The following is a 72,089-nucleotide window of genomic DNA, read 5'->3' on the forward strand; positions in this document are numbered from 1 at the left end:
ACGTCCAATGAAACACAAACACATCAAACAAGTCAGCGCGGCGCTCATACACCTAAGCCAAGGGCAACAGCGGCACTTGGGGCAGACGAGTCTCTTCGTTTCCTAATGGTGGGTATTTCAGTTTCTCCAGTAAACGGGCTCATTGCCAGGGTTAGAGAATGGGCTGAAAAACCATCACAGGACGCAGACATACAGGGAAGGCTGCAGACCCCTAGGAAAACACACCTCGCTGCTACGCTGTGAGATGTCTCCATTCTCCCTGTTCATTGCAGGGGCTGGGATCCCATGCAGGCTCACAAATTTCACTCCCCGACCTAGAAACAGAAGAGCTAAGAGTAACACCACCACGTCAACATGGTCAAGCTCCTTGCCAAAGCTCTTGCAGGGGACTCCTGTTACCATGGAACCCATGTGCACATTTCAAGCCACAGCCCTCAAGGCGAGCCCACCCCTTCCCTAGGGAAAAGGCCGCGTGTTAAGGAGGAGATACTAGGAAAGTGCTTTGCTAATCCAGCTTTCAGCTCCAGGAAAGTGCTCACGTCCTGGGGCAATCTTCTCATCAAAACTGGGTCTGAATGCCAAAAATTAAGGAAATGAAAAATGAATAAATAGCAAATTAAAATCCCATAGCACTTAATTATGGAATCAACAAAACATAATGTTCCTGGAACGAACACTGTGCCCCAGGCACCTCAGCAACTGCTGCCCAGCACCGCTGAGACTCCTTAGTGTCCCTCTGTCCCAGTCAAGTGGCGAGTGTCAACTATAGGAGAAATATCTTTAAAGACTTATGCAGTATTTCTCAAAATAAAAGAGATTGGGTAAACACTGTGTCTAAAAAGACTGCTTCAATGGCTTATGGCACACAGACACCGGCATAAAGTGCTTTACACAAAGCAATCCTCAGAAGGGTATCTTCACACCAGATGATTTCTAAACTATTTTGCAAAATTTAACAGATAATTCTCTCTGCGCTGAAAGACCACACATTTCTCTAAGGCTGCTGTGATGCCTGCAGTATGAAGAATTACTCTACCTGTCTCCAGATATGAGACATATCCTTATGAAATCTGTCAATAACAACTGGAAATCTATTATGTCACTTGAAAAAAGAAAACATGGACCTGGGCAGTTGGGCTGCTTCATACCCAAGTTTCCACATCAGCTGTATTTTATGATAATTACATTGAGTAAAACACTACCTGACTGGAAAGTTTCACAGGTCTCCAGTGCAAGAAATATTTTTTGTAGCCTTTAGGAGACTTTGAAAAAAAGAGGTGCTCCACTTACTTGCAAAAGGTTATGCTAGAGATGAGAAGAGACCCCATCTGATAAAATCGTAAATAATTAGAAGTAGGTTGGTAAGACATTGATGAAGTAACTCAGTAAATACAGCATTACCTCCCCTCAGCTGTACATACTGTATGCATTAAGTATTAAATACATTGGAAGCTGTGCCTAGTAATGAAGATACCAATGCAGAAAGCAAATGTTGAACTGAGGATCCAAACTTGTCCATTGCTGACCGCCATGTGTCAGAACAACCAGAATAAAAAACAAAGCCAACTCTGGACAAGATCAACAGTGAAAAAGAGAGCTTGCCAAAACCCTTGGAAACTGAAGCCCTGGAGATGTGCACAGCTCTGCTGAGGACTTAATTTTTATGGACACCTTCCCTTCCAGCCATAGGGCCCCAGTTGTCTCAGGTCAAACTTACTGACAAGTCTGTGGTTCCTGCTGAATGCCCCGCCTGTCTGCTTGGCAGAAAAAGCACTTCACAGCCCCTGCAATACTGGCTCTAAAGCTCACTGGTTTAAGGTTACATTTTGACTTCTCCTTACTTGGAGTAGGACTGAAAATACCACTTGTTTTGGCAAGAAAACTGGAAGAGGTTCAGTGTAATATGGGTGAGCGAACCAGCTATTCGCGTCTCAGCAGGAGCAGTTCAGGCATGCGCTTCAATCTCCTCACACTTAGTATCCAAGGTTGCTTCAATCTTGCCTGAAATTTCTCTCCCCTTCCCACTCCCACAGGAGTTACTATACTTTTTGGTGAATGAGTACTGAGTGCAGGAAACCAAGGGTCAGACATACCACAGGTGGGTATTAAGCAAGCCTCCTTGAGCATTTCTCTGCACACCACGATCCTTACTTATAAAAAAGGCACCCTCAAAAGACAAAACTCCACTTCCAGACACATAAGGCTCTCCCTGCTCATCCCTTCCCTTCAGCCACAGACTCTCCAGAAGCAGATGTGATCATTCGGAGATACCAACTACAACCACTTCTCTTAGAGACGTGGTTGGTGGACTATGAGTCGATTCCTGCTGACTCCATAAACCCTGTAGAGTTCACAAGCTCACAGGTCAAGAAGTCAAGGTGAGGAAAGCCAATACCTTTATTTACAGCACCTTTTACCATTTTCTTTACCACCTGCCTGCCCCAAGTTGGACATGTAAGGGGCTTTCAACAGGAACTGACAGCTCTATATCAAGATGAGCCTGCATCCTCGAGTAGGGTTATCATCTAGCATTTCCTCTCCAGTATATAAGGTATCTAGCAGTACCTTGTGTTCAACAGATATTAAGTGAAATGCAGCAACTGCCCTTCATGAAGCAGTTTTAACTCTGCTTTTGGAAGTTAGGATGTAAAAGGATGTGGAGGCAGAGGCTTTCTCAAGTTTTCACTTCACAGATGGATAGAGATTTCAAAAGGTTCACCAAATAATCAAGTTGCTTGTAGCTACAAAATGCAGCAAGTTGTATCTATTTGAATCCCTCTATTAAACTTACAGAAATATATATCCACACAAATGTTTTTACGCATATACACACACAAACACAGAAACTGTGCTCCCCATACAATTTCTGCAAGTGTAATTACAACTTGACTTTCAAAATAAGACAGGTTCCATATAATTCCTACCAGAGTAAATCCAGTGCAACACAGAAATGAGGCTGGTGCAGCACAGGTGAACCCAATCAGCCTGTTTGCCTTTACCTCATGCCATTGTAGCCACACTAAACATTTGCTTCTGTTCTGCTGCTCACTGTTTGGTATAAGAAAATATCCTTTATTCAAGTTCCTTCTCTAGTCTAAATTTAAGGATTAAACAACTCCCCAACAATTTAATAAAAACACAACACCCCTTTAGCTTTCATTTAAGGCTGCCCGTTGGTGAGGCAGATTTCAGCTGCTAACTCCCCTTGCAGGGCACTGCCGAGAGAGCCGTGCTCGTCTGCAGCAGCTGCGACCACCTCCACCTGCCACACAACTTTCATGAAGGTCCATCAGGGAGGATTTTAACTAAGCGCTGTAAGCAGCTATGGAGGAAACTGAATAAAATACTGGCAGTTAAAATATATCCCACAAAACCAAGCTACCACAGTGTTTTCACGCTAGTGTTCTAGCTTGATTTTAGCACTCGTTTGCTTAACAGTAACAAGCTCTTCCCCCAGGAAAATGGCACTTTATAGGTAATGCATTTGAAATGTCTTTTCTATCTTGTATTTTTCCATATAAATTTAAGTCAGTGAATATGAACAAAAACATTTTTGAAGAAAGGAAAGAAGAAAAAAAAATTTTCATGTCCCTGTCGCCTGCCACATGCACCTGTGCCCCAGAGGAGGATGCAGTGGTGACAGAGGAAGGCTCTGGAGCATCCCCCCAGGTCTGGCTGCAGGCCCCGAGGGGAGTCAAAGCCATGCACAGAGGAGAGTCTTGCCTGGAGGTACAAGCTCAAGGCTTAACATGGCTCCTCATCAGGAGTTACCAAATCCCATCCACCTTTGGTTAGCTTCCAGGGACAGCTTCCAGGTGCCACAAGCAGACACACAGGCTTGCGAAACACCCACTGTCACAGTACCCATCGTGCATGTCACACACTCTCTGATACAGATGGACCAGTGTGAAGCTGGATACCCTGCAGAGCACGTACTCACCCTCTCCTTCACCTCTGGGCCAGCAGCAGTCGGAGGCTCAGCCCAGCTTCCAGCAAACTCCTGCAATAACACAGTTCCCAAGTGACTGGTGCACATCCCCCAAAGATGGGAAGCAGCCAGATGTGTGAGCCCAACACCGTTCAAGAGCTCTTTGGGAATATTAGTCCAACCACGCACACCAAACTGCAGATTCTCCACTGCCAGAGCCCACCTGAACCCCAGCTCCAGGCACCCTGGGCCGCGCTCTCTGCTGCGCAGCCAGGTGTGCCTGCCTCTCCCCCAGCCTCGCTAGGCTGCTGGCCCACAGCTGTGGGCAGACCTGCTCCCGTCCCGGTGCTGCTCCCCATCTGGCTGCTGCTCACCAGCTGGGGCAACTGCTCACAGCCACACTTGCAAACACACTTCTGCAGCTGGAAGTACAGCTGTGTATCTATCAGTGCACCTGCACGGGTTTTCCACGTGTTCCAAACCATCCTGGGAACGCAGCATAAATGCTTCCCAAGGCTTCATCTTCCCTGACAGCTCTTCAGGTGCCGATGGAAAAATAGGCCTAAAAAGTGAAGCCTATTTTACTCCTTACTGCTGTGTGTATTCTCCAACCAGTTAACGCTTAGCTTTGCTCTACCAGTTTCTGAAAAACTACAGTTCAGCCTTCACATTTTGCAATGCCGGCCTGGCAATGGGGGAGCTGCTGCCAGCGTCGGGGGCAAGCGGATGGTCCGTCCAAACCCTGCGATGGCCCCCCTTGTGGAGAACTGTGCCTCACTGCCTGACAAGTTTTTCTTCAAACCAGCCACACAGGTAAAAGAAGCACTATCAGGCCTATTTTTTCAGACATGGAAATAAGTTGGGAGTGGAAACAAGTATTATAATGTAAAAGCTGGAGAAAAAATCCGTGGTGTGCAATAGACTAGACTGATCATAAGTCTCCCCCTCTAAAGAATAATCTAATGCCCTTTACAGAAATCATGTCAGGTGGACAGCTAATTAAAAGTATTGCTCAAATGACCATACAGGTGCAGGTCCAGTTGTTTGGGGGTTTTTTTCCACCCTAATGTTTGGTTCTGAATTTCTCCCATGACAGCGGAAAGGGCCTGCCTTCTCATTTCCTGAATTAACGTGTTTGGTCATGTAGGAATGGCCGTAAAAGGGGATGAAAGTGGCACGCTGCTGGAAGAAGCCAAACCAAGTATCAGGATGTACAGAAGCAAATGCCACACAAGGTCACGGAGGTACTTTTATAAAATCTCATCCTGGCACAAAGCCTGGGTCTCACTGATGTCCAGAGGCTGTTTTGCCTTGTTCTCGATGGCACCAAAATGTCCCAGGTAGGTTTTATAGGGACTAATCAAGTGAAACTACTCTTTAGTAAGACAAACACTTCTAAAACAAAAGAGGTGTCAAATGACTGTGGGGTCACACACTCAACTACAGTCTTTTCTGTCAGCGTGCACTGGTAGTTCTTGCTCAGGGATTCACAATGAATCACCAGGAACACTGTTTTGCTTGAAACTACCAGTGCTCATACACTGGTGGTATCAAAACCAACACACTGTCTAGCAGTGCTTTTTAGGAACCCCTTGCTGCGCTTAAGTATTGCTGTAGAAGCATTCGGCTCTTTTATTCTGAAAAATGTAAATTTTATTACTGCTTTAAGACTTCATGTATCACCTTACAGTGCACTATACAAGCTGGCCTAGCATTCTGAAAACTAGCAATCCTTAACCCAGAGCCACTGTCAGGAGCTTTACAAATGACTTTTCATTTCTTCATAAATTATCCTCTTCCAAGCTTAGGAAAGCAAGTAAATTGCTGAACCCACTTCTGAACATACAAGAACATTTCTCTCAGCTGGTGGCTGAAATTTCATCAGCCACGTTGATTACCTTTATCTATGAATTAGAAACCTGAACTTAGTTTGGTAGGTTAAAAAGTATATCCACATTCATGCCTGTATCCTTAAGACATGTTTAGCTTACAATATTCCCAGGTGATATTGTGTGGCAGTTTTTTTGGCTCATACAGGTAAGCGATTCAAACCAGCTCATAATTAATCTTAAGAAACAAAATATATGAAGAGTGCATAGACAGTGTTTGCGTGTGTGTAACTTGGAGCTTACCCCAGTCACATCACGGGTCAGTAGCACTACCAAGCAGAGAGCTCAGATTGTTCATATTCAAGTTCACACTGAACATTGCTCCTACAGATACTTCTAGAATGACTGGTTGTTTATTTTAATGAAATAAAGTAAAATATTTCCTAAAAAAAAAAATTATTGATGTTTCACATTCTTAGTTCTAGTGCTTCATTTACCAGCGTCACACATGCATGGGTTACACAAACACAGATGGGGCCAGAAAAGCTTAGGGTTTTTTGTATTGTCAAGACAGTTTGATTTGTTTCTTCTCCAAGCAACTTGGGAAAGCCTATGAGAAGGAAAAGTGCTGGAAAATAAGAAAATAACCTTACGTATAGAAGAAAAAAAGCAAACGATAATGTTGGCCCTTCAGTCAGAGTTACTCCTTCCTGAGTTTGCACTGGATGAATGCTGCAATACAATTTTAATTGTCACATTACTGCAGGATTTTCTGATTTGGAGTAGGTGTAATGCATCCATCGTGTCTATTGTGCCCACTGAAAGAACACACACCACAGGACCACCCTCCAGGGTGTCCAGGAAGATTCCAGAAAACCCATGGACCTTGCTGGAATCCACAGGTCCTCCTTACGGTTCTAGGTACTTCAGGGGGAAGGTGTTCAGGTAGTGCTGGCTGAAGATAAGTAGATCCAGATATGCTGATATGTTTGGGTTGAACATGGCTCAGTCTCTGGTAGCCACTTCTTCACTGTGGTTTTTTGTTGTTGGTTTGGTGTTTTTTTTTGTTCAGTCTTTTACTACTATAATAACGGGGTTGCAGGCGTGGATTTAGTTTTTTTTTATTTATTTAACTGGACACATGAACTGTCACTTCCCTTTCTAAATCGTCAGCTACTCACCACTGTTGGACAGCTTCCTAATTCATTGCATGAATCAGTGTTTGATATGGCTACATAAAAATGAGTAAATCACCCTAAGACTCTGCAAAAGGAAAGACAGTAATTTAAACAAAGTAGTAGGAGAGTGTATCACTGTAACCGTCTCCACAATGTGCCCATGGCCAATTGCTACAAAATATATATAACTTAGCCTGTGATTACCTGCTGTTGCAGGGGGACAATCCCAAAGGGATCAGGATCCAACGTCAGAGCCCTTAGCTTCACCAGAAGAAATAAAAATTATCTCAAATATCGAGGAAGGCACAACTAGTAATTTTAACTGTAATAAAGCACAAAAATCCTAGTACCAGATCAAGGCCCCCTGAACTCACCTTTTGCAAACATGTAAAGAGACAAATTCCCCCCAAGAATTTACAGTGTACGTACTGGAGCAGAGACCAAACAAGAGTTGCCACAGTGGAAGAGCTGAAGGAGGTAGTGAGCAACATGGCCAAGGCACCGTGGCTTCAGGCAGCCTGTGACCCCCTCTGCTCCATACGGCTTAAAGGCCCACAGGGGTTTATATGGTTAACTTCTAGCTCCTCCACAGAGACAAAACTACGGAAGGGAATGTCTGCTTGTGGATATTTTAAACAAAAAAGAAAACATATGGCCCTCTGGAACTAGGCTTGCTGATTCTCCAGCTGATATGACACAGAGAACAGATAGCCTAGGCCTAGAACTAACTGCAAAAGCATTATTCCAAGGAGCAACTAGAGAACAATTTAGGGAACACACTTCAATTTTAAAGGTTCTTAGATTAGCAAAGCAGAAACACAAAAAAGTTGAGAATGCTCATATATGCTAACTAGTATAAAATTTTAAGATCACAAAATTTTGCTAATACATGCTAAAATATCTTAGCTGTATAAGACAGCAGTTTCTTGCCCATGTGAAGAATATTTCTGCAAACTGTGAAAGACAACTTAGAATGAATAAATAATACCAGCCTTTTCTCTCCCAGATGCTATTTTGTGATTCTACACACAGACTAGTAATGAGCAAAAATTGAGAAGAATGGACTTAATTCAGAAGGCTGAAAAAAAAAGATCAGTAATTTCATTTATAATATCAGTAATTTCATTAAAAAATGTAATCGTGTGGATTAAAACCACAGGTGTGATAAATAGTCGAGGGCAGCCATGATGCGCATCTTCAAGTTCAAGTTTTGAAACATGCTGGTACATGTTTTACAGTACAAATTCATTAGGTAGCCTGGGCCCAAATGCAGAGCCCGTATGCGCAGACACAATCCCACCGAGTGCAGAAACCCAGCAGGAGCGCCCATGGCTCATAAGGGGCTGGAGGTGTGCACTCCCCAGGGACAGCAAGGCCAGGAGGGATCTTAAGTCATCTAGTCCAACCTCTGCCAGAGGATGAACTGTGCCTTAAACACTGCCAATGTTTAAAGTCTTCTCTGTTTAACTTTTACTTTAAAACTTGTATAAATGATTTCATAATGTTATCAGGAAATGTACCGCAGGCCTTTGCAAAGTTACCGTCAGGATTACTTTCTCGTAACCTCAAGGTAGACAATTACTTTTCGTCCTATGAACAGGGGATTTGGAGAACAAGGTTTGGGGTTTTTTTTTTTCCCACTGTCTTCTCTGCAGCGGCTTTTCACAAATGTGAATACTCCTTTAGTCATTGCTCCTGCAGACTAAACAAACCAAATTCTTTCAATTTTTACAGACAAAATGATGCTGTTTAGCACTCTCATCTTTCTTGTCTCTCTCCACTGGACTCCTCCTAAATAGGTCCCAACCTCCTTGAAGTGTGGTGCCTGAAAGTGGATACAGTATTCCAGCTAGACCTCATTAGACCTTATTAGGCTTCATTACAGTAAAGGTTTTTTCAAGTGAATTTAATGGGGAATGCTTATTTATTCAGTCTAGTATGAAATTTGCTTTTTCACAAAAACATGACATTATTGACCCATGATTAGCTTGCCACTCACTGGAATCTGCACGTCCTTTTCCACAGAATTACCACAACTAGCCAAGTCTCCTCCATCCTGTTACTTACTTCAAGTCAATACTTTCTATTTGCCCTTAATGAAGCAAATCTACTTCAGTCACCTAATTTCAGCAATTAATTCAAATAACTTCTTGTTCTAATCTATTCCTCTGATACAATTTCAGCCTTTATCAGCAATAATCACTTGTAAACGAAATATCTACTGCATAACCCAATCTATTTTACATAGTATATTTATTAGCATAAAATTGATCTAAGTAAAGGCCTCCCTTACATCCTCCTAGGCAACAGTGTATTGCTAACAACCACCCTAAGTACAAATCACTCTTGTAGATCCATTTAAACTATGCTCTCTGCAACTGCCTATCAAAATGCCAAAAGCCCCTTACCAAAATAAAGATGTGTCACCTTTGCACCTTCTCTGTTCACAAGTCAATTATTCTATCACAGAAGGAATTATTTGATAGGATTTACCTCATATGGTATTTCCCCCTTTCTCTGAAATTTTGTATGAAAAATAGAACTCTGGAATTGAAAAAGAGGTATAGGAACTACTTTCCCTCAGAACGAACATTAAAAACAACTAAAATGTGTATTTCAATTTGTGAAGATCTTCAGGATAATTAAAACCAAGAAGGTAACAGCGAGAATTCAGAACCAGTTCTGAACTTTCAGCTTTTGTTCAGAGATCTCTCACAGTAATGCCTGCATGTCTGAAACCATATTTTTAAAGTCTGAAAAAATGGACAGCCCTACTTTATGAAAAGAAATCCCTGTACTTTATGAGAAGTCATGGAGTCAGGCTAAATTCAAATGTAACTCTACACATTCGTATTCTTCCAGTTTACTGCGTCTATTGCCTTCTGTTGTTAGTAGTTAAAGCTCACTCTTACTATGAGATGCTTCAGTCATATGTATACATACTCCTTCACATCTGCCCAATTTTTAGATCTTTGTCGCGGTGATTGCAGTTCCTACTTGCTAATTTTACTTTCCTCCATCTGTCCAAGACTAAAGCCCCAATCATTAGTTCAATATATTGGTGGCATATGAGTCTTCCTTGTCTTAGCCATAAACTGGTCAATGTTATCTTATACATCAAATAGGCCACGGGAACGTGCAGTTGTCCTTATCGAACTGTATTTCCTTTAACAGAATGCTTACTTCTTCCAGACACGCTCCCCTCATCTAGATTAAGACCCTGAATTAAAAGCCAATGAAGCTGGCCGCTATCTTTCTATAGACTTTGCTGAATTCTGGATCAGTCTGATGGTGAACAAAATTCTTTCCTTACCTGTTACATTTTATTGAAAACATTGCTGTCTTACACACTCAGACAGAAGGAGTAGGTCTTTCATCAGTCAATTTTTATGTACAGGTTATGTTATATAGATGATATAAAAGGTTAGTGATGGTGACATGCTGGACTAGGTTCTCCAAAGACACACTGGTGCCACCATGCTAGGCAACTGTTCAAAGAGAATGAGCCAGGATTCAGGCTCTTGACTTGATGGAGGTCCTGTAACAAATCCATTAAACATCTCAGCTGTAATAGATTAATCTAAAACACTTCATTTCATTGGTCTGATTTTTAATATTGTACTTGATGTTACAAATAAAATATAATTTTAATATTTAATTTATAAAGTTTTCACATTTCCATGTAAAACCAACAGTAGGTTTAAGTAAAAACAGCTTTCTGGAGACAAAAGCTTCTTCTTTAACTTCAATGAGATTCTAATTTTATAAGAGTAATGTGCAAACATAAACATTCATGATTTTTTTGTACACATCTGTGTAAATTACTTGATACAAATATAATTTATTATAGAAACATTTTGGTTTTGCTACACACAGTTCTATGCTGGCATCACATACTAGTCAGTTGATCTTTCAAAGAGTGAGATTTATGCATTTTGCATTCTAACCCCCAGTATGTCCATTGCCAGCAGTGGACTTCATATTCAGAGAATCAGACTCACAGTGTCAGCAATCTAAAATTAAACTTCAGTACAAGATTATAAATAATCAAAAATGAATGCATCATTTTCATATCATAATCACCAGATGCTTAAAGGCCATGATCCAAGCCAGCTAAGATCGATGAATTAGCCGGAATTCACCCGCAGTTCCCATTCACTGTAGATTCCCATTTTAGTTTTGCAATTTTATCAGCGTGAAGAGTGTACAGTATCACAGCTTCAATGTGAGAAGTAAAGCCTCTAAGTCTTTCTGGGCCTCTTTATCCTGAAAGAAAGAGACAATCATGCATCAACTTAGATGGATAAATCCCTTCATTTGCCTAATACGTGCCTATCTACACTTCTTTACTAACAACAGACATTACACACAACTGTAACCGCCACAGAATGTACGAGACTGCATAGTAAGTTAATTTATCAGTGATAGCAAAAATAAAGTTTCAAGTGAAAACAAGAGCCAGATGGCAGCCCTCCCTTTATGGCTCTGTTAAAGCACTTAAAATGTTAGCCACAAATAGCCTTCTCTGCAGACCAGTATGCCTTTCACCTTAGGCCATAACTTTTATTGGTATACTTTGCGTAAAGTACTGCCTCACCTTCTACTTTATGTAAGCTTGCAACCTGACTGCACGCAGCTTTTCTAAAGATATTTCTGTGATGTTTGCTAATGATTTATTATGCAGTTAACAAGAAAACATTGGGAAATGTAATTAATGACACAGGTTAGATTGTGGTTTCAGTGCATAGAGCCATACCTACCTGTAATAACCACCAAGGACTGACTACGCCCTCAGTATCTTCCATACTGGTGCTGGTGGGCTCTGCCTATACTACTGGGCTCACAGCGGAGTGAAGCCAATGGGAGAGCAAGAGGCAAGTAATCTGCTATGCTCAGAGCCAACACTGTACTATACCTCTGAGGACAGAAGGGAAAGGCTCCTTTCAGGCTGATGTGTAAGCGCAGAGTTTGCACGGGGCTTTAAACCAAACCCAGCCCACAGACTTTCACTAGCAACCAGTGACACACATTTTGGCTATTCCATGTATAATCTGTTCAGAACAGGGTACATGCATATGAACATGTAACCACAGTGCAAAAAAACTCCTTTATTCTACTTATTTTTGAAATGTCTACTGGATATAATCCACTTGCTTTACTTGACATTGCAAAACTTGGAGCTTGCAAAATGCACCTTGGTTTAAATCACATTTCTAAAAAGTCAGCACCTTATACCTGCAGGCTGGTAAGGGTCCAAACCCCCAGTACATGCACCCACACGCACTTAGCAGTGCAAGCCAAAAACTCTTGCACGTCACAAATTTTGTGCAAGTACTTCTAATGACAGAGACCAGTATTTCCTTCCCTGAATGCCGTAGGCAATTCTGAAAGAAAATACTGCAGACAGACAGTGAAGTAATCACCAAGCTTCAGGGTCACTTCATTATCCAATCAACCAAAGAGCTGGAACAAAATACAGGACATTTAAAATACATTTAACGGGTGAAGAAATGCCTGCTTCTCTTTATTTTGGTTAGTTGTCTATAATGTCATAGAGGAACAGAGAAGAATATTGAGATGATAGAAACCATATGCCAGACATGTCAAACTACATTATATTATTGGTCTGGATTAAGGCATTAATACATTAGCTGGATACTTCTCTTGGAGTCACTGCCTTGCTCCCACTGGCAACAATAGGCTAAACTATCTGCCTAATCATTTATTAGAGGCCTTAAAAGGCACACACTGCAAAGCCTGTAAGCTCTTGCCAAAATACTCCAACAGAAGGAAATGTCACGCTGAATTCAGCACCCCTTAAACTCCACATCACTACAGGCTGCCGGGAGCACCAGCCTGTGGCTTTCAATTCAAATTGGAAAACTCAAAATTTGCATCAATATGTTGGTTAATTCAGGGAAAATACACTCTTTTCTGTACTGACTGTGGTCAACTTGTGAAAATTATTCTAAACTGCATTAAACAAAAAAGTAAAAAGCCAGATACTGTCTGATGCTACAGAGAAAATGAAAAAGGTTTAATTGTCGCTGGACCTACTCTTTTCACACTTTTCTAAGCCAAAAATTATAAAGATGCAGGTTTTCTGATATCTGAATGGTGTTCAGCATTTCATGGGTTGATGGGATTCTTTACTCACTTTGCACAATACAGAATTTTAAAAATGTATCTCCAAGCAACTTTGTTTAATTGTTTCTCTCCTTAGAGGCAAAGGATTATATTGGGCAATGAGCTTTAACAAGTTGCAAAGATCCCAAAAATATTGGGCAATCTTTCCTGAATCTTCCTCTGGGCTTAGGAAAAAGAAAGAAACAAATCTATGATTGTTCTAAGAACTAGCTGGAGAAGAAACTGCAAACATGCAAAGCGTCCTACCTCTGGGTTGCCAGTTCTAAAGAAGACTAAATCAGTAAAAGCAGGAATTATTATTGTTGCAAACTACTTAACAGGCTGCATTAATTGAGCTAGGGGCTTCGAGTCAATAAGAACTTAGATGGCAAAAACATTTGAAAAAATCAGTAAAGGCATTCAAAACAAAGCTGAGAAAGGTCAGTGAAGGGAACTATTATGCCACCTTTGGATACAGTCCTTCCAGACCAAGAGGTGTGTTACACTAAAAGGAGCAAGAAGCCACAACATTGTTTAGTGTACCAGTCTCCAATTTTCAGGATGAAAACTTCATTAATGCCCAAAGCTTGGCTGTCATGGGAAGACAAAGCCATAAATCCTGGTTTTGGCTAAGTCTCTTAGCCTCTTCCTCACTGATTTCTGGGTCTGTGGCTTTCTAAAAATGAACAATCAGGTCAGCCTTTTTTTTTTTTAAATGACAGGCAGGCTTTGATCTCTTTCTAGAGTACAGCAGAGAGAGGAAGGGGTGCAAGTTGTAGGAGGAATGCAATATATTTGCATCAGTCCCATTTGTTCACCCTCAGGCTTAGTTCAGCGCTGACTGAATATACAGCCATTTTCAACCTTGACTTTCTACTATCAAGGCTGACATTTATTAAACACTTCTCTTATCATTTTCAGAGTTGAATGTGAGTTCAAAATGTTCTGCAAACTGCTACACAAAAGGTATTCAAATTACAGGGTCAGTGACTGTGTTTTCCCCTCTTCCTATTTAATTGCTTTTCTTTTATGTTTCATCATCCACGGGGAATATGCACAGGAAAAAAAGACCTGGGAGGCCAGAGACTGCACAAGGGAAGAGAGGGAGTTGAAAACAAGAGCAAGGCAGAAGAGAGAGCTGGTGAGAAAAAGGGAATGTTGGCTTAACTGGAGGCAGTCCACATTTTGACAGTTAATTTCTGCTGAAAAAATTTATTGATAAATATATATACACACAGACATACACATATAAATGTGCATGTAAAATTAAATGGCAGTTAAAGCAGAGACAGAAAGATAATTTTACCTTCCATCTCCGCTAATTATTTCCTTATGCACTAAACACATTCAACACAAGCACTGCACATGTGTGCACTTGTTGACAAAGTCCCAACTGTCAACAGGGAATGATACAACCCCATGACCACAGCCAAAATGGCTACACCAGCCAACTATAACATAATTGTGTGTAACCACTGCCAAATCCCAAGCTGACATGCATCCTGTAGGGCTTCATTGAAGTCAGCGGGACTGCATGGTATATTAAATGAGCTGGGCTACAAGGGTGGTCCAAAGCTGTGCTCTGATATGCGGTAACAGCAATGAGGTGCTGAGAACCACCCCTGCTTTTGGGTACAGCTGTATCAGTCCTTTGCAGCTCCAGAAGAGATCCTAGACTGTAAGAGAAGAGACTCCCAAACATGCACAAGGATTGTTAATTAGAGAGTAATAGCTCTTGTGGGCAATATAAATCATGTAAAGCTATACGCTATCTATTCTTGGTTTCATGATAGATTCTCACAAATGGTGTGATTGTAGGTGGTGTTAATTTGCATACAATTGCATAATACTGTTTTTCCCCTTAGATATTTCAATAAACCAATGCAATCATCCGCTTGCAACCTTCTACGTGACTGCTGTATGTTGCAAGTTAGGGCATTTTATGCTTTTTCATATTTTTACTATCTTCCTCTGAGGATGAACCATGACTTCTCAAGGCTTTTAGGATCAACGCAAGCACAGCTTTATAATACATAGCTGACAATAACTCCATATTTTCTGATTATACTTCAAGTAGAGCGAAAAACACCCTTTCACACCCAGAAGACTATGAATGAACAGTTCAGCTAGTCTGAGGACTGCTGTTGAAAAATTACAAAACAGCAGAATTCAATTTAGAATTATTAATAGTTGTGTAAAATTTTTATCCGCTATGTTTTTCTAAGTTAAAAGACTAAGTTTCACCTGTAATCTGGCTTCCTCTTACTATTATACACAATGTGGAGCTTTCAGTGTTCAGGACATTCCCCTCTTTCTGTCCAGCTGCCACCCCCACCTCAACAGGACCTACAGCCCTGTGTTCTGTGCAGTCATCGCTGAAACGGCCTGAACACGATCACGCTCAGTTACTGCCCCTTCAGAAAGATGCCTGTTGAGGCTCTCCTTCACCTTGTATATTGACTCCGAGACAATGTACTTCAAATGCCTGGAAGCTTGACTTCTCCCGGCCACTCGACAAAAACAGGAAACCAACCGTGAACCTCTTAATCCTGCAGAGCTCCACCACCTCCGCGAATACTTCTCCCGCTCTCCCCCTGCATCGCCAGCACGCCAGAGGAGGAGGCACACTCCACGCTTTGAGGAACCGCCTGTCCATCAATCTTGCTGCACTAAGAACTACGCTAAAACTGTGTTACCTTTGATAGGATGTTGAAATGAATACTTTGTGATAAACTAGTAAATTTAATAATAAATATAATAAGCTCAGTATTTATCAGGATAGGCTTAATCCTTATGTATGAAATTACTACACCACAAAAAAATATGTCATTTTTTGGTATTGTTTTTGGAGGGGAAGAAAGAATAAGCAGACAATACAAAAAAACCTTTTGGCAAGAATTTCAAAAATATGCAGAGGGCAAATCAGTCTGATCACGAAGATACAGAAAACCAGACTGTATTCTCTGAAGTGCAAAATAATGTAAAATATAGGAGGCCTCAAATATTTTTAGCAGCTCTTTTACAAATGTCTCATTTTTACCAGCATTTTACAGTTTGAAATCTGATCTCTTTATAATGAGTTTTTAAAAGGCCCATTCCTTGAGCTTGAAGCACTCATATTCAATGTAAACTAATGAATAGGTTTTTAAAGTGTATTCAAAAGATACTTTAATTTGGGGTTGGTGGTAGCTATTAGGAAATTCTTGTTCAACTCCACAAACAGTATTACTCAGAATGAACATAACCTGAATACTTCCATTATTTTATAACTGAAACACCATGGACTTTTGCTTGGCGTTTGGAGAATGAATGTGCACAAATATCCTCTGAAAACAATGACATTTTGTACTGAGCTCATGATGTTGAGAAAAGAAAATGCTCAGTTTGATGAGAAAACAAAAACATTTCTATAAGGTTAGCCCAAATTATACACATACTTTCGATGGGTAGTTTTTTCACAAACAAGTCATAACTTGTACCCGTTACTTTAAAAGCAAAAGTAAATAGCTTTTTTCTCCTCAAAATTTACTTAGAAGGACGGATTACCACAGCAGTTTAGAACGAGATCTGCTGGAAATATCACAGCTAGGTCTGCAATATATGACCAATCTATGGTGGCTGAAGCAGGCATTTCTTGGAAACTCTGTTTTGGAAAAATCGACATACGCAAATGGTCTGTTGTGACAGGCACAACTGATGGGTGCTGAAGTTTATACTGTGCCCTCTCTTCCACCCCTCTGTAAGTCCCACTCTTTTCCTTACAGGTGATATTAAAAATGTAAATTAATGACCAGCACGATCAATTATGGTGATGTAAAAAAATATAAGACAACCTTACAGGCATGATTCCTCCCCAGCAGCCGCATTCTTGTGTAAATATTCAGCAATTGTTCCTGCCCATTATTACATTTACATCCTCCTCCACATGGGCTTTCTAGAGTTTCAAATGTCACTGAGGCCAAAGGCAGTCTCTTTAACAAGTCTCTGCTTCCTGCCATTCGATACCTCTAAGAAGCGAATGCCGTAATGACCATTTTCTGTAATATCTAAATCTATCTCACTAGTTTATTTCAACTCTGATTTGCCTTCATTTGTAATTGCTGGGAAGGAGGGAATGTTTTTGAAATTAAGATTATTTTTTTAAAATCACCAATAATTTTGTAAAATACATACTTAGCTTCAGGGAGGTTTTTATCTGCATTTTAAATAAGACTTTCAGCAACTCTCAATGCAAATAGATTTGCCTTGCATTCCCTGTCTTCAGCTCTTCCAAGACTACATTTTTTGTAATATAACTGCTGCTTTTCAGATTTATTTTCAAAAAGACATCACAGAGACCAGAACCTTGAAATTTTAATCTCTTTCTCTGCTATGCTGTTAATCCCTTTGTGGTGAGCTTACTGGTCCTACAAGCACAAAGTTCACTCTCATGCCCATGGCTCATCTCCAGATACAAGAAAAAATAATTTCTTTACTATTATACTTTATAATCCTATACTGAGACTGTAATTTTCTACAAGTTCCGGCTTTGAAAATACCCAACAATCTCTGTTATAAACAAGAAATTAGTGTCTTATTCCCTCTACGTGCAAAGCACTATGTGTTTAATCAAGCACACACACCTTCCCACTTGTTTTGTCTTTCTATATGCAAGATGAATGCTCGTGTTTTTAAATGTAAATTACATTTTTTTCCCCAAATTTAAAAAAGTAATTTTTTTCCATCCCAGTAGTCCACCACATCTGGTTTTGACAGTTTTTCATGTAGTCACACTCACCAAAGCTTTGAGCGCACTACAAAGTAATGAGTCTCAGTAAGGGTAACGCAACATCCACTAGATAAACAGAGCCGCTGTTGTGCACTTTACAATAACTCACAGCAGTCCTGAACATTAGGATCTCTTTTACTGAAGGGGTGAATGTTTCCCAGGACCCTGAGGTTAGCCACCTGGACAGCAACCAGAGAAAAGCAGGGCAATTTAATGTCCCGTGCACCTCCAGCAGTATGACAGTATTTATGGGGAAGGAAGGACCGTATGATTCATTGGAGGTTTTTGTTCAGAGTAGCGACAACGAAAAGAAAGGTCTCTAAAGTAGTATTGTAATGTCAGTTTTGTTTTCCAGATGTAATTTGCATCAAATCTCCTGTATTTCCTTTTAAAATAAAAAAAGCATAGACTGCTCAGTTAAAAATGTGCCAAAGTATTTTTAAAAACTTGTATTAGGACTTACAGGAGTCATTAAATCAGAACTTGTCTCTTCTTCGATGATTTCTTCGGTATCCCTTTTAAGGTTCTTAATAGGGTCGAAACTGGCCATCTGATTTTTTTTTTCTTTAACAAGAATTACCTCTGTTTGGAAGCCCCTCTACTCCTTGAATTAAAAACTTATTTTGTAAGTGGTGGAACAGACGCACAGAAGGAATATTTGGATGTGATACAACACTCAAGACAAAAATCATCTAAGTTGAAACGTTACATGAAATGAATCCTAGACAAAGTGTCAAAGAAGTGCCCTGACTTAGACCAGCTGAGAATTTGACCTGAGGATTAAAATGAGCTATGAGCTATTTTACTGAAGCCGAGTACCTCTGGTTCCCACTGAAGTCACTGGAAACTGTGGATGCTCAGAAGCAATAAAAAGTAAACCATTGTCTACTATTATTTTTCATACTTATGCTGCAGGATGATTTGTATCATGAAATACTATACATTTCCTCAATGTGGCGCCTTTCCAGCAACTTTGTCTCTCAGTCTGCTCGTGATTTTATACATATACATGTTTCTCAGTAGAAGCCAACATTTAAAAACAATAGAGGAATTCCCCTGCCTGAAGAAAGAGAAAACTTGCATGAGAAACTATGACTACACTTGGGAAGGATGGGTTTCACATGACTGTGACAACATGCCACGCTGCTGACAACTTTGAGATCCTGTGCAGTGGAAACAGAAAGAAATCCTCAGACTGCTGCTGATCTGCATTTTCTATTTCATACCATGAACCCCATATTTTACAGGGCTGTAGTCAATTCAGGCACTCTATCAGCATCTGTTTATTACTGTCTCCCTAAGGTCTCTTTAGTCTTATTACAGTCTCTTCCCTCCCTTAAGTAACCTGACTAAATGTTATTCCTACATACAGCTCCAAGCCCCGAACTACTTCAGTTCCAACGTCTCCCCCCAAAATCAGTAATAGTCTTTCTCTAACACAATAACCAAAACAACACATAATATTCTAATTCAGATGGGACTTGAGGTAACAGTTAGCATCAGCAGAGTTTGTGTTCCAGATCTCCATTTTAAAATAATTCCTGTCAGCGTGCACTTGGGTCTACCCTGTGTTGACTGCTTTGCTTTTTTTTTGCTTTTTTTTTTCTTTTTTTAATTGAATTACACACTATTGCCCCATTGTCATATTTTCCTGGACTTTTTTTCTTCTAAACTTAAAACATATCACAAGTAAACAAGACAAAGCAGACAAATCTGTGGCATCTGTAGAAGTAGTCAAAACAGAAGATGACAAATCATCCTGTCCTCTTCAGATGGACAAAAGATTTTTGGAGCCCATTTGCCACTCTTTCTTCCGTTCACAAATGAGTATCATTCTTATTCTGATCACTACTCTGCTTGCCAGAATACACACACCCTCCCCTCCAATTGCTCCCAAATTCCTGCTCTCACCTCAGGGTCCCCTGAGGTCTGCTGGTACTTCAGAAATGTGATGGGGTGTTCCTTTTACCAGGGACTAATCCCCTCCAGGTGGCCAGGACTCCAGTTCACATTTAGACTGATGACACTGGACTTTAGAGGCAGGATTCACCTCTCTAACTGCACAGTCTAGGAGTCAGGTGTCTCAGGTACACATCTTACATGTATCTTTGCATCCGGTCTCTCCCTCCCATCAGGGGACACAGAGAGGCAGGACAAGCCAACTGGATGCATCTATCTCCACTGAGCATAGGGGGAGCCTCATCAACTACCGTTGCTCACCAGAATTATGTCCAGCTATTGTTATCAGAGATGAATCCCAATCTATGCTATCCCTATACTTTTTCAAGGAGTCTTTATGAATATGTTGAATGACTTCCAGTTTACTGAACACAGGCTGTCTTCTGCCCACCAGAAGTTGCTGTGACATATGTTTGTTTGCAATTTTACCAGACAGCTTCAGAGTTCATTGCAAGATTACCTGCCTGTAGTAAACTGAAATCAGGAAAAACAAAAAATTCACCAGCACAATCAGTGCATATATACACAAAACAGGCTGAGTTAAAGCAATTTCAGTTGTATGCACTCTCTCTTACACCAGTGGTCCTACTTTTTATGCAAAGATGTAAGGTACCAAATAACGGAAAATTTATTGCAGTCTTTCCTACACTCTGTAATAGGCAAGCTGAAGGTACATTTCAACAGTAAGTAAAGAATAAAGCAGAGTTAAGAGATTATTAATGTCATATCTGTATCAATACGTATTTAAAGAAACACTGAACTTAAGCAATGGCTGCTCAATTTATTATTGGTACATACTATAACCTGGGCCAAAAATAAAGGCCACCCAGGAGCAGCTGCTGGTGAGGCACGCAGTGGCCTTTCTTCCCAGCAGGAACACTTGACATAAACATGTTAGTGCTCCACACACAGCGTTTATTGTCAATCAAGTTACAGAGCTATTTAATGGTCTTTTTCCTTAACTTCAAAGAATTAAATGGGATAGGGCCAATTCATCTCTGGAATCACCTCTCTCTCTCTCTCTCTCTCTCTCTCCCTACCACATCTGCTGTGCTTAAAGGGGGTCCCTTAGGCTGACAAAGCTCAGGTTTGAACTCGTTATGCTCTAGGATGGTAAGACATTTCCAGTCATAGGTCGGTAATTATGGAACTTGCTTCTACATGAGATCAGACAGAGTGAACCTTCTTGCCATGACTTGGTTTATATTTGAGAAATTAAATCACTTAAAATCTCTCAAATATCTGTAGAAATTTTGCATCCACATACTAAAAATACTCTAAAGGGCCTAAAAAGGAATCTAATAATCTCCCAGAATAAATTATGCTCCCGTAGATGTAACTGGAAGAACTGTGCCACTTTAACTGCACTGTGGTTGAAGACAAGCGCAAACTGGAATAACCCTACCTCTGCTTATAGCTAACACACTGCCCTGGAGACCTTGACAAGAATCACAAACCAGAGGGTTTCAGGAGCAGAAATAGAGACTGTGGGACAAAAATCCAGAATGCCTTCAATGGAGGAAAAGTATGTCTGGGGCAAAATTTCAGCACAGCAAGAGTAACACACTCAACTGCTTATGCTTGAGATAGTCTAATGAAATGGGTTGAATTACAAAGAGTGCAATTCAATTTCTGACAGCCTCTGACACAGACATGTCCCTGACAGTTCCCCAAACAAAGATTTTTTTAAAGCTGTTGATACAGACAACTGTAATGAGCAAACCTAGAGTTGAGGAAAAAGGAAGGTTCTGTGTTCAGAGGAGTAAGTGCAACGTTATGTTATTACTGACAGTGTGATAACGGGTGCCAGAGACAAGACAGCGGTCACAAGAGAACAAGTTATCACTCTCAATACCCACCTCATTAGTAACTGAGAGAACTGACAGTGCAGAATCACAGTACTTCAGTGCATTGTTTTTCTGGCCAAGATCTTTATAACACTGAGAAGAAAAAACATTTTGTTTCTAATCAGACCACTGTTAGAATACCAGAGTCTACAAATCATTATTTTTAAAAGAACTTGGTTACCTTTGCCAAATACACATAATTGCATTTGGAATATCCTGGACGCATTTCTTCTGCCTAAATAATAAAAAACAGGAAAGAAAATAGACATAAAACTTGTGTGATGAGATTTATGTGGTCTGCACAGCATTTTTAGTAATGCACTAAGCTTCCTCAAACATCAGACTGAATCATCCCTACTGTGTGCACCACAATTTGTTTAGCACTTCAAAAAAAAAACCTCAAGAAAACAAGGAAACCCAAACCCTAAAGCAGGCACATGAGGTGCTGATATTGAGCACATAAAGATGTTCTGAACTTCTTGCTCTCCTCTCTCCCTAAGTCCTTTGCAAAGATAGCAGATCATTCTATAAAATATCTGTTGGAGTCATTCACTTACACAGTGGATTGGAAGACACTGCTGTCTCTAAATTATTAATATTTATTTCCTCATCAAAGAAACAAACAAGAAAACAACCATTCACACTTTGTGTAATAGGTAGTGAACTGTATTCATCAACTTTGTAATTGTTTTTCTTTCACGTGCCCGTATCTTCTAGCTTTGGGTTCCCCTTTGTTTTCATATTACCATCCTCTGAAAAGTTCAGGTCATTAAAACATTTGAAGATTGTCTTCCTTTTAAAACACATCAAGGATGTAGAAGCTTGAAAGATGAGTAAAAACCTTATCAATCATCTGCTAACCAAGAAGCAGCTTTAATCAACGAACGCTTTTTGGGGGAGAAAAGTTACATCAGTGAAATTTATAGAAGCTGTAATCCTTGGACCGAAACAATGCCACTTTCACTGCAACTGTGTACTATTAAGCAACTGACAAAGAAACCCAAGCAGTTGTCTTTTAGACAGTAATTTAATGTTTGTTGCAGACAATGACTTATAACTACAGTTACTCCAGAAGTAGAAATTATTAATGTAAAAGACACTGAAATACAGGTTTATTTTACTCATGTGGTGTTTTCTTATAACTGTACATTCGAGTAGAATGGCCAGGAACATGGACCTATGTGACAGTGCTTTCTTTTCTGCTTCACTACAAAGGTAATTTCATCTCCACAAACAGGAAAGGCTTCTACTGAAATTCAATGAAAAGAGATTCAGATCAGAAAAAGTGTCACAATGTCAAAGTTTTCCTTGCCGATGTTAACCCTCTTGCAGAAACAGGCAAATCATCAGTTATCACCACGGTTAATTTGTTTCAATGGCATATATAACTGATCTATACCCATCTCATATTAAACCCAATAACTATTAATCATGGCAAGTCATTGAAGAATTCCCTAAAACTAAAGAAAGAGAAGAAAGGTGCTAGCCACTCACCTCCAAACTAATTTTAAAACTGAAAAGAAAAAATATTTTAGCAGAGACCTCTGTGGTATTTAGGAGAGCCCTGGATTTATAGCTCCTGAAGATAATCTGTTGAGCAGACATATTGAAAACAGTCACATAAAGCAGCTGGTAAACAGTCACTCAGGAAAAGCCTTGGCTGGGACTTACCTTAAGGAAATTCTGCAATGCTTCTTCTACTGTTGAAGTTGGTGGAGTCCCAAAGAGAGCTGCAGCTACTTTCTTTTCAATCCAAGACAACTGAGCTACCTTTAATAAAAAAAAATAGCAAAAGTCTTTAGGGCTGCTTCTCAGTTTTGGAGTAAATACTGTTCTGTGCCACTCTGCTACTTATACAACCTATTTTGCAAAAGAACCTGTAAAGGAATGTTTTATATTGTCGATTTGCCAGCTCAAAGCATAGTCTTTTGGATTTTAGAGTCTGTTAACAGGAAAATGTACACATTAAGATACACATGACAAAACACCGGCATCATTGGTATGAGATTATTCCAATGTATAAAGCTTAAAGTACAGTTTAGGTTTCATAAGACCTTGCCATTGTTTAAAACCTAAGGCTAGAAATAGTGCTTTAAATCTGTTAAGGTTTTCATGAGACAGACAGGTTAGCATGATAGTCCATGTACTTGACTACTTTTCAACATTACGAAAAGCTGTTGCTACCATCAAAATGTGAGTGCTTTTGGCGCTTGTAAACAAGTTAATTTATTACACAGAAGCTGGTGACAAACACTGTTAAGAAATAGACTTCATTCTTTTCCTCTTCAAATCTGACAAATAACACTTGCCAAAGACTTCATTTCAGGAAGATGGGCTGCTATAAAAGGACTCCAGGGAACTGTCATATTGCCACACAATGTGGGTGTGTGTATATATATATGTATATACTGACACCCGACAGAAACTACTCTAGTTACTGCCATAAGGTATTTGGCTCCAACACCTAGCCTGGCGAAACACACCTCACATCTCTAACGAAGGATGGAGCTGCTAAGAAATGCAATGTGAGACTGGAGCCCGTTTAAATGAGAAGTGAAGCCATCCTCCTTTGGACACTTCCACTACATCTGTAAAGAAAAGTCAGGACTTTACTCCTTCACATCAGTATTTCAACTACAGCACTGATGGCTCCTGTCACAAACTACAGCTGAGTTTAAAAACGTTAAAAACAAGGTTCTGTGTTTTCCTAGCAATTCCTGGCCTGATCTATGCACAGGCGACACAGAGCAGGGATGCACACAGGCAAAGAAAGACAGTCTCGTCAGAGTCTTGGAGGCTGTAGCTGTACGCTTCTGCGGGAGAACTTATCTTGGGCCGCATACCTCCGGGACACAGGGCTCTACCCGCCCTGGGGACAATGATGCACAGACATCAATATGATGGATACAAAATGTCCGTTTATTTGGCTGCGTCACACGCTTATATAGCTCTTGCGGTTCCTGTTCCTGCCACTCCTATGGGGAGGAGTCTATCTTTCCGTCACATCCCGTAATCTTCCGATCGCCGATCCCTGTCTATTCCCCTACAGAGGCAAAATATGAGTCACATAGGGCCATATCTTTTTCAGAGGGAACTGCAATTCAAATAAGAGTTAAGCCTTGAACTCAAGTCTGTCCTACTGCTGTAAAAATTAAAATGGTTTTTGATAGCTTTAGATTATTCCTACCTCATTCCCTGGCTTCCCAATCTCTTCAGAGCTATTACTGCTTCCCCTGCCTTCTCCAGCCAAATCCAGCAATTATCCAGTAGATGTCAGTTAATTATGGTAAAATATAAGAATCCATCCACACATAACTATTCACAGCCATCAACAGAATGCTTCTCTTCTGAACTGACATCAAGCTTTAAGTATTTCTTGTTGCAAACTGCAGTAAAAATACCATTGCAAAGAGTACAAATACAGGCCAGCACGCAACAGGAAAGCACACAGGACCATGTTTTCTCATCTGGCCCCAATGACTCCAGCTGCACAAGAGCTATATTGCTTGGAGGCAGAATGCATCCTGGTCAAGTCTTGCTGGTTGTTTGGCAGGGTGCAATGCCTTATTTGTTAAATGCCATCAGTAAATCTTTCACACAAAACCACTAAAAATTATAATCCAGAGAAAAACAATATTAAGAAAATAAAGCTTTTTTCCATTCTCTCTCTCTCTCTCTCACACACACATGTATCCCACTCTTGAAGCCTCTTCCTAGGGAAAAATGTGTTTTTTACAAAAGCTCTCCAGCAATCCCAGAGTTCTTACTCACTGAAGGGACATGATGTTTCCCTTCTCTGCACTGCAGTGCTTTCACACTCTGTTACAAACTGCAGCATGTTGGTTAAAATTTGAAATTGTAGGTATGTAGAGAATTCCCTCACACACTTCATTTCCCTAGCTGCTCTACGGTTTCTGAGACATATTCTGCAAGAGATATTAAAAGGCTTTTTGCAAAAGTATTGTTTTCTTCACATCAATCTACTGCTGCGGTGCTCTCCATTCTTTTGGAAGAGAAAGGGGTTTTCTATATTTCTAGGTCCAGCACATCAAGATAGAGGTCGCTTAGAGAGGGAGGAAGAGAGAGGAAAAAAATAAAGGCAATGTATATGCTTACACTGTTCTCTGCAAGACCACACAACACCCTGGAGATACACATACACTGCACAGATTTAATTACCACACACGTGTCTGCTGTTACGCAATAGTGAGGAAACAAAATTGCAGGTTTTCCATGTGGAGTTATAATTACCTATTAAAAACACAAGTTCTTCCTGGCAGTGCTTTTATTTTCTTACAAGATTTAATCAGAACTGATTTACTGAGGTTTTAGTCCTTATTTTGTCTGGCTTGGGTGCTGCTTTGCACTATTCAAAATTTAAAAAGCCCAAACATATATGCACTTGGCCATTTTCATGTTACAAATCCCACTAACCTAAACCAATGTCTAGAAGTGAAATGCATGAACACACAATAGTGAGGTTTTTTTAACGTGCACTGGCTCCAGCGTTATACTTTGTGACTATTACACAGAGTCTGAGAGCTCTGTAATGTTTTGAGCAGTCAGACTTATATGCTACTGGCTTGATGAATTCATTGCAGCTAACTCTAGCCATCCATAAATGAAGTGTCTAGTTTACACGAGTTGCCCAGGTTCCTTGCAGGGTCAATACAGAGAGAGACATTTCCATTAGGCAACTCCTCTTCACCTACATTAGCCTGGGATGGACACTCCTCTCTTTCTCCTCTTTCTTTCCTTCAACTACAAAAGGAGTATAGGCAATTATACCTTGTGGATGGGTAAAGACAGGTGAGGTAAATCCCATCACAATAACTTACCCAAGCCCCACCTGAGCCAGTCTGCACCCTCCTATGACTGAGTGGGACAAATGTAAAAAGCCTGCTTTATGCAAGACACAAAATTGAGTCCTGGAGCAATAATGATGAACAGGAAATTACACCCTTCCCCTAAACACACACAAGCACAGTCTTTAATTTGAAGTAACTTTTATAAGAGTAAATCTTATGCCATGTTCAGTGAAATGGAAACATCATTCCTGCTATATCAACTAACTATTAAGCATTCTCTGTGTGTGACCAAGCACAAGCAACAGGAACCCCGGTGTAGCATGCTCTAGTGTAGTGCAAATTTGACTTCTACAGTTGCGGTTATTCCAAATAGTGCAAGGCATATCTGGAGTTCCACACAAAATCAAGCACAAAGAGACTGTAATTGTAATTGACTTCAGTCAAACCATGATTTCACCTAATGCATGTTCCAAGAATGGTATAAGACAGCAGAAAATAAGAAAAAAAGCTACTGCAGCAAGTAATAGCTGCCATAACAAAATTAAAGAATGAAGATTGCCCTTGCCCTACAGATGATTTCCAAACCTTAAGTGAGTTTTGGTTTTTTAGGTCTCCCAAGCCCTGATGTCAGTCCCCACAGCAGCCTGAAAATTCACAAAAGCACTGCAAGGAACACTTTCCACAGAATATCAGGTTTTAATGTACTGGGTCACTCAAGGAGCTTTGCTCCTGCCATACATGAGGAGAGCTAGTCCCACTTGGTCAAGAGCAAAAAATAAGGCCCTGAGGGACCATCAGCCAACTCCTGAACTCCCTAGGGCTGGAAGGGAGCAGGTCACCATGATAGCCTGGCCTCTGCCAAGGAGAGGAGGCCACTCTTCCATATCCCAACGCTAACAGAGAAGCTTAACTCAAACAATCTCTCCTGTAGATCTGTCATCAGCAAGCTCCCATCTATTTATTCTACCCAAATCTCTACTGATACCAGAGATAAAAGAAAACCACCCACAGAGTTAAACTGCAGCTGACCATAAAGTTTGTAGCCAGCACGCTCCTATCAGGCCTCTTGTTCCTGTGAAGACCAAGGCAGAAAATGTGGTTCTCCCCTAAATACTGGGAGAAGGAATTTCCAAACATCCCTTTCTCTTCCTTAGCCTAGGATCAGCAAAAATCGCATATGAACTAAAACACTGGCTGGAGTCTGGTCTTTTGGTTTTGTCTTCCATTTGTTTTTGATGAGATGCAAACCCTGCCCATGACAGCTCTTTTCAAATTCCAGGATTCCAGGATGGCGGTACCAAGGAAACTAACCCACTTGGACTGAAAATTCAGCCAGGATTGACTTGCAGCCCTGAAGGATTTCCTCCTCCGATGTTTCCTTGCTAATAGTTCACTGAAGACAGATCACACAACTGTCTTCCATAAAGGAAAATCATCCCATTGATCCAGCTTCACTAAAATATTAATGGCACCTACTTCAATATTCCCAGAGAGCTTCTTTTTCTTTTTAATTACGATATATTAATGGAAAATTGTATTAAATATTTTTGCAATGTTTTGACTTCCGGAAGAGATTAAGTAAGTGGACAGCAGTTTTAAAATACTGGCTTCCAACACAAATACTCTCTTTCTTGCCAGCTGAGGAACCAGGACAGTCTGCACAGGCATTTAGGCGTTTATCCAACTTGAATTCCCTGGGCTTTTCACTTTCCAGTAAGGGGAGCAGACTTACAGAGCACACAGACAAAGGAACTGGGTCAACTTGTTCCCTGATGTAACCCAAACAGATTTACACCCAAGATGAATTCAACACATGGCAGGTAACCTGCAAAAAAGCAAATCTCCAGAGATCTTATTTTTAGCACCCTGCTAGCATTTACCAGAGGTTCTGATCCAGTTTCACAAATATGTGCTAACTGTTCTGTGTCAGTCCTGCAACGGCAAGTAGCCATGAGTCTTAACTAGATACGTACTCCATTTTAAAAGCTATTCTAAACATAAAACACTAAAAAACCCCACAAACACACAATTATAAAGGATTATTAGATAATTGTGCCCAAATCTCTAATGAAAGAAAACTAATTCCTGTATACCATACACTACAGATCAATTCACTTCCAATAAATATTTCTGGCTGATCTGAAGAGCAAAGGAGCTTTCACTTTCCCTTAACAAAAACAAAGCTGAAACTTGAAAGGCTGTAAACGCTGTACTTGTTTTAAATCATATGAACTAACCCAAGCATGTATTTAAAACATTAAACCTTCCCTAAAAGATACATACAAAGCCTGGTTTTGTCACAGAAGGCTGAGAAGAAAAAGTTTTGTCCACCACCAAAGACATTTTAAATTAAAATTATTTTGCTGCAGTTGTTTTTCTTTGGAATAGTAACATCTCTTTTACGTGCTAAACACTGGTTTGCTTCGCTTACTACATGTTTTAAATTCTCTTCATTACAATTATATGGCAATCATCTTTTCATAACATTATCACTAAAGCTACCCTGGAAAAATTACCACTATGTAGAAGTTCGTATCAGCTCTGGAAAAAAAGCATATTAAAATAACAGTCAGTAGGGTTCTGCAGTTATCCATCACTAGTGGTGTTCAATTATGTTTGCTCAGTGCATAAATGAATAGGGTTTTCTCTCCCTTTGTCACCTCTGCAAAACAAAACAGAAAACATTAGAGCTACATGTGCCTTCTTGTATGCACAGCAGGTCTCACAGGCAAAATTTTGCCCATCATGACATCTGTGAAATGATGGGTGAAAGTCTTGTCCACCTGACTGTGATACCAGAAGTAATTGTCTAAGAAAGCTGAGATGACTCATACACCAGAACAGAATCTTCCTCTTTTGTGTAACTCTACTGGCTTTATAATGGTAAGAGAAATAAGAAACAGCAAAACTTCATTTTTAGACACAACTGTGACTGGTTCTGCAACAGAGACAAACCCTCACTGCTGCGAGGCACTGAAAATCCAACTCATCCCTCCTGCTGGAAGGTGCTGCGACACTTTCCATCAGCTTTGGATCTGGCCCAGTGAGAGCAAGTGCTGAGTAAGAAACTTGGCATTGCCGTACCATTGCTCTTCACAAAGGACTGTATTACACTGAGGAAGGTGAGAAATGGCAGTCAAAGCCAAAGTTCTGGCAAAACTCCACAAATCAAATAGCTTTATGAACACAGCATACAGTCTCTAGATATAGAATTCTGCCTTCAATAAATCTTCCCCATTTGCCTCCAATACATTTTTTACTTAGAAGGCTGCCCAACTGATTTTCATTTGTGAAAATGAACTGAAGCTGAGATTTACAACACTCAGAGCATCCCCTTTTGCAGTCTCTTATGGTATACCTAATTTTTTCAGTGTGTCAGCCCATAGAAACAGCACTAGAAGATAGCAATAAGATCCTCCAACCTTAAATGTGGACCATATGGGAAGCATCTGACTATACTAGGAAGACTTAAGTACATCATGATTCCCAAAAATGTTATCAAAGCCTAGAAAGCATCAAACGCTTGTTCTCTTTTTTAACTAAGCTGCTTCAGTAGAAGAATATGTCACTAAAACCAGACAATAATGCTCCTGGAAGCAACACTTGTGAAACAACAAATGTTGCAGCCAGTCCTAACTGGACTCCAAAGTCAGCTAGGCTAAATATGAAAACTAACCTTCTTTCCTCAGTCATCCCTTTTTCTTCTTTAATATCCTCACACTGGACAACACAGCCTTCCCAGCCTCAATCTCAGCTAGACTAAACAGAAAAAACAGAAGGTCTAAGAGGAGCATTATCACTCCATCTACAGGTACCAGTATAGAGAAGTGATAAATGCATTTTTCAAGCACTCTATCATAATCCCTACCCTGAAGAAGTATCTGGAACCAATGCCACAGCCAACAGTCTACTTTTGGGATAATTACCACAGCACAAAACACCACAGTCTGCAGAATGTGGACCAAGGAATTTGTCACATCTTCCACAAGCTTCTAAGACTATCTATAAATCACATGCATGGCCAAAACCTGTATTAGTGGATCAGCACAGAGACATCCTCATACAGTCTGGAATCACCAACTTCACTGGGCTAGGATTAAGACCTAGTTTCCATAGCAGAGCCTCACTAATGTTCCCAAATGATGGCCTCATCCTTCTACTGAAAGTATGCAATAGACAAAGTTTTTAAGAGTTGACAGCCCCAGAAGTTAAAATAAAATGTCCTATACTTGCATTTATTTGTAGTATGAAAACTGTTCTAAGTGTTTCAGGTTACTATTTTGTCATGGCCGTCAAGACAGTCAGAGAAGGCAAGAATTTAAAAAAAAAAAAAGAAAAAGGAATCTATCCTTAAGTATTTCAGTGGCTACACCTGCTCAGGTGGATTGTTTCACGTAATAAAATGCAGGTCAGGTCATACCCTAAAGGAAATCTGTGGCTTTAACATTCAGTAAGGAAGCCCTACACAGATGCTGCAAGTGTGGAACATGAGTTTGTAATGACATAGTGCAACAAACCACATGTATTAGTCAGGAAGTGGTAATTATCACTAAAATGAAACGAGTAAAAAGACAGTGCAATGAGAACAAAGTGAGGTATACTGAGATTACATGTAAAGTTTTCAAAAGCAATAGCTCAAGTGAGAAATAAGCCATCAAAAACATCTGGGAGTGTTTGACATAAATGGAAGCTGCAGTCAGCTGTTGGACACAGTATGGCATAAAAGACCTTAAGGAATCACTGGTGAGAGAGATGCTCTTCAAAGGCAGGACAGCAAGCATACTACAGGACAATTTTCAGCAACTCACTTTTGCATAGCTAACACCGATAAGAATACAGTATGATGAAAACCAAAACGAAAAGCTCTTTGAAAAAGTTGGTGTCATTCCTTACTCAAATCAACTGAGAAAAAATGTAGTTTCTGAAAGCTCTTTGAAAATTAAATATATGGTTTGAAAAAAACTGCTGAAAGATTACTTTGCATTAAGTCTTGCTGCAGATAAAGACAAAGTCAAAGGCTGCAGCATACCACAGCAACTCCTTCTTTCCAGTTTGCAGGCACTTTGCAGTGACTAGCATTGGAAGTAGCAGGAGAAAAAAAGGCAGCGCTGGAATTCACTGTGCATTAGCAGCTATTATTCTGAGAAGCCTCCCAGTGATCTTTTACAGCATAGACTATGCAAGAACATTTTTTTCTGAGGAAAGATTGCTCACAGCACTAAAGATGTAGCAGTAAGGATAGCCATCTGAGCCATCAAAGATGTGGGCTTAAGAATAAGACAACTCTCATATTACAAACAGAGTCACCATTTTTCTTAAAAAAACCCCAACAGTTAAGTTTGTAAAACAACTATTTAAATTTTTCAGATACAAGTACTTATCACTATATCATATGTAAAAGCACCTTGTGTGTTGGCATAACACAAATTGTACCTCTTGCAAAACTTTTTGGTGAGTTATATGTTTTTACGCCTGCATCTTTGTTGTGACATTCTCCTGGAATTTACCAAGCCGGTACTGTAGCCTTGCTGCCACAGCCGTAATCCCACAGCAGGTATGTGTCTTTAACCTCAGTTATGGATGGGGAATAAAGTTACCTAAACGCTATGTTACCAGCCCAAGGTCACCCAGAAAGTCTGTGGCAGGATAAAGAACTGAAATCAAGGCTTACAATACCAGAGGACACCCTTTCCTCCCTTTCAAATATCAGTTACTTTTCATTCATACGCTCAGGTAAGAAACCTGAACACAACAGTGACAGACACACAAGCATGACTTACTTAATGTAGATGACAGGAACGGTCAACAGTTAACATCACAGGTGTAGAAGTTAATCCAGGAAATGTAAATGTACTGCTTCATTTAGCTCAAAATATCTACTTCAATAAACACCTACTTTGTCTCTATGTCCCACTATTTAATTTCAAATGCATTATCATTTTTCAGTATACTCAATTCATATGTTAGAATAAAAAACAACTTACTGAATAGCACCATCTTCCATTTAGGTAATACAGAAGAGGATCTTGAGGCTTAAGTTCAATTGCTTTGTCTAGGTGCTCCTATTAGAAAGAAAATCAGTATCACTTTAGATGTTTGTTTTGGCAAGTGTGTTTACATTCTAAGAAGTTTGCTGCAAATCATAAACAAATTCAGAAATTCTCTTCTGCAATTCTTTTGTAACAACCTAAAAATATTTTAACTAGCAAGCCCCTTCCTCACGGAGGGAAACCACAAGAGTATTTAGCAACTTTGCACACAATGCGAGAAGGCATGCTGTATTTAGAACATGACTAAGCAGCTCTAAAGTTCAATCAAAGAACACAAGAACTTTTGTCTTAAAAAGGCAACAACTTCAATTAAATTCATTTTATTTACAGTTAGTATGAGGAAACTGTCACACACTGAATCAGTGAGAAGGCAACCACTCTCTTTGATAGATCTTACATGCCAGCACCCACCACTGAAGCACAGTCACTTCCTCCCTGGAATGTGACTGCCCCAGTGAAATGGTACATGGCATAACAGACTGTCGCTGTAATGTGAAATTCAGAAAACAAAATGGTTCTGTTTATAGTGAAACCATAAAACCTAGAAGGCATCTAATGAGGTGCTTCTTCCAAAACCATTTTCATTACATGTCATGAGTATCTTTATTTCACTCTAATCTACTGAAGAAAACTCTTACTGCTCAACCTGAGTCTGAAAAAAAAAAAGTTATTTCACCCCTAACCACCATTTGCCTCTCAAAATAAACTCCCCTTCTAAGGTTTCTTTTTTTCCCTCCCAGATATCTCTGTTTTTTCTAATTAAGCCAGTCACTAAAATATCTGAGTTATATAGTTTTGAGAGCCTGAGAGTGATTCTATCATTCTGTCCACAAACTATTCAGGGAAGAGCTATGTTTTCATGCTATCACTTTCCCAAATCCTTAACATTTCCAAATTATTCATATGGATTTCAAGAATTACTTCTGAAGAGGAAAACCTCCCTGAAAAGGCTACTGCTAACACTGTGGCCTCTTTTTAAACTCCATCCTTAAACAACTGCAGCACTTGTGCTATTTGTCATTCTCCCTTCGTTCCCAGCTTGTCCCAGCACTCAGGGCTTAGCTTGCTTGGCACAGCTCAGATGTAATTACTGCTCTCTCATAGGAAAGCTCTGGGACACTCCAAACCCTAACATGGACTTGATGTGATACAGACCCATCCCGGGTATTCCCTGGGAAGTGGAACACGACTGCTGCCTCTCACTGACACCCAGACAGGGGGGGACACAGGCTTGGAAGGCAAGGAAGGGAAAGTGCCTCAGCAATGCCAAGGACAAGGAGGGGAAGAGTAGCACATGTAACACAAACTGCTAACTCTAAAATACACAGTTACCTTTGAAAGGACAGTATTAAAAGAAATATTAGTTCTTAAAGGTAGCATGAAGGTTGACTGCAGAACTGTGTTCATTCATCACTTGGCATTTAATATGCTTTTATTTTCTGAACAGAATTATTACTCCCTTTTCCTCCCCGCTTTGACTACAAAATAAAACTGAAATCTTAATGCTGTTCCCACCTCAGCTCTTATGTTTTGTAAGCAAGTAATCTATTTGCATACATAAAAATACTTTTCTCACTTTAACATGGGCACCAAAATAGACCTGTGAAGCTGAATTACTGTGCTGGAAAAATCTGTCTTAGACACTATATAAGGAAATAATTTAAAGGAATAGCTTAAAAAAATCCAAAACCCTACAAAAACATACCTTAAAGAGATAACCATTCCTGATTTTGTTTTGTACACTTTCAAACTGAGACATATAGCCACACATAATTGCAAACCTGAGAGGGGAAAAGAAAAACACACACACATACTTTTCATGATTTAAATAAACCTTTGAATCAAATTACAAAATATTTCAATACCTAATGCACAGATTAACACTTGTTTTTCTTCCATCTTGATGCCTGGATAGAAGTTTGGCATGAGGTGTATATATTCAGGAGCAGACAAAAAACAAAACAAAACAAAAATAATAATGGAAACAAGAAGTTTAAATGACACTGTTTGGGCTGTCAGTGAAGTGAAAAAACAGCTATTTCTCCTCTAAAATTTCTATCATTTAGATCAGAATGTGACACTTCCAGACTCACTCCAGCATTGATGTCAGTTTAACTGGACACATCGTGCTCTGCACTGGGAATGTGAACACCATCAGCCATTGTACCCCACCCGGGAAGGCAAATCCTTGGGGTGTGCTGAGCAGGAAGCTGTGCAGACCTCAAAAATAATTCACAGTCGTCATCTACCCTTTTCAAGCATCTTGGTGCATTTCTGCACTTCTAGCGTTCTTTTAACATATTTAAATTTTTAAAAAAACATACACACACATTCTGCTCTAACAGGGTCACTACTGCTCCTACTAGCTACATATTGCTAAGAGTATTATTATTATTATTATTATCATCATTATTATAAATTGGGGACACTGACTGTTAAAAGAAATGTGAGATAATTTCTATTAAAAATGTTTATTGTTAATCAGGTATAACGGAAAGTATTTTGCGAGGCCCCTACCTATAAAGATTCAGATTTCCTAAGGAACACTGTTGTCTTATTGACACTCCACTTAAACTTCTATTGCTTTTTCCTTACTACTTCAACAGCCATAGAACCTGCTATGCATAAGGGGTCGCTTGCACAGACATCAATTATACTTTCCTTGAACCTATTTTCATTGGTATTAAGACAACTTTGCACTTCTGGATAAAAGCAACAGAACTAATAAAGATGTATTTAAGCAGCACAAACCAATACGGATAATTTTTGTAAATTTTTCAGGATTTTGTTTTTGCATTAAAAATTTTACGATGTAATATCAAATTAAAACAAAAATTAATCCTAAAAGAGGGAAATAAAGTTGAAGTCCAGAGGAAAACATGAGAATCATGCAAGAAACTTACTGAGTTAATTATGGTAACAGACCTGCCATCTGTATGGCACATACAGTTTTTAAGCGTTACTAAACCTCAGCTTTCTTGAATTTCTTTATATAATGTAATTATTCAAGCTCCAGTGAATCCTCATTAAAATATCACTGTTAACAAAACCATAGAGATTATTTTATTGCTTACAGTTATACCTAAGGGTTTTAAGTTAGAAATACTCATGCTACAGGTTATTGTGTTTTTAGTCAGTGAGCTTCCCAGGTAAGGCGTGCAAATCAGCATAACAACAGTAGCTGAATTTATAAGAGCTCCAGGCAGACTGTCAAACACTGTTGAGCAGGATGTATATCGTGACCAATGTGCACTGAAAAAAGATCCAGCTAATGGCACCACTGCTTCTGACATTTAAAGCTGCAGGGGGAGGGCATTTCATATGGGAAAGAGCTGCAATTGATGGAAAAAGCGAGGGGTGGGGGTCAGGAAAGTTCAGGTATTTAGAAAGAGGGGGAAGGTACTGAAAACTTTATTAGGCTTAAGTAACTCAGGCAACATTTCCCCTATTCCCTTCACTCATTAAGTGCTAATCAGATAAACTCAGCATACCATAGCTAAACGGATTGCTGTTACAAAAGAAAACAATGAAAAGCGAACAAGCTAATCCAGCATCTTGCAGTATTTCCCTGTCTGTGCGTGACAAGAAAGAGGGCCTTAGTTTAAACCAGTTCAAAGAAAAACTTCTACTTACAGCTAAAATCTCTGGGCAAGGAAATCCCAGTAAAATTTGCAACGAATTAAAAATAAGCTAACCTACAACTTCAAATAAATTTTAATTTTTCAAGGCAAAAATAAGAATGTCTTTCATGTATAAGTGTGGGTGGTTTTTTTCTATTTTATACTTTTGAACTAGGCTAGGCAGGCAATTGGTATAAATCAATTATTATAAATTGATTTTACATATATTTATAAATATTATAAATTAATTTTTGGAGTTCTATGGCATTTCAGATATTAATTTCATTTCTTACTTTAAAAAGGGGGTTTTTCCCCGAAAAGAATTTTTAGGCATTTCAAATAATATTCAGAGTTTAAAAAACAAAGCAAACTTTATTTTCACTGATCCAAAGGGTGATATCAAGAAAATGATCAGAGAAAACGAGGAAGGAGCTAACTAGAAAGGCTCCCGTCAGGTTCTCGGGATTCCGTCCCGAAAGCATCCTCCCAGCCGCCGGGCCCAGGTCTCGGGGAAGCCGGCAGCCGCGGCAGGAGCGCAGGTACCGGGCCGGAGAGCCCAGCTCCCCGCAGCCTTCCCACGCCGTGTCCCCTGCCCCACCTCCTGGTGACACTCGGACACAGCAGGCAGCCTCCGGGCCTGCGCCTTTCACTGGCTTTTTTACATGTCACCTTGTGCGCTATTATAAAAATTACAGAGGGGAAATAAATTTAAAAAAAAAATAATCACACAATAATGTGCAAATATCCAATGAAATGGGTAACGCGCACACATTTTTTATTTGAGCAAGTGATGCTGGGTTTCCCTGCCTCACACCCTTTGAACATCAAGTTTAAAATACCATTTATGGTATATTCATAGAGAAAAATAAAATTGTACCAACTAAGTGCTGCAAGGAAGCGACCTAACTGCTGAACTCATGCTACCCCTGGATAATGTAAAAAAACAGCCACAGACATGTTCATCTAAAAAAACATAACGCTTATAACCTCACTGAGACAGACACAGTACTTCTGTTAACATAAAAAAATGTTACATTCAGGTGGAAGAAGAGTTAATGAAAACAATGTAGAAGCATAGAGATTAATTATCCACAATTAATGCTCCCTTTCTAAGCACAAACATCCAAACTAACTCAGTCGTAAGTCAGCACAACGACCTTTTGCTACAAACGATGTCACCTGAAACTCAGACTCACAAGAAACTGTACTCGACAGGGACGGATGCCAAGTGCCTACATGGCCCTCACACAGAGGGGTCCGGATCAAGGTGAATTAATGTTTTCCCTTCTGGTGTGCCAGAATGTCTGTGTGTACTCTGACAAGATACAACTGTAAGGGATGCACCTTACCTGCTGCAAAAGGAAGAACAGCAGGTTGATCCAGTGAGTTTTATCAAGCATGTTTACAAGCAACCTAAATTTTAATACCAAAAATGCAGAGAGATGCTACTAACACTTAGACTCTGGCAACCACTGCTTATGCCATGAGATGGATTCACAGGAAAGATGTAAACTCTCAAATCAAGATTAAACCACATTAGGGCACTCAATCAGAAAGTTTTCTCTTTTTCCTGATAAATTTCATGGGGCCAAAACCAGAAATAACATGCATCTTCCCAGGCTTGTTCCTCCCTCTTTTATCATCCCTCCTGTGTCCAGAAAACACTCTTATTTCTTACGCAGACTTTGGAAAAGTGTGGGTACAGGGCTTACACTTAGGAGTCTAGGTCTCCCTTTTAACAGCCTAGTATCAACATGAAAGTTTTTCTTAACTGTAATTTGTACAACGTTGTGAAAAGGAGGAGAGTTTTTGATATTTACTAATACCATAGAATTTAATTCATCTGTTTCATACCTATTTTCACTCTTTCCTCTTCTCCCAAGACACATTTGACATGTAAGGCAGTATGAGTAAAGGCTAATGTGTGGGTAACACAAGAGAGGCCCAGTGAAAAGGAAGTTAATTTCCATTCCAGTTCTAAATGTGTTCTTGCGTCTCCCCATCTCTGCATGGCTCAGAGTCCTGTGCACCACATCTTATTTCTTAGCCACTGACTCCCTCATTCACCAGTTTCACACACTTACATATTCTGACAGTCTGCAATGCAGCCAGACCCTCAGGCTTTCTTTTTAATCTGACTTCAACAAGATATGAATTCCTATGTAGGGAAATTTTGCAACTTATATTTATGATCCTTGTTGCTTTACACTTCCAGAGATCACGGTTTTGCGTACTTAAAATTGTATCATTTTCCTACCATGGTATTTCATCTATAAAAATGCATCTGATTATACTAAGTTTCCATGGAAAAGTGAAGTATCAGTTTGATATCACCTCCCTCATGGTGATGAGGGTATGGAAGCAGCAGCTAAGAATGTGAAAGACTCCCAATATACAAAATAAAATGCGCCAAGGTGCAAAGTTAAGCATTTAGGTGGGTTTTTTTGTTCACAGGGGTTCTTTTGTTTGGCTTTTGTTTTATTTTCTTTTTTTTTTCCCCCTTCTTCTTGGAATACAACTGAGTCTACATTGTAGAAATTGGCAGAAATACAGTTTTTGTATTAAAACTTCACCAGAGCGCTGAAGCTGAGCTCCAGGGAAACATCAGATGTAGCACACGCTTGTGTAGGTGACACTTGCAAAAACATGGGAAACAAACCCATATTTTGGTAAAAAAAACCCCTAAAGTTAAGGTCATTTAAGGATTCTGGCTTAATAATTTATTGCAACACACATGATATACCAAAACAAGGAAAAATGCTGCTGTTAACGCATATTCACAGAAGTTCACCAGCAGAACATGTGGATGCCATGTTCTGCATTTTTGAGGCTGTGGAACCCGCAACTGTGTTAAATTTCTGTGTTCCAGAAATTTAATTTTTATTTTTATAACAGACTTTTTTAGTTTTTACAGCTGCAAACACAATCTTGGAGAAATTAGCAGTATATAGTCTTCACAAACGTAGAAACAGAGTGAAACAATAGCTTTCAGACAGAGTAACACAATTCTCCTTGACAGAAATGTAATAGGGATCACTAGGTTGCCAGTATTATTTCCTCTGTGACCATTCTGGCAAAAAGCTTGTAGTAAATAGACCTTTTCACATTTCAAACCTACCTCCTTTGCACTTCCGTGAGGATGCTGCCGTGTTTCACCAATGCACTGCTATTTCAAAAACCTTTTCCCAGGGGATGCATCATACTCCTCACAGGCTGGACTACAGACCTGAGCTCAGTCCCTTGCAAAGGGCTGCTGTCATGCAAGTGCCAACATCTGCTACCTGCCTTCAGTGGGGAGGGAAATGTGCACTGAGAAGAAAGATAAACAGATGGAGAACTTGGAAAAGGGACCACAAATGACCTGAGGCACTGCAACAACATTTCTGAACTGAAATACTCTGCTGACCTGCCCTGTGGAAAAGAAAAAAAAAATCAAACAACCCCCCCACTAGATTGTGATTTCTTTTTTTTTTTTTGCACACAAAGTGATTTTTATCAGATCTAATCATTAACCCCAGCAACCACACCGTCCTAATGCATGACCTTCCACCTTCTCTCATTTAAATGCTCTTTAACCACAAGCTACACATCCCTCTGATCCACCTACTACAGAACTAGTTACAGCTTCTCAGAAATGGCTGCTGAATTTGCCTTTCTCTATTTGAAATTTTAAATTATTTTTGCCAAAATGTTAAGTAACTTAAATATAATTGACCAAGATTAAGCATAATTAACAACAAAGATTGATGTAAAACTTTTTTGGTCACGCCCTGAATCAAATACAGGGCAAAAAACTACTAACCTGAAACTTTGTTATACCAAATTTTGACTGAAAGCGGTCTTTCTGGACAGGGTATCAACTCCGGAAAAATAAGACTGTATGATAGAAACAGATGCTTGTAGCTTGTAAGGTATCTGTTTCTTCTAAGTCTAAATAAGGGAAAATGAAGGGCAGAAGGTTACAAGAATTTAGGTAGAAACATGGTAAGAATTTATTTTTAAAAGTTGACGGTAGTATGAAAATATCCTACAACATATTCTATAATTCTGAAGAGTTTTGTTTCACTAGAGAAATATTTTTATGCCCTTGCACCCTACAAATCTGCCAAATTATCTGTTATAATTCTACTACTGAGAGTGCATGACATTCACTTTTTTGTGGGAAGTTTGTGTAAAACCCCCTTGCATGCAATGTGCCACCTAACATAAAAGTTTTTTCCATAACAACTACATTTTTCCTGCTTCTGCACAGCTTCCCACATTTCTGCAAAATAACCATGTTATACGGGCTTAAGAACTTGACTTTATCATGTTGGGTAGTAGTATCACTTAATCTTAAAAATTAACCCAGGAGAAACTTAATCCCTGTTGTGTCAAAACAGTAGTTGACTTTCTTAGAAACCATCTTCTGAGTAGTTCTTTATTCTAAGTGATTTTACCACCTTTTGTTCACAAGACACAAGAGTTAAAAGTTTCTACATTTCTGAATACTTTCTCTGTGTTTCTTTGTTTAGAGACACAGCTTCCTACATTTCTGAATACTATGTACCTCTCAAGTAATACAAGTCACCTTCTGGCTAGATATCCCACTGTTACATACAAGCTTCTCAGTATCTCTGCAATCTCTAGACTTCTTCACTGAAATATGTTCACTTGGGACTTCCACTTCGTTTGATTTTTGTACACCAAGTACAGCAAGCCCACTCAGAAGTATTAGTCATACTAGCAAATCAAAGATTCCCTAAGCATCAGTTCTAGCCCAGGCACAAGCTTAGCACAAAACTGTATGCGAATGTAAGGGTCAACGTTTTGAATTAGTCCTGGAAGTGAATAATAAATCTCTACAACTAACAAACATTAATATGATTTCTATGGTTACATCTTTCTCCATTTTTTGGCTTACTAATACAGGTCAGCCAAAACACCCGAGTAGGTGGTAATTATTCGTGTCCTCAGTGAAGCCAATCCACTCTTTTCCATAGTCTTCCCTCTCAGTGAGAGGCCGTCAGCTCTGGAACCTTCTTCCATGGGTAACCCCGGGCTTGTGAAACTTGTTCCTGTGCTTCCGTGTAACTCATATATACATGATAGAATAAAGTCTTGGGGACAGCTGTGGTTCAGGTGGAGTCTTCACTTAAAACTACTAGGTTTTCACTTGATAACTTCACTCCAATCTAAATGAGACGGACACGTGCTGTATGACTCCCATCAGCAGGTAAGTTCTATAGAATAACCCACACTTAAGGGCAGCACTAAGTTTGTTTGTAGCAAACAAATCAAAGCTCAATGCAAAGAATGATCTTTCTAAGCAAATGTCGTGAACACTGGCCACATCTAGTAACCTTTCTGTTCTCTGCAAAGCCTGTAAGAAAACCTTCTCAGCAAAAAAGGAGATGTGGAGTTCTGGGCAACAGCAGAGAAGCCTTCTGGACCTCTTCGAAACTCTTGAAGAAAAAATGGCAACAAAGGCCCCCAAGCATAAAAACTCACCTGTTTTGCAAAAGATCTTAAAAGCAATTGTTTAGTTTTATATAAAAGCACTGTTAACACACCTCCACATTCTGTGTTTTCTGTAACTGTAAAGCTGTAAAGCGGTGCCATCTGAAGAAACTATAGCACTGAACTGTTCGCATAGCACTTCCAACTAAAATCTGGATGATAATGACACCCCATGGTCCAAGACGAGCTGTGAAGATTCACAGGTATCATTTGGGAGTCACTGACCCACAAAATTATTTTGTTTGAGGGTTGGGAAAAACAAGACAACGTGCAACTGGCTGATGCCAACTTCTGCATGCGAGTTCCTTCACAACTTGAATAATTGACAGCAGCTGAGCAAAGCAACAGGTCACTTAGAATATTTACTCTGCCTCTCTTTAGGGTGGTCACACAAATAATAAAAGGTTACAACTATGTTTTTCCTCTCCAGTGTTTCCATCTACTTCAGTTTTTTAGAGGTCACCATTCCAAAAATATTAAAAGTTTTTTGATCTCATTGGCAACTACAATATTAAGTGTTCACACATTTTCAAAAATCTGGATTCAGGTATTATTTGCAGCTGCAAAAGTTCACTACCAAAACCGACTGACTACTTCACAATATTTTGCTCTGTTCTTCTGCATATATTTTATCAAATTTAACTTGAAGATGAATATTGGTTACTTGTCAGTATTCAGATCAGTAAGTTGGCCAGTTTTATTGTTGATATGTTTTATGATACAGTTTTATTAAAAAATACAGGTGACCTACTAAGAAGATACATGGCATTTTTTTTTTGTTCTTAACTGAAGTAAATATGAAAAGTAAGGAAGATAGCTGAACTCTAGGCCTACATTAGCAAGAGTTTGCTCATGAGACCATTCCACTAAATTCTCATGGTAGAGACAAAAGATACATTCTATTTCCCAGACAGCTTATAGCAGTTCCACAAAACAGGAAAACCCTGTTCTGGAACCCTTTTTGATGCAGAGGAAAGGTAGGAAATAGTTTTAAAGACTAATTCAGCTCCAGTGAGATGTTCTCTATTGACTGAAAAATCTAGAAGTAACTGACCCTAAATGTGACAATATGAGCACACGGCCCCAGGGGTGGAAACACAGCCCTACCATTTGCCATGGACTGATTCAGACTGCACTGGAACACGGTGAAGCTTGGGAACATCTGCAGTATATTGATGACATCATTGTGTGAGGCAATACAGCAGAAGTTTCTGAGAAAGGGAAGAAAATAGTCCAAATCCTTCTGAAAGGCAGGTGCACCATAAAATAAAGTAAGGTCAAGGGACCCACACAGGAGATCCAGTTTTTAGGAATAAAATGCCAAGATGGACATGATCAGATTCCAACAGATGTGATCAACAAAATAGCAGCCATGCCTCCACCAATGAACAAAATGAAAACACGAGCTTTCTTAGACATTGTGGGTTTTTGGAGAATGCATATTCCAAATTACAGTCTGATCGTAAGCCCTCTTTATCAAGTGACACAGGGAAGAATGATTTCAAATGGGGCCCTGAGCAATGATAAGCCTTTGAACAGATTAAGCAAGCAATAGTTCATGCAGTAGGCCTTGGGCCAGTCTGGGCAGGACAAGGTGTAAAAAGCTGTGCTCTACACCGCAGCTGGGGAGAATGGCCCTACCTGGAGCCTCCGGCAGAAAGCGCCAGGGGAGACAGGTTTGACCCCTAGGGTTTTGGAGTCGGGGACAGAGAGGATACGAGGCCTACTATACTCCAACTGAAAAAGAGATACTGGCAGCATATGAAGGGGTTCGAGCTGCTTTGTAAGTGGTTGGTACTGAAGCACAGCTCCTCCTGGCACCCCGACTGCCGGTGCTGGGCTGGATGTTCAAAGGGAGGGTCCCCTCTACACACCATGCAACTGTTGCTATGTGGAGGAAGTGGGTCACACTGATCACCCAAAAAAGAAGCAGCAGTGATTAACTGAAACCTATTAGAAAGTATGGGAACTGGGCATGCAATAGATAGCATTGAATAAGGGGTGGATAATGTGCTGGTTTTGGCTGGGATAGAGGTAATTTTCTTCATAGCAGCTAATATGGGGCTATCTTTTGGATTTGTACTGGAAACAGTGTTGATAATGCAGGGACGTTTTCGTCACTGCTGAGCGGTGCTTACACAGAGTCAAGGCCTTTTCTGCTTCTCACCCCACCCCACCAGCGAGTGGCTGGGGTGGGGGCACAAGAAGCTGGGAAGGGACACAGCGAGGACAGCTGACCCCAATGGGCCAAAGAGATATCCCACACCATATGACGTCATGCTCAGCATATAAAACTGGTGGGCGGGGGGGAGAAAAATGAAGTGGGGGACGTTCAGAGTGACGGCATTTGTCTTCCCATGTAACAGTTATGCGTGATGGAGCCCTGCTTTCCTGGAGATGGCTGAACGCCTGCCTGCCCATGGGAAGGAGTGAATGAACCCCTTGTTTTGCTTTGCTTCCACGCGCAGCTTTGGCTTCACCTGTTAAACTGTCTTTATCTCAACCCACGAGTTTTCTCACTTTTACTCTTCCAATTCTCTCCCCCATCCCACTGCGGGGGAGTGAGCGAGCAGCTGGGTGGTGCTTGGTTGCTGGCTGGAGTTAAACCATGACAACTTGTAAAATAATGGTTAGATAAACAGAATAAGTTTGCATCAGCCATTCTCAAACAACACGGCTGACTACCAAAATCTCCTGGGTAATGTAGAAAATCCCATCAAAAGGAAAAAGGTAAACATAGTTGCTAAATATGAAAAAAAGAAAGGAAAGGACAGAGATTATGGACAAATCAGCCTAACCTGAAAGCATTCTAGGATAAATTATTCTGTAAGTGCAGAGGCATACAAAACAGTCGGGGCAAGTTTGTCACAAACAAACAGTATAAAACAAAAATATTTTTCTTTTTGACAAAATAAACAAGCCTGGAATATTAGAAGAATGCAACAAATGGGATATAGCTTGACCTTAATGTGGCCTTTGACTTTGTCCTACCTGATGTTCCTCTAAATGTAACCATGGAAATATTGTTTCGCTTAAATCACCTGTAGATGGTTGCAGAACCAGGATCATGTGAACCTGAGCATTGTTACAGGTGTTCCACAAAGTTTTGTGCTGGGTCCATTATCTCCCAGTAATTTCATCAATGAAATCAATTATTTTAAAAGCCCACAAAATACTTTTAAAATAAAATTGTAATCTGGAAGGGGATGCAAGCATTTACAAACCTAAATGGCCTCAGTAAAACTGAGAAATGGTCTGAAATCAATGAAACATGTGTAAAGTACTCTACCAAGGAAGAAAAAAAGAAATGTACAGTTACAAAACAAGTCCATCTGATTCAGCAGCAGCACAGCAGAAAAAAGATCTGCTGGAACCACAGACTGAACAACAGTTGGCAGGCTAGACAAAAACATACAAATATCTGTCTGGAGCATGGAAGCCCATTCTGCCCAGTCCTTAGAACCTCAGTTAGAGTGGCATAACCAGTATGGGGCATCACACTTCAAAAATTATGCATCAAGTCAGAAAGACTTCAGAAAAGAAAGACAAGCAGACCAAATATTCAGGAAAAAAAATATTATACCAAACTATTCAAATCTGTGGTGTCCATCCACATCACCAGAAAGCCACTGTTCAACAGTAACTGATAAAACCGTCACATTCACTTGCAACCCAGACACAAAAAGGACAAAAACTGTAAACCATACAGAAATCCACTACAAGAACCAGTAGCTTACAAAACATAAGATTTTCCTCTTAAACGTCTCAAATAGGCTTTCTGAGCTAACCTCTGGAGCGTATCTCCTTGCACTAGTAATTCTTCCCTTGCCAGATGTGCCTCCCAGTACAGGATCTCACATCTGAAGTCCAGCAGACCACCTATATCTCCCTGAACAACATGTGAGCTTTTATCAGCGTAATTTCTGCCAGTGAAGTTGTATTTATACAGGAGATTTTGTCAAGAGATGTTGTCAACTGAACCTCAGAAGAAATTAATCTCACCTCAATGCAGATGGGCAAAATGGATTCAGATGAAGTACACTCCATAAATGGCTACTTCTTTTTAGATTGTGAAGGGATAAAAGGATTTGGTTTAGATATGTAAAAGTTAAGTGAAATCCCACCCTACATGTGTAATAACAATATTAATGAAGAACACAGAAACCAAAATGGAAAGGAAAAGCTAACAATATTAGAAAAGAAATCAGGAGCTCAGTAAAATTGATTAATAAAATAGTAAGGTGAGAAACAATCAGCTAGAACTCAGCAGAATTACCTTTTACCTGACAACGTTGATATGATAAAAAATATTTACATTTGCAAAGGGTTGGTTAGACCTGGCAAGGTCTACAAAATTAACCCAAGTGCCAAGCTTGGAGGAAAATGACATGACAAAACAGAAATTGAGAAATTAACTGAAACTTCCATAGTGCTTTCATTGTCTATTTTTTATTATTAGAATTTAGATTATTACAAGTAAAAGAAAGGACAAAATATGAGGTCAAATGACATTATTTTGTGAAGTGCTGAAAGAGAAGGTAAATGTAAAACTATGGCTTCTCTGAGCAATAATATACTGGCTTAAGCAAATACTCCTTTCTACATTTCATGGTACATACTGAAGTATGGTTATGGAGTTGTTTCACATGCTATAGTAAATGCTTCACAGAATACTTCAATGTAATTTTTAGCTGCAACTGATGATAATTGAGTTCCATGAAACTCTGAAAATATATTAATGCATAGTTTATGAAATTGATGTCAAACTGCAGCATGATAAATGTAACTTGCTGTGGGCACTATTTAGAGCCAAAGACAGCCCGTTTTTTTTTTTCTTTTTGTTTGTTTGGTGTTTTGGTTGTTTTTTGTTTTTTTTTTTTTGTGGGATTTGATAAATACATCTAACTTTGCAAAAAAGCACACTTTCTCGAACTTACCACTGGTGACTCTCAGCACTCCTGGCATCCAGCTGAACAGCCTTTTCAGCTTTAATCTTTCCTATAAATGGAATAATACATTAAAGGATTTATTGTACTCTTCCACATTTTAGGCAACTCCCAAGAACAAAGCAACCTGATATACTCTAGCTGCAAAGAAAAAATTGCTTCCGGCTCTTGTAAATGTTTTTTAGATGGACAATGTAACATCCTGGCTTTACACCATTTACAACCTATACATACACATATAAATATATATGGGTACAATTTTAGTATTTTCTCTTAAAATCCAATTCAGAATCAGCTAAATCAGGGAAGGATTGGACTGGCCTGTCAAAGCAGGCTGTGCTGTCTGCAAGACTGAAGACCCTTAAAAGCAGGTTAAAGAAGCACCTGTCAAAAGAACCAGCAAAGCTGTTTCCTGCCTTGGGTACAGGAATGAACTAGTTGAAGTTCCTTTCCAGCACAAAGACTTCCATTAAGTTCCACTTTTAACTGAATAAAGATGACAGTAGGTGATTTGATCAAACCCATGCTCCCAGTAAGAAGTTCAGATGAGATGCTTGCTGTTTGCAAAGTCTCAGCTGCAACCAATTAAACCACACTGACATTTCTGTATTGCAAGTTAACTTCATAAAAGCAAAGAACAGCATACACAGTCCTCCAACACAGTGGAATGAAAAAACCCACAGAACTACTGCCAGCTCCCCCGCTGCCTCAATCCCACTGCACCACTTCTAAAAACTGAGATGAAAAAGGCTGCCGCCGCCCACCACTTCATGAGAATGAGCCAAACTAGGCTGGTTACTCAACACCTAAGACCTAATGTCATTCCATCATTATCTCTCCCTGTCTTTTTGCTCTGCCATTATCTTTCATCAACTGAGGCTACATGTAGTCACTGGTAAAAGCAAAGGATCCAACAACAGAGTTTACTCTTGTAATCTGGTTTGTGTCATAATCCTCACTGCACTGGATGATTTCTATACAAAGAAGCCAACCTACTACTAAAGCAAAGACCATATCAATTAAGTAGCTAAGACAGTGCAAGTCTTTATGAGTATTTACATGACAAAAGGAAAGGGACGAGGACCTTGTGCGAGCTGAGGTTGGCTATGGGATATGTCATTACATCACAAAGGCATGACACTGCCTTGAAGGATGACAAAGGGCAGCCAAAACTGCTTTGTCACTGCTGACAGAACAAAAAATAAAAAATGGAAGAAGCGTCACAGCAGACAGAATAGCCTAAACTAGGAATACACTAATAAAACCTGAATTTGTCCAGCAAAAAATGGAGAGGCAATGGAGAAACAAGGAATAGAGAGAAATATTCCCAAATAAAGGCAAAAAGGATTATTGTAAGAACAGTGGGTGGACCGAAGGGGAGTGAAGCAGGGAAAAAGATGTAGGTTTTATTGTAATAAAGAGAAGAAAGCCCAAAACAAAGAGAGAAATGTAAACTGCACCTCTAGCCAATATGCATCCAGACAGTGAAAGAAAGGTCTGCTGGTTTTGGCTGGGATAGAGGTAATTTTCTTCATAGCAGCTAATATGGGGCTATCTTTTGGATTTGTACTGGAAACAGTGTTGATAATGCAGGGACGTTTTCATCACTGCTGAGCGGTGCTTACACAGAGTCAAGGCCTTTTCTGCTTCTCACCCCACCCCACCAGCGAGTGGCTGGGGTGGGGGCACAAGAAGCTGGGAAGGGACACAGCAAGGACAGCTGACCCCAATGGGCCAAAGAGATATCCCACACCATATGACGTCATGCTCAGCATATAAAACTGGTGGGCGGGGGGGAGAAAAATGAAGTGGGGGACGTTCAGAGTGACGGCATTTGTCTTCCCATGTAACAGTTATGCGTGATGGAGCCCTGCTTTCCTGGAGATGGCTGAACGCCTGCCTGCCCATGGGAAGGAGTGAATGAACCCCTTGTTTTGCTTTGCTTCCACGCGCAGCTTTGGCTTTACCTATTAAACTGTCTTTATCTCAACCCACGAGTTTTCTCACTTTTACTCTTCCAATTCTCTCCCCCATCCCACTGCGGGGGAGTGAGCGAGCAGCTGGGTGGTGCTTGGTTGCTGGCTGGGGTTAAACCAAAACAAACGGGCAATGCTTTTAAAAGCAGGAAAGAAAAGTGCTGTGAAAAAGAAAATCAGAACCCTGTTGAGGTTAAGCTGTCAAACAGGACACTGGGGAGAGACGCCAAGAAGCAACATCAGTTGTCACACGTGACTTCTATTTCTGGTCAACAGTTTTTCCAGACTCAAAGTTTCATCCCCACTATCAGCACAGAAGAGGCTGCTGCTATGCAGGAGCACTCCTTTGCCACAGGGAAGCAGAAAAACAAACCCTGGCTTTGCCTTAGCACTTATTTATTTCTCTCGCTCTCCCGAAGATGTAATTAAGAAACTGTGCTGACAGCATCTTTTTTCACATTCTGTATCCATCTGATTCTCAAAAAAAAATACAGGATTTTAAGGCACCATCCAGGGTCAACAGCCTTCAACTGTGACCCAGAATACTACTACTACACCAATTTTGGACCTCTCCAGTGAGGAAAGAATGGACTGAAGTTGTATACTGTGGCAGTTTATTGCACAAAGCATTATTATTACAGTACGAATGCTCCCATTTATTGGACTGGAAATTTCTTGGATTGAAAAACTTAACCAAAGTTCAAAGCATGTTTCACTACATTCAGATGGCGTTCTACATGAACGTTTTTCCTCTGCTTACCATCAGTAACGTATTTCCTCTTCTCCCCAGCATCAGTAGTCATCTCAAACAGATCTCCATAAGCGCGTGCAAGTCTCCAAAGAAAGTCCACGTAGTTTTCATACTGAAAGCAGAGGACAGCTGAGTAATTAAACTGATCAGAATGTGACTTAAACAGTTTCCTTTCATAATGCTTAAAGCAGGTTCTAGGAACATGGCATATTTTGGCTATTTTGCATCCTTCTGTACTACTTTTAGTTTATGGGAGAACCAGATAACCAATGTTTCATGACCAAAGCGGAAGACAGCTTTTGGATATAGCCTGGGCTGACTAAAGAGGTTTTATTTAATAAATCAGTTTCAAAGTTCTTTTATTATAAAAAATGAAAAGGTAAACTAGAAAAGCAAAACAGATCCCCGAATGATGTGATATATACTTTCTTTAGGTATGCCATAAGCAACACACACTCACAATTAGCATCTCATCTACCTTCCTCAGTATTTCAATGTGTAAATTAAAATATAATCAGAACTATTGTTTGCCAAATCAGAAGAAGTTGATACACTGAATTAAGCACTGCACATCAAACCACTTGGAAATTTTAACAGGAGCTCCGTATGTGCACAGCAAAGTCCAGAGAAAAATCCACATGAAGTATACCAGAAAGGTAAAAGCAGGCTACAGGGTCATAGTTCCTCTTCTTGAGCGCGCTTGGTCTGGTTACTACTTAATTCCACAGGACTTTCTCACATAGACCATTCTAAAACCAGCAAAGTATCATTTACGCAGAAAAAAGCCCAAGATATTTCTTTGTCGCATGCAAGAACACACATATCAAACAAAGCCTCGGAGTTATTGTGCCTGGATGGAATGTAAAATAATAAAACTTCTATGCTCACCCAACATGAATATTGACACCACCTTGAAATATTTCTTTTTTACTGCATTTTAAAAATATGCATGAAATGTCATCTTCCATTCCTGTGTGCATTTTAATGCTTGTATTAAGGAAGTTCTCAAAAACAGTGCAAAGCACAAGCTAATAGCAACGTAATATTAAGTTTACCCATTAATACCTTGTCACCTTTCTCGATCAGCAGTCTGAAGCCCTCCTTTTTATCATCTTCTGAACCCTTGTGCAAATTGTCCACCTGCTGTAAAAGATTAAATAACTCTTCCTCTTCTGATTTCACAATGGTATCAGGTGATTTCATCCATCCCTTTTCTTCCTCAAACTCTCCTTCAGAATCAGTATGAGCTGTAAGATAACTAAAGAATTACAGAAAATAATAACCATCTTTTCTGAAAATATTGGTAAAGCATTGTTAAATTCAAATGCTAAAATTTTAGAGCACAATTTATTCCTATTGTCCAACATTAAAGGAATTTGTATTTGTGGTATCAAGTTTATTATTATTATTATTATATCTTTGTCTTCAAAAGGACAGCACAATCATATTCCAAACATAACAGGCAAATAATTATGCTGTCCTGCTGCCTAACATCACATTAAAAAAATGCAGATACATGTGTTTCTAATATGTATCTTTGTGTTTCAAATACAGAACACTTTAAATCATTAATGTGTATTAAGACACATTCTGTAACCTTGAATAGGCCTCTTCAACTATTTACCTCAATTTCCCTGTTTTCTGAAATAGGAATGAGCTTGCTAACCAAAATGTAACTGCCATAAGAATCACTTATACGATGTTTTGTTAAACACTTGTAAGATCTAAATATAAGCAATATCATCACTGTTATGAATTCCTTTAATTATTTCTTTTGAACATTCTGAAGGTCAGAATATCTGAAACTGGGAGAGAGCTTATATTAATTTATTATGCTTAGTGCACAATTACTCAGCACAAGGCAATCAAGGACAAAGAAATAATTAGGAAAGCCAAAAATGCCATGCAGAGATAAGCAGGTGGCCTTACTGTCCCAGGTGCTGAGCATATGTTAGTGTCCTCCAATTTCATATAGGAGCAGCCGAATGGCATTATTTTTAAAAAGTGCCTTTTGCTTCTGTACTAAGAATGGACAGAAAAGCACAATCTTCTGCATTTCCACCTTTGAAAATATTGTTCTGATGAGAAATAATAATGTGAATTATTAGCTGCCAGGTTCAGAGATTTTTTTAAATGGTAACTATGAGCAGGAAAAGCATGAGATGTACTATGCACATTAAGCAACTGAATAATTGAAGTACACCGTGACAGTCAAAATATACAAAATTTGTTTTTTTCCAGAAATATAACCAGTACAGAATGTTAGCAATATAAATGGAGGTTAATAATCATGGCTTTTAAATATTCTGTTTTCAATAAGGTGCTTTCAGAAGTGACCAGAACTAACACATGAGCAGATACAGCCTGTAAATGAACAACTGCTTATCAAGCTACAGACATGCTAGATGTGGCATGACAGTTTCACTGCAAAATTAACCCCGTAATATGGGGAAAAGGAGTCAAAAATACGTTTGGATAAAACAATACATACATAAACCACATGTACATGTTCGAACTGGAAAACAAAATAGAGCAGAGCAGAGATGGGAAACTTCATAGATTCCTAGAGATTTGTTTTACATAACCTTGATGATGCTGAAGTTGATGACACATCTTATGTTGTATCCTGCAGTCTCTATTTATAAGTCACCAAACATTTATTTTGGTTTTCTGAAGCATCTCTAAAACCACAACATCTTGGTTTTCCATAGTTATCTTGAAGTGGGTGCAGAGCTACATCATATATGGGCTGCATTTGTAAGAGCACTAATTTGACCAAAAATGCAAAGGATTCCGGGGGGTGAGTGGGGGTGGGCCAGGGGGCAGTCTTTTATCTCCAATACATAATCCTATGGTTTGAAATACATTTGGAAAGTACCTTTCCTCACATAGTTTGGGTACCACCACCACCCCCCACCCCCAGTTAAAAAGATAAATACACTGACGGTTTGTGCAATTACCGACCTAAAATATAATATAATATATAATATAATATAATAACCTAGATAATATATATAACCTAGATAATATAAAGTAGGAACAACTAAGCAGTAAAGGCAATTTCAAATTCCCATACAACCATAACACTCCTTAGTCACAGGAATTTGGACACTGCATCAAATGCTACCTAAGCAGGTAGATGTGAAAGTAGGGAATCAGTGTTTGGAAGTTGATGTTGATGTTGTAATTTTTCTCTTAGCTGCATAAACATCTGCTAAAATTTCTATAATCACTACTGTTCCAATGTTTGATAACAGACAAAAGTGATTATTGGAAAATGTGACTATGCTAGCAAAAATACAAAGGCCAAGCTTGGGCTGACAGCCAAGCCCTGTCACTCTAAACAAGCCTAGCAGAGATTTCCACCAGCACTGTATCAAAGTGTCATGGCCAAACATCAAATTCATATGACATCAGATTAAGTCACATGAGAATATTTGCTGAGAGACTCAAATGGAGAAAGTGTGAAGTAGGTCACTACCTAACAGATTATATCAACCCATAAGGAGCTAATTATAAAATATCATGGAAGAATAACCTTTTAAGGTCAGACCATACTGCATCAAGCCCTTCTTCATCCCACCTCTCCTACAGAAACATGATCTCCAGGCCACATCTGAGCTGAGAAACAGCAGAGGGGACAGGTCATTTCTTCCCCTCTCACCTCCACTGTCCTGGGAAATTCTCTCCTACCTCCTCTACTTATCTGCTTTATGAATCCTCAAAGAATCTAAATGTGAAGCAGACCATCTTAAAACTTGGTAAGAATACCATAAATTTCAATACACTTGTTGATTGCATGCTTAAAAGAAGGCAAAACAATACCTATAAAACAACCTGTGGGAAGGGGAAAACACAACAGTAAACATCTTCTCTCAGTGTAAGGCAATGCCTGTTATTACTCAGGGCTGCAACAAACCATACAACCCCGTGCCTCCTGATGCAGATGAGAAGACGCTGAGCTACATTAAGGGCCAGCAGTTTCTACACAACCAACAGAGGAGAATGCCATTCTCAGATGAAAGAAACAAAATCTCTAAGATCTTCTCCTAGTTTGGTTTGAAGTGAATATTGTTTTCATGGGAAGACCAGAAATTAAGTGTCCAAGAGAGTGCAAACAATTGCTAGTGCTTAAGATTGGGCATGCTAGTTACCCCTGAGATGCATCAGCATCCCTCTAATTTTTTCCTTTCTTTCCTCAGAAAAGTAACTTCACAGTGCCTTCAGAGGGTCCTCTCTTCCTTGTCTCTTCTCCTTTGGCTCCAGAGCTGACATTGCTGCCTCCCAGCATTTTCCACAGGAAAAGCACCAAGGTGACAGCCAAGGTCTTCACGGCTTGTGATGAGTTCCCACCTCACTAGTCACGCACCTCAGGCAAACTGCTGCACTGCTCAGGAGTCATGGGGGTAAAATGACAGCAAGGTAATATAATCAAGTATAACACACTAAATCTCACTTCAAACACTGTGACAAACTAGGCACAAAGAATGTTTTTCTGTTTTGTTTCTGATGACATTCACTTTCTTACTAGCTCTCTGTTTGATCCTCATCATAGCTGAAATGTTTTAAGCATGAAAACAACATGCTAAGAAGGCAATACAGACTTCTAGAAAATAAACAGCTAGGATTTTTCCTAACAACTTGGGTAAGCTCTATTTTACTAATTTGAACTGAAGCCAGTTTTACTACCAGATAGGAAGTCCTTCCAGCTACTTAAGGACAAAATAATAGTGTAACAGATATTACTGATACAGAACTATGATAAGAGCCTGATAACTGACTTCAACAAAGCAGCTAGAAGGCTTATACATCTACTTATTCTAGAAAAGCATATTATGAAGAGCAATGCTATAAAAAACAATCAGTACTAACACAAACAGAAATGGAGGTTCTTTTTAACAGAGTTTAAAAACTCCAAGGGTCTAAAGGGTTGGTGACACTAATCCAAAAGGGAAATTAACAAAAAATGAGGAAGTCATTATGGTTTGTTTTACAAATATTTCATATAACAGCACTGACAACTGCAATTTTACCTGTTGCTTTCCTGCAAGAGGTTTTATCAGATGATAAACAGAAAAGTGAGTATTTACATGTGATAAACACATTGACCAATATGTGAGAAAATGGAAGAACTTTAGATATGTCTACAGTCAGTGCCAATTTGTTTTCACCTTTATTACCAAGATATTTTATTCAAAAGAGAAAAACAGTGGTGAGAATGTGAGGAGCAATGATCAACCAACAGGATTCAGTTGGATCACAAAGGACTGCTCAAAGTTCAAAGAACAAATGGAAACTGTGCTGCAGACTCACCACAATGTGGTTAAACTGGTCAGTAAATCCAGGCACCCAGTCCTACATTAAGAAAAAAAGGAGCTATGTAGTATAAAACACCACTGTGGTACAAACTCAATTTGCTGGTTCAAAAACTGTGTTGGGTTGCCTGAAAATTGGCAGACACTGGGCCTAACCAGGTAGCATCTGTTCACAACACTTCAGCTTTCAGACAGATCAAATATTATCTGTTGTCTCCCTGCCAACTCAAAAAAACCACAAGCTGACACAAACACCGTCTCATTCACTAGAGCTAATTCGATAGAGAGGTGATTATATGTCACAGACTGATCTGGATCAAACTTGCTCTGAATGACCAGGCAGAGTGCATACCCATCAGTAACGACAAGCAGCCTTCAAGGAAAAGTTTGACAAACCAGATTCTTAGCTCAACTGAGAGTTGCACTGAAAACAAATGGGCAGCAAAAATAAATGAAGAAATGCAGAAGTGATAAGTGAAGTGACACGCAGGCAGCAGGCAATGGAAATTTTCCTCCTGCTGAATATTTAAACTATTTCAAGGAAAAATTATAAATAAAACATCTGTAGAAAAAGGATTTACTGTGATGAATCCTTCTGGTGACTGATGCCAAATGTCATTTGAAAAGCTTGGGTGCCAGGCCAGCTGAAGACCAGCGCCAGACATGACACTGATGTCAATGGTTCATCACTGCTGTATCAGGGAGGAAACAGCTTTAAAACCATAAAGAGGAGAATTAGGTGACACTCTCCATCCCAGGTGATCATCTAGACACAATTTGTACTTGTAAATGAATGAGTGCTTGTTACACATTCTCAAAGGTTAAAGATTCAGGTTTTCCACTAGGAAATGATGGAAACTGAAACAAACTATTAAGAATAGAATGCAGAAAAGCACAGACTAGAAACTGTAGGCTCTTCAGCACTCAGTCAACGTCCCATCCATTCAGTGTACCTTCCATTCAGGCTACATGTTATTATCTAAAAAAATATATCTTATTTATTTAAATGCCTGTGGTTACTTTTCCACTTAAAGAAATATATAATTTTTGAAAGGCAAAATAGAAAGCTGCTCTTCCCAAGGTGTTGAATACCAACACTGACATTGAGAATATGACCACAGCAGATCTAAGCAGTGAGGACCATATCAGGCACTGCCAGCTTCAAATGTTTTATGGAAAAAACAGGTAGTATTAAGAAATTTTCTGGAAGAAGTTTATGAATCTGAACCCAATGTAGTCACCCAGAACAAGTCCATAAAACTCTTAAGATTACTTCATCTGTCAATTCCCAGCATCTACCCATTTGTCAGTTAAAACCAGAAGTGCCTAACACAAGCAAAATCCTGTCTTCTAGATCATGAAAATATTGCTGAGACAGTGAAACATGTTACATATAGTTTAGACAGAATACAGAAAATGAAAAAAATGTTTAATACATAATGAACAGAAAAATAGCTCTCTTGTGCACAAAATAGCAACCAAACGCATTACTGTGTGCGGAATTTACCACAGAAGAGAACAAAACAAGGCATTTGGTGTTATACCTACAGCACACAAAGTGGTGATGCACATTAACTGGAAAAAAATGTGTGTTGTTATTTCCTCTCGCAGCAAACTCTCATAGAACATGCACCACGGTCGTTAAAGTTACACAAGGCCTCAGAAAAAGCTATATACATTGCAACTGTACAGACGTTAGGATTAACCACCTGTTTCCATTTGTAATAGGAAGAAAAAAATGCAAAAATAAAATTACTTAAATGAAGCAAAGTTAAATTTAAAGAAGATATGCAAAACAAACACATCAAGTACAAGGTATTAGTAGGAAAAAAACCACCTCTCTTCAAAAGGGATTAAAAAATAGCATTGGAAAAGCACATACCCAAATGACTAACACTATCGATAACCTTGAATTATCTTCCTTTCTTCTGACTGTATAAAAATACTTGACAGAGAAGGCCTCTCTTAAGGACACATTCAAAGCTCTGGCACACTGTAATCACTCGTATTGGATCATCTCATCAGCTTCTTCGTCACACAGAAGAACTTGAACAGACAAGTTTCCTTGGCTGGTTCCCAAACAGCAACGCATCTCTCCTGACCAGAAAGTGGGATCTTCTCAAACACTAGGTGTGGAATAACCCCTGTATTGTGTCTGTAAACCTGATTATTCATAAAACGGTCCTTTAGCCTGATCTATGTCTCCAACTATTTTACATGTAACATAAAGGCCTCTGCAAACCAACTAACAGATAAAACAATCTGAGAAACTAATAGAACTTAAATGTTTCTATGAATTCTATGAATGAAGGGGGAATGTCTTCGAATACCCCTGCCAATACTGAATACTTAAAGAACTGGTTCATTATAGAACTGACAGGTCTTAAAATACAGTACCAAAATCTAAGACTTGTGAAGCATGTGGGCTTGGATGTAACACAACAAGAAATTCTGCCCACGGAAACTGAAAATAAATTTGGAAGAACTCTTCAAAAATACAGTTCTATTAATTACCATATGCAGCATGTTCTGTCTTCAGAATATTACAGTTAATTAATACCTCTTTAAAGAAAAAAAGTGACTTAAGATAGGTAATTTACAGACATAACGCTGCCTACACAGGTATGTACAACACACTGATGAGATGGTTTGAAAAACTCAGTTGCTATAAACATACCCTTATTAAATTGCATGTAAGTATCTAATCTGATTATATCAAAGCAAAGTTGCAATTACAGGATAGTAATGTCATCACCATTTTTACATTACTACTGGAGGATGTATTAGGTAACATATGAAAAGACAAAAATACAGCCCTTCTCCTGGACTCCAGGTACATCTGATCCTTCAGCATGTTCCTCAACTCATGCATATAAAAGATCCCATTAACCACAATGGGACTACAAGATGTGATCAAAACTAGGAACTTTCTACGTTACTGAGTCAGTACCCTAAATCCCTTACGATTACTTTTTAAGCCACCAGAAAGTGTATGTAACACCAAATCCACGTAAACGTACTGCCATTGGTACAGGTGTTGCATTCAGACATAGCTTTCATAGCATGCAATGCCTTTAGGCAGAACACTGTAATAACTCATCTTTAAGGCCCACAGAAGACAATTATCATGAAAAATTTGCACAAACTCTGTCAGTGACACAAGACAACTACCTTCTTACTAGAAGCACTTTTAAAATCACACCATAATTCTGAACTTTGCCTCTCATTGCATAGCTATGTAGCAATACTGCATCAGATGGTTATCAAATGCACCCTTAAAAATCTCTGTTATGCTTGGTGTTCAGCCAACTTCAGCTATAGTGCAGACTGAGAGATGGTCACCCAGTGTTTTTTCTGATCTAAAAATTACTAATCTGAATTTGGGTTTTTTCTTCCCCTGAATGTAGAGAAATATAAAATATACATAAAACTTTAAAAGGGCTCCCGTTTATAATACAAAGTTTCACACAGGTAATGAAGCAATTTGCACTGTATGTGTAGTGTAGGATATACAAAATATTATTGACTCACCCTCCTTCACTTTCGGCCTCCTCAGAGCTGGTAGTTTCTGCTGCACCGGAAGCTTTTCTCCGCTTCGTTGCTCTGTGTGATGGGCTAACTCTCTGAACATCTCTCTTCCTTTGAAGCTCACTTCGAACAAGCTCCTCAAGCTTTGGAATAGCTTCTTTCAGAAATTTCACCTCTCTCTTCAGTTCATCCACACTTACTAGCAAGCCATTCAATTTTTCCAGCATCTGCAGTTGCCTTCCATGTAAAACCATTACTACTCCTTGCTCAGCAGGAGCTTCATTTTGGAGGCCCACAGAATTAAGCCTGTTACCTACATCTAGGAACGCAGGTACGTGCACAGCTGCACCAGGTTTTCGGATCTTACGGTACCAAATCAGCATCAGGCTTATTCCAGCAGTCCCTGCCATTATGCCCAGTATCAGTGCTTTATTTTCGAAGGGAGACATTTCTGCACTCTCCTAAAACTGTGAAACAACAATAACAGTCAGAGCAAAAGATGTTTTTTCTGCTCTACCCAAACGACTCACTTTGCTTTTGAGTCACAAAAGTGCAAGGCTAGAATAGTGGCACATCCTGCGGACACAAAGTTAGCATACAACTCTAGCAGATTCTGCAACAACAGGCTATGTGCTATGACAGCAAAAACAAGTCGGCTGTTGGTTTGGAGGGGGGGCGATGAGGGGCACCCACTTCTGCATCGGCACGCGCGCAGGACCGCAGCCTTCGCTTTTAACCTTCTTGCGACTTCAGATCCCTTTGTTTTGTTTTAATGCGATAAACTCATACAACCGGATTTTCGGCAGGCGCAGAGCGGCGGAAGCCCAGCTGTCAGGCGGTGGGGCTCCCGCGCCGCGCCGCCCGCAGGGAGGGGTGTCCCGCTCCCCCCGCCGCCGCCCCGGGCCCGCCGGCCCCTCACCCCCGCCCCGGCAGGGGGCCGCCAGCCCCAGGCCCGCCACCGTCCCCCCGTTACGTACCGGCGGGCTGGCCCGGCGGCGGCGGGAGCGGGTCCGGCCCAGGCGCGGCGCGGCGCGGCCCCGCGGCTCTCCCGGCGCGGCGCGGCCCCGCGGCTCTCCCGCCGCGGCGCAGGGGGCGGCGATACCCGGATCGAGGGGGACGGGCCTCCGCCGCGGCCGCCGGCCGGGTGACGGCCCGCTGCCCCGGGGAGGAGGGCGCTGGGCCGGGCCAGGCCCGCCCCGTGGCCCCGGCGGCCCCGAGCGAGCGGGCGGGCGGAGCTCCGGCGTGGCCGAGGCCGGGACCTTCGGCCGAGAGGGCCGCGGCTGCGGGCTTCCCGCCGGGCGGTGCTGCGGGGGCGGCTGCTGCACCTACTGTAGGCAGCACCCGAGCGCGCTGCTTAGCTGAGAATTTACCCGGTTGCGCGCCTCCCTTCCGTCTGTTGGCCACTCGTTTTCACTAACCTAACCTTAGCTACTTCTAGGCCCTAGAGATACTGTACTTCCACTGCGTTCGTGGAGACCTGAAGCTGCAAAATCACGGAGAACCCCTGCCCGGCCGCCAGGAAGAGGCACCATCCTGGCACAAAAGTGTCGTTGCAATTCTGCCCCATCTAAGGGCCCAAAGCTGATTTCACCCAAGTCCGTTCTAGATTGCCCAAAGCCATGGAGCAACTTGAGTTTAACCGAGTGTGGGAGGCATTGCTCCTGTGCTCCGTATAAGACATCGCTTTTATCAATGATGCTCACAAGACCCTTCTTGCTCCTTTATGACGGTATGTATTTCTAGGCCTGCCTCTTGTTCCCAGCCTTGAATGGAAGAAGGGTCATCGCAGGCAACCTGCTGTGCCCATTTGTCTTCCTGAAGGCTTCTGGAGGGTGCCTGTGCACAACATCCTGCCAGAACCTAAAAGCGTAAAACTCATGTTCTTCAGCATGAGGGCTCAAGGAAACCGTTATGGAAACCACTGTGTCTGTGCAATGAAAGAAACTGCTCTTCAACAGCTGGAATCTTCCTCAGCCATATCACTCAGAAACAAAGTAACACAATGTAGTTCTTCAAAAACATACTAATTACCTTTAAAAATTGAACAAAGTGCTGTTCAAAAAAAAAAAGTACCTTAAACAGGTACCAGGAACTCAAGAATTTTCAGTCTTACTGCATATTAGCAAATTTAAATCAGTCTAATGTTTATCTTCAGACAAAGAATTCCTTTAAAATATCTACAGCTGCTAAGTAATTCTGCATTAAGAACCTGAGGATGAAACCAGCCTTACCGTGAGACCAAACTGCAACCTGAGAGGAAGGTAGAAATTTGTTAAGATGGAAAAATGAATACTGTTTCAGTTTCTACAGTTTTCCTAGTTACAGAGAAAAGTATAATCTGTTCATATGTTTGTAATTTGAGATTTTTAAACCAAGGATTGTAATTGCTTCAATTTTATTGAAACTTTACTAAAATAAAATTACTTTAAAGAACAAATTTCACTATAAGTAATTGTTTCAAGTTACATAATCCATTAGTGTTTTAAAATGGAACAGGACTACATGAATCTCCATGCTGAGATACCATGACATTTCCTCCACCCAGTAGTATGAACCTGTAGCTTAATTTCAGCCAATTTTGACAGAAGAAAGATGCCAAGGTACTGAAGTTCCAACAAGTTGCATGAAGGTCAGCAGCTCTGGGATAGTAAGACTCATTGAACACCCTGCCTCCCTCCACCCCTGGCCCCAAGCAGATGCTTGGGGATGAGCTCAGCACACCAGAGCGGCAACACTGGCGCACCTGCCTAGGGCACCAGCCTTCTTACAGCACTATTTGTGTAAGACCAGGCCATGTAGTTTAACTGATCTTTTGGGAAATTTTGAACTTGGACAGTATTCTTGTGTCATATTAGAAAAGTCAGCTTATTATTGAGCAATTGTGTTCTATGGGTGACAGAACCATTACATTTCCAGCAAGATGTAGCTTAATTTACTGGTGGTTTCATTTCTGTATGGAAGGCATTGGTATTTTATAACTGACATAAAATCCTTTAGCTGTAATTCTTCTGTAAATTTTCTTTTGTGGTATGCTGTTTTTTCTGAATGCCTGCCCCAACTAGAGATTAATCTGCTGCTTGTAACGAATACAGAAACTGTTAATGTGTTAGTAACACTTCATAGTTACTACTTCAGCAGTTGTCTTGTAAGTGTATAATCAAACCTTGTTAATAAATCACCAAATATTGTGAAAGCTTGAATACCTTTGACCAGACTTGCAACCAGCCTGCCAGAAATCCTACTGTTCTGTCAAGTTGTATTGAATTCTCCTGAATCTTTTGCTGTAAAAACAAACAAAATTATATCTTACCTCATAGGGAGGGGAAGCATTCACTGTCAGACTTGTCAATATTCTCTGCTGCTCTTGCCCTGAACAATTGTCCAGTGTCCTTAATGAAAAATTAATAAATTGGAGTTAAAAGGAGATGGGTAATAGCACACTGATCCCTTCTGTTTTCTTCAAATAAAGGTATACTGCTTAGTGTAGTTCCCAGAGGAGAACAGTTATTGTAGCTGCGCTGTCTTCATGTCTGTGCGTGTGCAAGTGTAACTGTACCTCTGCATCCTCTCCAGTATTTTTGAATCTTTGGCCATTCTCGGTCAAATTCAGCAGAGAAATTAACTTCTGACAAGTTTCTTTGAATTAGTTGATATTTTAAAGAAGAAAGCCCTGAATTAGTGCCCCTGCTATGGGGAAGATTGCTCTTGTTACCCAACTGAGAATCCACAAAGGAGAAGAGCATTTTGTGAGGATAGGAAAAGCTAAAGCAGAGCTTACATTTTATTAGATGTGAGGGAATTGAACTACAAGATATAACCTGATAGGAAACCTGGCATCATTCGTTCAACTGCACACACAGCCATCCGTTTATTTATTTAGTGTGTCAATAGGATCCAGTGCTGCAATTTCAGCTGATGGTCACTGATGCCATGGCATTTTTAAAAAAAAAAAAAGTGTACACACTGTTCCTGCTTCTTTGTGTTTGTCTCACAGAATCAAAGAATCACAGAATGATGGGGGTTGGAAGGGACCTCTGGAGATCATCTTGTCCAACCCCCCTGCTTGAGCAGTCACACCTAGGGCAGGGGGGACAGGAACACATCCAGGCAGGTTTTGAATGCCTCCAGGGAAGGAGACTCCACAGCCTTCACCAGGAAGCTCAAGGACATTATAAAACATAATTATGCAAGCTATGTTAATTTTTAGGCCAAGGTACATGATTCCATTTCCTTGATGTAAGAGATGAGAGTTGGCAGCCCAAAAGAGTTTGTGTGCATTGTGTTGACAACAATAGGAAGAAATACTCAAGGCTACATTTGACATAATTCCACAGCACTGCCCAATTCCTTCACAAAGAAATATGGTCCTGTGAATGCCTGGGTACTCCAAAGAGAAAAAAAATATATGAATAGTCATAAAATAATAAGAAAAGAGTATGTGTGTATAAACTTATATTCTACATGTATATTGTATATATTCCTTGGAAGTTAGAGTCAAACTCCTTGTAAGTATATGCATGTGTGCCCATGCATTCCACATCACCTAATGTATTTTCTTATATTTAATGAGAAGTGTTTCTTTTTTTCAGTTTCCCTATCAATGTGCCATTTCAGAGCATATTAAAGTACTTTAAAGATTTTTAGCATTTCCATCAGCAAATGGCAGAGTGCCCCTTACTGAACTCCACAGATCAGTCCCTCCAGTAAATACTACCTAATACATGGCCCTAGAATGCCTGCAATTTCACATTAAAAAAACCCTTCATCCAGGTGATGTGGTGTGCTCTTCCTTCATTTCTGCCCCTGATCTGTACTAGCTCTTGCAAGCTTATCAAAAATTCCCCTTCTGATTTCAGCTTTCCATCCTGGCGACTATGTGTACATTAGCAAGCGGCAGGGACCAACAGGCATGCATCTGCAGGGAAAACCAGTTGGTGCTGAGGCCATGACATCCATGCTGCACCGCGGGTTAAATTTTGACTAACTCTAGTCTGACCACAAGGGCTGTGTGCCCATTTGCAGCTGCAGTGCCTTGGGTGTGCTCCTGAAATGGATCTTCCCAAAGTGCAACTCCTGTGCCCCAAGCTTGCTCCACAGGGTGAAGCAAAGCTTGCCACACAGGGACGGCTGGGAGATTTGCCTCAGAAGTGCACACCTAACCCAACCCAGATCATTACTCTATACATATATATATTTACATTAGAAGGTTATGATGTGGGTTACACAATTGTTCAGGTAGGACAGAGTAAATGCAGGATGGGAGGTCACCTCCCCCCGGCAGTTACTGTGTGCTGGCAAAGGGGTTCTTCCATCATTGTAGGATCATTTTGGGGCAATGACAATTGATAAATGCAGCAAAAAGCATGAGGAAAAGTGGTGAAACCAGGAGAGTTAAGGGAAAGGAGAAAGAAACTCAGTTACAAGATTTTTGGTATACAGAATAACAAGACAGGATTTCTACTGTATTCAATGCACACACACAGACACTCAAATATACACAGCATTTTAGTTTCACAGGTTGTTTCAAGTCCCCCGATGTGCTTTTTCAGCAGGAGACAGGTCTACTAAAGTAAAACGCAAATGTGGGGTTTATTTCAATTGCAGTTTGCACCCAGTCTTGTTTAAGAAGCTTTTCCTCTGATTCTGAGCAGCAGACTAAAAATAAAACTGGGCAGCCTTTCTGAATTTTGGTGACAAGGGCTCACAAGCCTCTTGCTCATTCACAGTTCTACTGCTGCTACCTTGTGGGAAAAAAAGGCTGCAGCAATTTCAACAAGTTAGCCCTCTTGTAAAAGAGAGTGTAAAGATCAGTTGTCAAGAATGGTAATGATGGCGTTTTAAATGTTTGCATGTTTTCGTTTTTTGTTTTTTTTTCTAATTTAGAAATATTCCCCCCAGCCCATGTTAGTGTGATTAAACCAGTAGGTTATATGGGGCACTGTTACTCAGTGTGGTCCAGACTGAAATTTGGGTTCTTTGACTGCCTAGAATTTTGTACTGTGTTTTAGCAGAAGTAACAAAATCCCTCCCAGTACATTCTGGAATATAAGCAATACTGCTGTCTGTGAAAACAGTGAAATGTTTCTTCTATTGCCACTTTGTATAGATGCTGTTTAAAGCTCTGCATGGTTCCTCAATATGTAGTTTCAAAAATCCAGATCTGATGAACAGCTAGAAAAGCACCACAAGCAACGTTACACTATTTCTCTTAAACAGGCAGAGTCTGGTCAGAGTAGTTGTTTTAGAAGCATTTTCATTGGCATGTGCTTTTTATATTAAAACTGAAATACCTGTTATTTCTGAGAACAATAGAGTAAGATTCCGGCCTTCAGAAGGTATTGTACCAACAATTGAAACATGTTTTTCTGTTTTCTTGTTTTGTTTTCCAGTTTTCAGATGTACAAACAAATACAGAATTGAATGCCAACAGGCACATGAAATACTTGACACAGTTCTATTGCATACTGATATAAACCACTTTAGCAAGTTACTAAGCAGTTTTTCAGGATCATCCATCTTCATGAAGGAGGTACTTTGTGTTTTACTCAATAGCCTTGGACTGGGAAAGGAGGAGTTAAGCAAACAAAACACCTAGGAAAGTCAAAGACAGACATGGAAGAGCTTGCCCCAGAGCTGGCAAAGTTAAAAAGAATGTCAAAGAAATTTGATTAAGTTGTTTTCACTTCAGTGGGATTGTGTCTGTCACTTTTTAAATAGAATGGGAGTGTAAACATTGGTTTGGTCTTACAGTTATTTCAGAAGCAAGAAAATAATTTCCAGAAGTCTTATAATGGCAAAATATGGCACATATTTCAGATGCAAAACAATCCTTTTTGACACTTCTATTTTTTTTAAATATGTTTTTAAATTTAAAATGCTTTTAAAACTTTACAGGAGTCTATAGATCTGCCTTCCTCACCCAACTGAAAGTCCTACTAAGCAAGAAGTTTGAAGTAAGGATAAAATCTAGCACTGCACTCTGAACAAGTCTGACACACATCAAGGGTTACTTGGAAGAGCCAACAGTGTGTGAGGCAGCAAATGTTGTAGATAAGGTATCAATTTCGCTATTTTGCATCTGATCCTGATTCAAAAATGCAGAAAGAATGCTAAAAAATATGCGTATTTCTTAACTTACTGCAGTCTTCTTCCAAATGAGGGTGCAAATGGAACTTTTAAATGTGCAGAATAGGAAATCTGATCTCAGGGTACTCTCTACTTGTTTGTGTTAGGCTGCAAACTAATGTTGGGCAATAACATTTAAATATTCCTTGATATTTTTATCAAAAACAGCATCATGCCAGTATCAAGCATCACGATGCAATTATGCCTTTGGGCCATGATGAGGGCTTGCAGGTGGGAGTTTGGAGGGCAAGGTGGGGCTGCGCAGCAGCGAGCAGCACCAGGCTGGGAAGGTCAGGGCACAAGTCAGCTACTGACTGGCTCCAAGGCAACGCGTGAATCAAACACCTCCCCATAACCAGCCTCGGTTCCCTCCGTCCCTGACAGCAAACCTTTTGCAGGGGTACTTTGAGGCACACGATTTCCCCGAGGCCACACACCGTCCTGGGGACGACACCAAAACACACGCAGCCAGCTCCTGCCGAGGGAGGCAGGTACGAGCAATGGGGGCCTGGCTGGTGAGCCAAGCATGGGGCAAGGCCCCTGCGTGGGGGGCAGCGTGCTGAAGCACATGCTTGGCATAAAAGCAAACCGGTGCATGCTAGCCATGGGCAGGCACAGCCTGCAAATGGGGACTATCAGAGGAGCTGAGTTACCAAAGAGCCTCGCAATGAAGTGTGAAATGCAGCAACACTGCCTGGTTTTCGTAACGTGCCTCCCTGAGACAGCACGGGACAGGAGCCCCTGGCTCCAGAAGTCCCTTTCTGGTTCTACACCATACCTTGCCCCATACGTACCATATACGCTCCCAGGGCGGGAGGAGAACGGAGCCCTCCATGCTTCCCCGGGTGCCCGAGTCTCTCCCCACACACAACAGGGGCTGCTCTCGGGAACGCTCGGGGCCCCAGCAGGGCCTCGCCCTCCTCGCACTGCCACGGCCGCAGCCCACTGAGAGGTGTCACGGGCTGTTATCCCCTGAGGGAAGCCCCGCTCCCGCCTCCCGCCTGCCCGCGGGGGGGGCCCGAGGGCGCGCCCGCGCCGCCACGGCCCCACTGGGTGGCGCGCGAGCGCCGCAGCCCGCGGGCGGAGGGGCCGGGTGGCAATGGCGGGGCGGCCCGGCCCGGGGAGATGGGCGGAATGGAGCTAAATCCGGCTGGAGGCTGGTCACGGGCGGCGTCCCCCAGGGCTCAGTGTTGGGTCCAGTCTTGTTTAATATCTTTGTCGATGATCTGGATGAGGGGTTCGAGTGCACCCTCAGTAAGTTTGCAGATGACTCCAAATTGTGCGGGAGTGTTGATCTGCTCGAGGGTAGGAAGGCTCTACAGAGGGACCTGGACAGGCTGGATCAATGGGCCAAGGCCAATTGTATGAGGTTTAACAAGGCCAAGTGCTGGGTCCTGCACTTGGCTCGCAACAACCCCATGCAACGCTACAGGCTGGGGGAGGAGTGACTGGAGAGCTGCCCGGCGGAGAAGGATCTGGGGGTGCTGGTTGACAGACGGCTGAACATGAGCCAGCAGCGTGCCCGGGTGGCCAAAGCGGCCAACAGCATCGTGGCTTATATCAGCAATAGTGTGGCCAGCAGGAGCAGGGCAGTGATCGTGCCCCCGTACTCGGCACTGGTGAGGCCGCACCTCAAATACCGTGTTCAGTTTGGGGTTTTGGGCCTCTCACTACCAGAAGGACATTGAGGTGCTGGAGCATGTCCAGAGAAGGGCAATGAAGTTGGTGAAGTGTCTGGAGCACAAGTCTTATGAGGAGACGTTGAGGGAGCTGGGGTTGTTTAGTCTGGAGAAGAGGAGGCTGAGGGGAGACCTTATGGCTCTCTACAACTACCTGAAAGGAGGTTGTAGTGAGGCAGGTGTTGGTCTCTTGTCCCAAGTTACTAGCGATAGGATGAGAGCAAATGGCCTCAAGCTACATCAGGGAGGTTTAGATTGGGTATTAGGAAAAATTGCTACACCAAAAGGGTGGTCAGGCACTGGAACAGGCTGCCGAGAGAGGTGGTGGAGTCACCATCCCTGGAGGTGTTAAAAAAATGTGTAGACATGGCACTTCAGGACATGATTTAGGAGGCATGGTAGTGTTGCACTCATGGTTAAACTTGGTGATCTTAGAAGTCTTTTCCAACCTTAATGGTTCTATGATTCTATGAATAAAACGGCATCGGTGCACAGGGGTGCCAAGGTCAGGGTGAGTGGTTGTTCTTCAGAGGGCGAGAAGGGCCAGTGATGTCCCTGGAAATGAGCCTGTTTACAACGAAGGAAAAGTACACACAGACACCCCTTTCCCAGTGTTCCTCACTTGTCTGGGTGCTTTGCGGTACATTTCGGGGGGTGGGGGGCAAATGGCAGTGGCACTGTGCCTCGAGCTCCCCCTACCCTGGCGATAAACAAGAAGCCTCACACCAGATTCCCCTCATGTGAGATCCCTGGTCAAACCCAACGGGACTGGGCTGAGGTACTAATTTGTTGTTGGTTTTTTGTGGTCAGCTGCAGTCTGGCTGTGAAATCTTCCGCAGGCGCCCCACGGGCAGCAGTGGTGTCTGTGGTGCCCCACGATGGGGAAGGCTGGGGATCAGATGGTACCCGCTGACTGCTTTGGGCCTGCCTTGGGTGAGTCTAAGAGCCTGGCTTTTAAAATTTTGGCCTCAGGAGATTGAGCTGTCAACAAACAGCCATGTTAGGCTTTAGTTTTCACTAGTTTCATCTAAAATGCAGCAAGGAAAGAGGGAAGATCTGAAGTCTGGAAAAAGCAAAACAGAATGAGGGAGAAGAACGGTCAGTGGAAAACGAAGCTGCTTGGAGAACAGCTTGCTGCCATCCAGAGCAGGTGTCCTGTTTTTCCCTGTGCTTTTACACCCTCCCTTGCACTGAATCCGGTGTTCACCAGGTGGTTCAGCTCAATGACTTGGCCAAAACCCACTTTTTTGTTGAGTTAATATTCTGCCAGATTGGTGGATTGAATCAGCTCAGGGCAGAGCCCAGTGTGAGAAAAGAGGCAGGAGCACATGGCCTAGAGCTGAAGGAAGGTGACTGACTTGACTCACCTCATGGAAGTGCGCCTTGAGAGTGCACCACTGTTGTAGCAGGTGCAAGACACAAATGGAGAAGGGGAAGACAGCACTTAACTGCTTCTGTCCTGTATCTATATCAGGAGGAGAGTAACAGATGTCTCAGTGACTAGTTAAGAGAGAGGAGAAATCCTTGTGGTGTTTGTACTTGTTTCTAGTGTAGATCTGAACTAGAGTAATTCTCATGGTGTGGCTCTGTGTAAGCTGACCCTTACTGAGAAAGATTCAGCTCAGAGCAGTGTGTCCTTTGAGTCTTAGGGAAAAAAATTCAAAGAGAAACGGAAGCAGCAGAACAGATGCTCAGAGAAAGGTGGAATAATCACAGGTAAAACTGGAGGTAAAAGCAAAGAAGCAAGAGATAAAGGAAGGTGGAGAAAGTCTGTAAAATTTTAAATGCCAAGAGAGCTTGTCTCTGCAACAAAGGTGACCATGACCTGGATTTCTTCCTCCTGAATTTGTGTGTAACCAGGGTACATAGGTATAGGCTTCCTGGAACTTCTGTGGAGAAAAGTCCCCTTCAAGGGGAACAGATCTCCAAGTTGGATATCAGTAGCTGTCTGTCTGCCTCAGGCTGTAGCCTGAAGTCTCACTAGGGTGTACTGACATCTCCCTATTACAAGACATCCTTGTCATGGAAATTTTTGGAGACAGATATTGGACTGCATTATATGGGAGGCCAGCCCATGTGATCATCGTTGGCCCTTTGGTCTTAAAAAGGGTGACTTTAGTTTCAACCTCTGGCAAGATGTCCTGCAATATATTTTGAACTGAAATAGGAGGATGAGCAGAAAATCACAAAGCTGTGATAGCTTCCCTGCTTATCTTGGCTGCCTTCTCCTGAAGAGTTGTACTGAACAGCAGTCCGGTGCAGCAAAGGAGCTTGACCAGTGTTTCTAAACAAACATGGGTTTCCCAGTGCATTTTTTCTTATCTGCATCTTTTTTTTTAATACTTTAATCTCTCTGAGGCAATGGCAGTCTTTATCTGTGATGGCTCTAAGACCATAATCAGTGTTTAACAGTAAAGCATAATAAAAATTAGCTCAAAGCTGGAAAACAGCATCATTATAGGCACTTTAGTTTAAAAAGTCCAGTTACTACTAAGATTCTAGTTCATCTTCTTTGTAATATCTACTTCTAAATACCATGAGAAGGTGAAAAACATGCACTAAGCACAAGCTTCATATTTTCATCATGTTTCACTTTCTAATATATGGAAAAAAGTAGTACACGGAGAACTGCAATGTAAAGAAATAATACGATAATTGATTTGATGTTTAAGCTGAGCCAGCAAAGTCACAGTAACACTTCCATAATATTATTCATCAGGAGAAATGTTCTGATTCCCTTTAAGAGCCCGGCTTCTGTGACAGTAGTTTTGGACCCAGTATTTTTGGAAGTTCTGCGTACTTCAGATAGATGCCATTGTCCAGCTTGGCTATGAAGGCATTTCAGTCAGCTAAGGTAACAAGCGCAGGTTATTCAACAACTGGGTGTTTAATAAAAAAAGCATATACTTCTATGTGGAAAAAAAATAGCAGTAGAATTCACTTTCCTCTTAAATCCAAAGAATATTGACCAGGACTAGAACTCTAATAAAGAAGCAGAACTTTTTATCAGAGGACTACAATGTTGCATAAACCCCTTTATTTAAAGTCCCTGGCAAGGCACATGCACTGTTTTGGAGGTCACACTAGAGTGAATACACATACTTAATTCTGGAGGAATTATCTGATATTTTGGAAGTGAATTCACGGTTGGGTTGTGGCAGCCAGGACTGTGGACCCGCCGTAATGCCAGGTCTTCCAGGGCCCTGTGCCTTCTCTGTGCAAGGCTGTTTGGGCCTTTTTGCCTTTCTCATTTGGAGCAGCGGTGGCAACACAGAGCAGAGCTGGCTGGAAATTTCTGAAAGAAAATTTCTCGTTAGGGAAAAACACCCAAACTGTAATCGACAGGTTTCTGAGCAGCACGTTGGCTCTGACAGAAGCCAGGCGGGATCCCAAGCTGCCTGCTTCCCCTGCAGGCTTACTTGGCTTTCTCTATCAGCAATTTGCTTGCTTTCTGGGCTTCGTGACAGCTCAATAGGGAAGCTACCATGGGTCAGGGAGCCTGTGAACCTGAGAGGCAGGGCCAGGATCAAGCCCACATTTCAACTGTAATCCTGTTTTGGATGGATACCCTTTTCCAGAGATGTGGGAGAGAAATTGGAACCATGGCCCCAACGAAGGAAAGATCAGACAATGTCCTATACCAGAGCACCTGAGCCAATGCTAAAAGCAGAAAGAGCATCCCTCCTTCTCAACCCAGAAGCAATGGCAGGGATAAGGTGCTCTAAGGGAAAAGAGGCATCCTTTCTTCCCTTTCTGAGATGCAGCAGCAGAAGGAACCCATCAACTTTTAATCTCTCCATCAGCTGCATGGGACTATTGCTGCAGTGCTTTTCCATTTCTGGTACATAACATTATCCATGGGGATAGAGTTAACAGACATTTAACCTAGACCAGTGAGTGAGAGAAAGAAACACAGAGGGTGATTCATAGTTCTCAATTACTGTTCTCAGGCTGAGAAAGGCACTAGCGTGCCCTGGCTGCTAACTCAATGATGCTTAGGTCCTGTTTGAAACTCTCCTTTATAACCGTTAGGCATCTACAGTTTTTAAGCAAGCATTGAAACGCTCAACACCATTTGGCATGAATACTTTTAGTCTCTTTACCTGTTAGTAGCTACTCTTCAATATGGCTCTGAGCATGTGCATTTCCTTTACAATAAATGCAACAGAACAGATTAGCCAGACAAAGCATGGTGATTCTGTTTCTCTTCTGTGTAGGTTAGAAACTGTTCTACAGTGAATTTCATTTAAACTTAGAACACCCTGTGTCATGTAGACTTCAGACCAGCTCACATCCTGAAGTCTTTATTCAGGCCCTGATTAAATGAACTGCACAAGCATAAATCTAACTGATATCATGGCTTGCTGAATTTAAGTCCCAAGTCTTGCTCAAGCAAACTATTGAGGGAAGTTAAAACTGAGCTGCAGCTTTTAATCTGTTCTTTCAAGTCAGAATCTTTACACATGTGAATAAAGCCTATTATCACTTTCTCTTTTCACACCTTTTAGTTCTCTGCAGTTTTGCACAATCATCTGTAATTTCTTTTCCCGGTTAGAGGTATTTGTGGAAGCAAATAGAGCAGGACAGCCTTGTAAGACATCTGGTGAAGAGGCAGAATTAAGCTTGTCATAACTGAGTGATTTGCCATAAAATAGTAAAAACCACTTTAATCTTTCACTGGTTCCATTTTAGGTTGCAAGAAGAGAGGTGAATATTTTTTAAATATGTCTTCTGTTCATAATACCAGAAGGTTACACATGTGTTTTCTTCTTTGTGAGCAAGTCCAAGCTTCTGGCTACAGTCCAGCAGACATTTTTCTTTGTCCATTAAGGCAGTCTCCTACACAGTTTACCAGGGGAGGATGAAATTCCTCAAGCTGTGTTATAAACATTCGTTACTGAAATCACGCTCCTGATAACAAGAACAGCAGACAAAATTTAAGACAGCTCTACATTGGGTGTGCTATACAGATTGAGACTGTAGAATCAGGAGTGAACCAGTAAAGCCAAAGACAAAGTAAGCCACTGTGAAAACAAGACAATTTTCCATCAGTAAGAGATTTGAGGCTCAGTGAAAGTAGGAAAAACATGATTCTGTCACTCCAAACATCAGGTAAAGTAATACTTAGATGTCAAGGGAAAGAGTCTGAGAAAGGAT

The 72,089-nt window shown here is 40.7% G+C and overlaps 1 protein-coding gene across 2 annotated transcripts; it reads right to left on the reverse strand.

The window, feature by feature from the left end:
- Nucleotides 1–10,528: 10,528 nt before the first annotated feature.
- RMDN2 (regulator of microtubule dynamics 2) lies at nucleotides 10,529–59,298 on the reverse strand. 2 transcript variants are annotated; one of them, XM_064445891.1, is made up of 11 exons: nucleotides 59,106–59,298; nucleotides 58,132–58,595; nucleotides 50,351–50,543; nucleotides 49,295–49,397; nucleotides 46,550–46,610; nucleotides 34,199–34,274; nucleotides 32,428–32,505; nucleotides 23,307–23,405; nucleotides 21,817–21,870; nucleotides 21,648–21,728; nucleotides 10,529–11,201 (listed from the first exon to the last, which is right to left on the reverse strand). In XM_064445891.1, the coding sequence occupies exons 2-11, from the start codon at nucleotides 58,575–58,577 to the stop codon at nucleotides 11,148–11,150; spliced, it is 1,245 nt and encodes a 414-aa protein (XP_064301961.1). In that variant the 5' UTR covers nucleotides 58,578–58,595; nucleotides 59,106–59,298; the 3' UTR covers nucleotides 10,529–11,147. The 2 variants fall into 2 exon arrangements, with proteins under 2 accessions (XP_064301961.1, XP_064301962.1); XM_064445892.1 differs by lacking the exon at nucleotides 59,106–59,298 and having other exon boundaries at nucleotides 58,132–59,045.
- Nucleotides 59,299–72,089: the final 12,791 nt, after the last annotated feature.

Source organism: Phalacrocorax carbo, chromosome 3 (assembly GCF_963921805.1).
Source record: "Phalacrocorax carbo chromosome 3, bPhaCar2.1, whole genome shotgun sequence".
Classification (NCBI taxonomy): domain Eukaryota; kingdom Metazoa; phylum Chordata; class Aves; order Suliformes; family Phalacrocoracidae; genus Phalacrocorax; species Phalacrocorax carbo.

Excerpts from the sequence above, each read along its gene's own strand:
- RMDN2 (XM_064445891.1), bottom strand. The coding sequence starts at position 58,577 with ATGTCTCCCTTCGAAAATAAAGCACTGATACTGGGCATAATGGCAGGG. Across the intron at positions 49,398-50,350 it reads TGATCGAGAAAGGTGACAAG|TATGAAAACTACGTGGACTT; the intron begins GTATTAATGGGT and ends CTCTGCTTTCAG. Across the intron at positions 23,406-32,427 it reads ATGGAAGATGGTGCTATTCA|GTAGCTCAGTTGTCTTGGAT; the intron begins GTAAGTTGTTTT and ends TTTTTATTAAAG.